Below are 72,089 nucleotides of genomic sequence, written 5' to 3' on the forward strand. Positions count from 1 at the left end.
ATGAAAAAATAAAATAAAATCAACTTGTGCCACTTCAGATAGAACTTTTTAAACACCTAGTTTTTTCCAAAAGCAGTTCCAGTTTTATAAAAGGCGACAAGGAACTGATTTATCAGTTAATTCAATACTACCACACTTCTCTGCAGAGAAGGAGAAAAGTGTGCACTGTCGTTTTGTTAAACATTGCTCAATATACACAACTTCACGTGGAAATTGATGCCTTCCCTATGTTTTAACTGTTAATGCATAAACCAGCACAAATTCTCATGACCTTACATCTGCATGAGGAACTTTTGTGTTCTCTCACTTCTTTCTTTCACATTGGGAGTCATGGAGGTTTTTTTTGTTCACACCACCTTAAAATACCATTACAAAAGGAAGAAGGAAGAAAAATAAATTTAGGCAGTCAGTCTGATACAAAAGATCTTTTCTTTCACACTTTTTGAAATGCCTAATGTATGCAGGGCCTAATTCTGAGCTTTTTTAAACATGAAGGCAGGATGAATAATAACAATAACATTAACAATAACTAACAATAACAATAATTTTTTTTAATGTATTATTTCTATGCAGAGAAATTTCCGTGTTGGTCAGCTTAACTACTCATTATTAATAATTCATTCATTTCCATTAAATAACTTTAAAACATTGAATCAGGCTGTACAACTACCTCTCCTAGGCTACCAATCACACTAAAACGATGTGATCATCTGCAATACTAGTTGTGAATATTTAAAATTAAAATTTTAAAATATTTAAAAGTCTTTTAATATTAAATCCCAATTAAGGACAGAGTAGCTAGTGTGGAATCAGAAGCTGAATGTGTATAAATCAGGTTCCTTCCACTGAGGTGAAATAATCTGAATTCCCTAGGAAGTGAAGGACTGTCTTCTGTTCTTCATTGTTAAATGTGGGTTCTCATTTGTATGAGCAGGACTGTTAGATCATAGTAGAGATGTACTCAGTCATTCAACTGAGTTGTGTGCAAATAAAAGATCAGCCTTTCCTTGTTTCTTCCAGGAGCCACCCTGTCTATTCTCTTCCAGCTGAGCAAAATTACTCTAAAAGAACCTAGTTTTTAGTACTCAGTTTGCCACGTTAAAGTGCACCTTGCTGAGAAATTGAATTTAGGGTAGGCAGCCTCAAAAGCACTTGGGATGGGTGATAACTGAAGTATCAGACATTTCTTTCAGGAAACAAACACCAAGAATTTTGACATATCTTTTAAAAATATATCAGAGCTAAGCCAGTAGATTAGTTAACAGTTCCTGTTTGCTGGAGAAGAAGTCTTTTCAAACTTACTCAGCACTTTGTGTCAGATGCTGAATGTCTGCGGTCATAATCTTAAATTCCTGTTTGTTTTCAGTCAGCTGTTTTTTCTTTTTTCCATAAAAACAAGTAGTTTCACAGGATTAATTTTCCCTCAGATGTCATACTTTTCAAAAACAGGGTGCAAGCCACTTCTTGTCTTCCTCAATGCTGAGGTCATGAAAATCACTCTGATCACTCGTTAGTCTCCTGCTTCCTTCACAAGCAACATCCTCTAGAGAAGACCTGCCTACTAATGGTTTGTTTCATAAACACAACCAGTACAAAAGCCATTCCCTTCATGTTCTGCAGAATAATTCAGTTCAAAGAGAATCAGGAAGCTAAACCATACATATGAACACAAATATTTTTTAAAGATTGGCTAACACAACTCATTGATGGAAGCTATATTTGACAGTGAAGTTGCTGGGATTCTATATTCTCTTATCATCCATTATCAGTTTAAGCATTTTGTCACTGCATTTTGCTGGTGTAAACAGTCTTTACACAATTTGATGACGAATTGTGCCCCAGATTGATTTTATATGTGGAAATATTTCCAGAGACTTTGCAGTCCCACAGAAGGTGGGGCTATTTTTTCACACAACAGTGCCAGAACAGTGGAATATACAGCTGCAGACCACAGGGCACTGCTGTACCTGTGCTATCATCTCCTCCAGTAGAGTCTTCACATGCACAGGGGAAAAATCTCTTAATATTTTGGGGCTTATGCACTTCTTTCAACATAAGGTCCAGGAACTGAAACATTGCCCAAAAAAGTGATGTAACATGGTGCTGCCACAAGCTGCACCACTGTGTACTGGGGGTTAGCACTGCACTGAAACTCAGGGAATGCAGTCATCATGCTAAGTAGGTCAGTGCTGAGGAATTGAACAGTGCTGTGGGATTTGCCTAAGCAGTGGCACTCAGTGGTGTGAGATAATTAGGATCACCCTCAGTGTGGCTTTGGTCTCACAAAACAAGCAGACTCCCAAAACCTCCTAAATATGTTAACTCCCAGTGGTAGCCATCGTGTTTGGAAATGTAAGTGGGGTTAACAAGCCATGAGCTCAGAATTCTACAAGGATTGGCTTCTGTGCCATTAAAAATTATGACTGATATACAAGCATAGATGTAATCAACAAATGGAACTCTTACTTCAATGGTTCACTAATTGTGATCTTTGGATTTTATTATTACAGTAGCTGGTACTACAAATCATACTATGGCCCCCAAATCTGCCCCAGAGCATGCACAGCACAGCGGGGTAAAACCTGTAACAGCAATGTCTCGCTGCCTGCAAGGCTCCTGACTTTACCTTGGGTTAAATCAAATTTTTCCATCTTCTTTCTGAGGCTGACATAGATGATATAAGACCTTGTTCCATGAGTACCTTTCAGTGGAAGTGATAACTGCACCAGCAGGACTGGGTAGCCCCAGAACACATCCTTCTGGACAGCTAACACAGGAAAAGGGAACTTGTCTTTGGAGAAAAAAAAAAAAAAAAAAGAAGCACTGACAAGTTCTTTTGGAATGAAACTTAAAAGTAATTTTTCCTGGATGGGAAGAGAGAACAAATACCAGCAATAGGGGCTCAGTCCAAAGGTCCAAAGAAGCCAATAGAAGTTTTATTGTTGGCATTTTTATGAACAAACCACATATGAAATTACCACTCATAAAAACTGGCTGCTTTTTTTCTCAGTTTTGGTCTTCAGATATAGTTGCAGCAACAGCTCTGCAAAACTGTCGTGTTATCAACTTGAAATGTCAGAATAAAGCAAAGGAGTACAACTTTCATCTTTAATCAGTGTATCATCCTTCTAAGTCAGCAAGAGTCACATAGAACTAAATCCCTTCAAAATAATAATAGATAAGAACTACCTTTTTCTTTGTGCACTTTGAGGCTGCCTTGTCATTTAAGCACTGGGACAATTACTTCTCCCACCATATTTTTCCCCTAGTATTTCTCTTTCATTTTTTGGTTCTTCACCAGACCGATGAAAAATAAAATTGGAAAGCATAGGTGCCCATGGAACAAAGGGAAAACCAAGCACTGTGGGAGTGGAGGACAGAGGGCATCTGCAATCGTGGATTTAGTGTAGTTTGTAGCACCATTTTTCCAGACAGCCCAGCAAGAGGCCAATTGCTCAACTCGTCATGTTTCAGTGAAAGAGAAACCCATGACTATTGCAACCAGGAAATGTTGACATAATGGAGTTACTCAGAAAACCTGAATCTTAGTAATTCTCCATCTTAGACAAATTGCAAGCAAGGTCACACAAATTTTATGCCCCTTAGTACCACCTTTTTTTTTTTTTTTTTTTTTGCATCGAACGGCCTTACGATAGTCAGACAAAATGGTTTTGCTGTAAGCAAACAAAATAAAATAGCATTTTCCACAAACACATTAAAAAGAAAATGTGGAGCCTGTAGCATGGTTGCATCCTGTGAATAGATTCATTGCAAGGAAGGGGAACTGCCAAGAACTGCCACTAGGACAGACTCAGACAGGTGTGGGTATCTCTGCCTCCAGTTCTACCATTATTGCACTTTTAATGCCCTTGAGGAGACATTATTCCTGTATCAGGAATTCTCTCCGTATTGAAAATTCTGGACAATGAGCAGCCTATCAGACTACAGCACTACTCCACCACACATTGAAAGAGTCACTGATGGAATTAGCCATAGCTGGATATGCAGAAGATCAAGACAGTTAAATTCAGCTAACAGGAGTCACAACTGTAGGCAAGGCAATGCCTTTCCCCTGCATAAAGCAAGCAGGAGAGAGGCAGAGCTAGCTGTGTGATTTGAGCAGGATGAGCAAGGCACAAAGAGGGATCAACCACCAGGAGCAGGTGTGGGATCTCACGCCCTTGTTATATTACAGGTGGATGCCACTGCTGTAAGCGAAATTCAGTTTGTGTTGAGTTGGGGTTGAGCTGATTGTTGTGACCTCGGGAGGGGCAGTTGTTGTTCTGGGGGTGGTCGGTGTTCTGTGCAGGTTCGGGGGGTGCAGGATGCGGCGCGGGCGGTCCAGGCGGGCGGAGCGGCGTCCAGAGGCGGGGCCAGCGCCGCGGGACCAGCGCCGCGGACGGTGATTGGGCGAAAGACCTCACCAATCATTCGACGCCCCGAGGAAATGATTGGTCAGGAACGAACGGCAATAAAGACCAATAGGAACACCAGAAAGAAGCCAATCGCCACGCGGATCCAAAACCCACCAATCCTGGACCTGAAGGGGGTTATAAATAGGAGAGTTCAGTCACGTTCGGGTTCTTTTGAGGGACTCGCTCCCCAGAGTGCCCGGTGTGCATGCGAGGTGGACACACTGTTATTTTTTTGACTTGTTGCGTGGGGTCTGAGCCGATCTCGGGCTTCCGTCTCCTGTAGCTCTTTTTAAATAAATGAGAGCCTTTTTCTCAGAAGAAAGTCTGGCCTCGTTCGTTCATAACACCACTGCAGGGCACTGACCGTCTGCCCGCTGCCCACTGGGGTGATTTGTGTGAGAGGAAGTGAGAGCATGAGTTGCAAAACATGAGTTTGAGTCTGTGCCCCTGTCTTGGCACTCCAGACTGCTGCTAAGTCCTTGCAGGGACCTTTGCTTTCAGACCGCTTTCAGATCTCCCACTTCTGTGTTCTCCCATTATTCACTTTCCATGCTCTCCTCCTTTTCTGAGACTGTAATATGGCTGAATTGCATCGATTTAATCAAAATAAGCATTAAAAAGTCTTTTAAAAACAGTAATATGTAAATCTTTGTGTCAAGTTGGCATGATCATTCAGAGTCAAGAAATTTTTTTGGGACAAACAAAAGATAAGGTCTAGGTGTTTATTTAGCCGTTGTTTTCTGATGATCTTCATATTTAGGCACTGAAGATGTGTGTAAATGGTTTCCATATGAATGAATTCAGCTAAAGGCATTGACTAAAACAGTGTGAATTACAACAAGAATCCAGATTTCTAAAATCTTGACAGGCATATTTAGCTACCTCTTAAAATCTACTTCCTCCTATTCAGAGCAAGTGATCACAGATAGATCACAGATCTACACATTTTGTACGCGATGTAAAAATTGTGGAAATAATTGAACTGAAATATGAGGAGCATATAGACAAAATTTTAATTGCTTGTCTTAATGTTCCTGCCTGCTGCTAAGTTTGAATCCTTGAATTCTCTTCAATCCTTGAATTCTTGAATGCTCTTCTAATCAACAAAGGAATACAAAATGTGCCTTTTGTTTGGGAAGTCACTAGTATATCAACTTCAACTGAAGTAAGCAGAAATGAAACAAAAGCTTATATTTTCTTGCAAAAGTGAGTGACCAGCAGTAAATTCTGGGCAATGAAAGGGTTTTGTTTCATGACAAAGAGATCTCAGGCAGAACCAACCACAAGTATGTGTCATTCTCTATTTATTGTGAAGTTGAGAGGGGAAAGCTAGTCTGCCTTCAACATTTGAAAGCTAAAAGTCACACTCAAAATATTTTCAAGCTATTAGTAAAGGTCCTTACACCTGCTATAATTTCCCAAATATATAAATACTCTGCTTTTAATATGTACCTCAAATATATAGTTCTTGCCATTACTAATGTAACCCAAATAATTGGGTACAATGTAAAACAACCCATTAGAAACCTTTCTCATTGATTGGCAAACAGTTTCTTCTGGGATGGTGTTATCATCTAATGGCCTTAAAAAGCATAAAACTACTGAATAATTGAAACTAATTTAAATTCCACTCTGAGGCAGAAAACCCACAACAAATCTGTTCTTGCTCAAAATAATCTTTTGTTGCTAATTTGAGATTTAAATGTTTAATGAATTTTCTGAAACCTGGTTTTATTTATTTTGCTGATACAACATGGATATAAGATACTGCATATTTTTATAACGGGAAAGGCTCATGTCATTTACTTCTTGAGTTGCAATTAATGTTATACCAGTTGGGTTTTTTTTGTATTGCAATATTTTTCATTGTTTTCAGCCTAGCAGTTTAGCTATTATAATTCAAAATAGTAGTGTCAAAAGATAAATAAGAAAAATGAGTTTTCTAAAACCAAATCATCTTGGTTTTATTTGTATTTTCCACAATTTTATTTAACACAAACATTTATTTCCTGATCAAGATGCTCAGGACAGGCATACAGCGCCCACCATGTGGGGCTCTGAGCAGCTGGGTCTAGTGAAAGGCGTCCCAGCCCATGGCAGAGGCAGTGGAATTATGAAACTTTAAGGCCCCTTCCAGCCTAAGCCATTCTATGATTAGAAATACAGAAATACCAACAACTTGGCATCAGGGTGTTTCACAACATTTTTGTCTGAGAAAAACCAAGCCAAAAAAACCACAAGCTCAACCAAAAACCTTATGCAGTTTAACAGTCTAAAAAAGTTCATTAAGGAAAGGTTACTTACCCTTCGATATCCCCAGGGATTCTGGCCTCTTTATCAATTATTTTGGTAATTTCCACTGATATGAATACCTGTTCTCTGGATGCCTGTTCAGACTACTGTCCTTATTTCATTGAGCACACTAAACAGCAGCTAGGTGTTATACAATAAAAATGACTTTTAGGAATTTAAAAACAGAGTGAGAAACATCTTTTCTTCATTTTTCCAAGAATGTGAGCTGTATACATAGTGGGAAAATGCAGGACAAAATATGTAGAATATTTTTCTTCGGTACCGTAGACACTTCCTGCCTTGCTCATTGAGGTAGATAGGTTAATTTTCATGCTAATGTCATTTCTTTTTGAAAATGAATAGTGATTTCTTCTGTTTAAACATGGGGAATGACCTGAAGGTCTCTGCACTGGTCAGTAGGAGAGCTGCTGTGCTCAGGGAGCACAGCACTGTGAGGACTGTCTTTGCTGGACTTTGCACAGGCACCCAGCTGCAGCCAGATGGTTCCTTGACTCATCCAAGAAAGAGTATTAGTTAACAAAAGCCTAAGGAAGTACAGGGCAACTCTTCCAGATTTGCTCTTTTCTTCCAAACCTTTAACTTCCTTCCCAAACCAAAACTTGACTAGTCTTTGAGAAAAACATCTGCTAGGACAGAGACTGAGTGCACTGGGGCCAAAATTAAAACTTAAGGTGGCTTTGATTAGACTCCAAAATGCCTGGCAGAATACTTATACCATAGACTGATTCCGAGAGGTAAAGAGCACGCCGTGGCTCTGCTATTTTAGGAGAACATTTGACACCAGCCTGTTTATCAGAGCAAAGTGTGAAGTAGTCAAGACTTGAATGATTGTCCCACCAGTGCAGAAGTCCATGTGTTCAGGCAGGCAGTACCTACCCTCAGTGAACCCAGAAACTGGAGTCTGTTGGAATGGCAGAAAGCAGAGACAAGGAAGGGGAGAACTCATGTGCTGTGCCCATGAGGATGTACTCAGGCATCAGGATAGGCCAGCCATTCATTTCCCCCTTCCTCAAGGAGATGAGGTGAGTAGATATCTTTGCTTGGCTGCTAGCATTCGTTTTTACTTTGTTCTTTCAGCACAGCGCTTCAACTTGACAACACTTTACTCTGTCCTTGAGTTCATAATTTTTCAGACTTTAAGTCTGGTCAAGACTGTGAATGTCTTTGGGTCTTCATATTTAAGAAAGGTTTAATCTGAAGGCTCAATTTGAAGACTTCCAAATAAACAACAGTAAAATGATGTTCTCAAGTATGGTTTTGCAATGCTTAAGCTGTGCACCAGAAGTGTTTTCTATTCAGTCTGCCTTTTTTGTTACCTTGGTTACTTGTTAACCTACTACAGGCCATCATCAAGACAGATCTTGATCATTTTCTCATAAAGCAAAATATTTGTGACTTATTAATCTTCTCACAAGAGGGAGAAATTTGATTTCCTCAAATATCTCTCCTCACTATAACACTCTGGTCTAGGTTCCTACCTTTACAAACATGGACATCAGCATCAAAAAAGCCATTTCATTTTGCTCCTATCAATGCTGCATGGAGATAATACTTCTTTCTTAAGCTACTAGAACCCAAGATTATCCTCTTTGACCTAAAACTGCACTGCAGATCAGGTTAAACAGTAGAAACAGGTTCTACTGTCATCTGCATTCATGTGCAGGTCCTGTTCAGTGTCACTGATTTCTAGGAAGAGGAAAATCTTCATTTTGTCTTTTTTTCCCCTCAGATATGTGTGAATGCAGTTGGAGGTTTTTCCAAAGTCCACTCTACTCTTGCAAACAAAGTACAGAAAAGAAAAAATGGACTCAGAAGTGGGAGAAAAAAACTCAACCCAATAACTAAGAGTACCAGAGGAAGAAGAAAGGGAAGGGAAACTGTAGCAGTGTATTACTAACATCTATCTTTGACAATCACAGAACATGTCTTAAAACACAATTCCTCACTCTTCAATTATCTAGAAAAATACCACGTTACTAGGTACCGTCAGTGTAGCTGTTTTGCATTTCAGTCTTTCAATATATGAAACATCGCAAAATTACTGAACTCTGAATTGTATTTCTTCCTTTCTAGCTTGTTTTTCCATAGGAACCACCCCTGTACAACCGTGCCATCTGCCTGTCTGCCTCCCATCTCCAAATTCAGTGCAACATCCACTTTGAGCCAAGTTTGAGAGCTGCAGCATTCTCAAAGATAATAAGTTATTACAAGTTCATTGGAAAATTAGCAGCCTAAAAGAGGAAAGAAGCCAAATTTAGTATCTCATGGCGAGTCAAAGTCAGATCCAACTCAGTGTCTCTATTTGAAGAGGCAGCAGCCATCTGGCCAGCGTGTAGGCACTTTTTGGCTGATTTGTCAAGACACAGAATCACAGAATCACGAAGTAACAGAATTATATAGGCTAGAAAAAATCTCCAAGCATACTTTGATTGATCACACCTTGGCAACTTGACAGTGGTACTAAGTGCCACATCCAGTCATTTGTTAAAGACATCCAAGGACAGTGATTCCACCACATTCCTGGACAGCCCATTCCAACGTTTAACAATCATTTCCATGATGAAATTTTTCCTCAAGTTCAACCTGAAACTCCCCTGGCACAGATTGAGGTTATGTCCTCTCATTCTGTCACTGTTTGCCTGGGAGATGAGGCCAACCCCACCTGGACACAGCCTCCTTTCAGGCAGCTGTAGAGAGTGATAATGTCTCTCCTGAGCCTCCTTTTCTGCAGGACAAACATCCCCAGCTCCCTCAGCTGCTGCTCACAGGACTTGTACTCCAGACCCTGCCCCAGCTCCATTGCCCTTCTCTGGACTCTCTCCAGCCCCTCAGGGCCTTTCCTGCAGGGAGGGCCCAGAGCTGGACACAGCACTCGAGGTGTGGCCTCAGCAGTGCCCAGCACAGGGGGACAATCCCTGCCCTGGCCCTGCTGGCCACACCATTGCTGATCCAGGCCAGGATGCCATTGCCCTTCCTGCCCACCTGGGCACAGCCTGGCTCGTGCTCAGCTGCTGTCACCAGCACCCCCAGGTCCTTTCCAGCCCCTCTGTCCCAGCCCTGGCACTGCCTGGGGCTGTTGTGACCCAAGGGCAGGACCCGGCACTGGGCATTGTTGAACCTCACTCCACTGGCCTCAGCCCATGGATCCAGCCTGCCCAGATCCCTCTGAAGACACTACACATGTAGCTCTGGATCAGCAACAGGAAACACTGAGCATTTTCCTTGTAAGACTGGGGGGAAGGAGCTGAAGGTGAACCTGAGCAAGGGCAGAACCAGGGCCTATAAAACACACAACCACAGGAAGCTATTAATATTGCTGCTCCTCGTCTTCTACCATTTAATATTAAATAAATTACCACCTTGTTAATGAGAACAAGGAAAGGAGAATCATTGATAAATTCTGGACTCAGTACCAGATGATCAGTGGCTTTAGTTAGTTATTTCAGTATAATAAGGAGTACCAGCACAGACAAGACACTGGGAAATTCCATTAAATCCAGAAAACTCAATGAAGAGATGACAGTGTTGTACAAACACACCTGTTGTGCCAGCTTTTCCCAATGCACAGTCATCACCTCACGCCATCCTCACTATATGTAAAAGATCACTGTGTCAAATGAAATATTTGAGCTGATTGAATTTTATATCAGCTTCTAATAAAAAAATCATTTTTATTTACACTTGATGAGGGCCCTTTCTTTGTGCCAATATTGCCCCTAACCTATTTGTAGCTTAGACATGTATTTGTAGCTTAGACATGTATTTGTAGCTTAGACATGTATTGCTTTCAGGTAAGTACAGAACCAGGTTTTGAAATGCACTGACCTGAGAAACCTGGTAAGATGTCACAAGGGGTTCTGCACCCTTTTTTTATTATTCCCACTCTCAAAATGAACTTTTTAATAAAAGTTCATTCAGCAGCAAGTTTGGGCAATGTTCTGTGAAGGCTCCTGCATTTTTAAAAGCAAGTTAAAATAACCTCTTGCAAAGTAGTTCCAAAATAGCAGGGGTCTATGAGTGTGATTTTGTGTTGTACTCATCTGAGAAAGAGACTCTACCATGGTGAAATCACATCTGCTGCCAGCTGGGCCCATTTATTGCATGTTAGAGAAAACAGTAGAAGATGGAGCAGATGGAGAGATAGTTGAATATAACCCATCAAAACCTGAAAACCAAGTAAGCATTTTTGCAAAAGCAATGGGAAAATGTGTCTGTTGGGTAACTGCTGAGAGGCAGTAAAATGTCAGAGAGTTTGCTTTTCCTGGGGTTGCAGGAAAGTGCAATGATATGATTTCTCTGGGACCATTTATGTGAGAACTGAAAATAACAAAAAAGAAGCTGTAAAACAATTGGAAAAGAAAAAAACCCTTCATATTAACATCTACAAGTGGTTGTCTGGAGAAGAAAATGTATGCAATGGTGTTGTTGCAGAATACCTGAATACTAAGACAAGAACATGCTGGGAGTCAGTGGCTTTACATTAAAAAAAAACCCCAAACAATTACAAATAAAACCACCAAGGTAATGTGTTCGACATAGAGCACTAGATATCTGAAAAAACTTTTCATAGTAGCTATTGATACAGATCTGGAGCTGCCTGTGCCAAACCAGAGGAACAGGTCTGTGTCATGAAAGAGAGGTTGGTTTCCAGCTGTGGGCTGCAGGACAGGGCCAGTCTCCATTCACCATGGGCTGCCAACACTCACCAGTCAATGACTCAGGTAACAGCTAAGCCAGCTCACCAGTCCTCCCCAGAAGGCCCTGGAGAATCCTCCACAGGAAAACATATTTTCCCTTGCTTTTTGCTTTTTTTGGAAAAAGAACACTCACCTAGCTTACTGAATCTTGACCCTGGTTCTCTGGAGAGCACCCTGCCTCATTTAGTGTCCTCTTGCTCCTTCAGTATTTTTGCAGAGAGCCTGTATAGCTCGCAGGTTTGGACTCTCTTCTGGGAGTGGAAGGGGACATTTTCTCAGTCAGAGACAGGAGGTTTAAATCTGGATTTCCCCAATATTACATGAATGCCCCGATCACGATCCTTAGCTAACCCCACCGAGACTTTCCCAGAGTAGATGGGATTTGCAAACCTAGTGGCAAGATGTAGGCTACAGCTGGATCACTTGAGACCCTGAACTGCCAGCCCAGGCTCTCTCCTCCATCAGTCAGCAGAGTGTAAATGCAAGGCAAGCCCAAAGGAAGGCCATTCTGATTTCAGTACCTTCCAGTGAAACCAGGCACTGTCAGGCTGCTGGGGTGTTGAAGGTTTAGTGAATGCTGGTGTATGTCATCAATATGCACGTATGGTGATTCTTTATTGCTCTTTAACCTCAGAGTGAAAGAGCTCACTTGATAGTCTTCTTTTTTATCAGTGGCTATGGCCAACCCAGGAGATTTCACAGGCTGAGCAACACCCTAGTGCCAACAGTGCGTGCTGCCATTGCACCTCTGTGTGAGATCCCCCTGAGTCAGGTTTGAAGGCACAAATTGACACAGAGAAGTCACTTCCAATCAGAGAGGCTACAGACTTGCCATGTAACTATCCAAGTTTCCAGCATCCATTTTCAAAGAATGTAGGCATCCTGTTTGTCTGCCCTAAAAGCAAGAAAGGCCATGCCATTTCCCGTGTCTGTGGACTCTTCAAACGCAGTTTGCAGAGACTTTGAGCCAGGCATCTCCTTCTTTCCATATCACATGCTTGTGTAGAAGCTATTAGTCACTTGTGTCATCTATTCTAGCATGGGACAAAAAGTTGAGCTCAGTCAAATACTTTGTAAATATAAGTATCTCCTAACAGGAAAACAAAAACTTTCATTCCTCTATGGAAATTGTAAACAAGAAAATAAAACACTTTTTTGAGATACTTGCTGGATACTTGCTTTTGTATTTCTTAAGCATATGCTGTCAGTACAACCAGTTGGATGATTTACCCACACAGCATCCAAACACATTTCCAGTTACAGCTGCTCTGTACTTGCTAAAGAAAGGCACTCAGTCTCAGTGGACTCTGCATTGGCTGTACAAACAACTGGCTTCATCATTTTTGCTTTATTTTGTTTATTGTATCAATAGCTAAGAAATAAACAGGTCCATGTCTTGCATACCACAAAAGAGTGTGTAGAAAAAATTTTGCTATTTATTTCAAATACTCTACAGTTACCCACGTGTAACAGGGTTGGTGTGTTTTTTCCCAAAGCAGTAAAAGTTGGACAAGTTGTCAACAGAAACGCTTAAGTACATGTTCTGCTTTAGCAGCCGTGCTATTCCTTGAAATACACACATCAGCTCCAAGAGGTCTGCAGTTAGAAAGACTTTTAAATATTTGAAGAACTAGAAACTTTCTGTTCCAAAATCTATGTACAGGAACATCTTCTCATTGAACTTTCCCATAAAATAAACATGTATTGGTGACTTGTGGCCAATGAGCAATTAAACCACGTAACAATTACTGAAGAAAGACAAGTGAATTCCTAGGAAGTCAGACTTGTTAAACAAAATTACATCACCCACAATGGAGAATGACTTAAACTATCACTGTGGTAATGGGCAAAACTGCATTCAGTATGTACATCCATCCTATACAGACAGTAGCTCTAGTGCCTGGAAGGAGATGCACTCTTTACAACTATTCCAAAATCTGACAGAGGGTCTGACTTATATTTTTATATATATATATGTGTGTGTGTGTGTGTGTGTGTTTATATATTCTTCTGTGTTTGTGTTTCTCAAAAAAGAGATTGGTTTGTTGTTGTTTTTGGTTTTTTTAAAGAAGATAAAATCCTAAAGCAGAACACGTACTTAGGCGTTTCTTAGCAAAGAACTGCCCACTGCACACAGCTGCCAGCCTGAGAACTCCCCAGCAGGGCAGCAGGACATGTGTGAAGCTGGATCACGGCTCCACTGTCTGACAGCCCCTGAGAGCATCTCCTTTGTCTGCAGCCGCACTGAAGATGCAGGAGAGGGCCTCTCTCTGACAGCAGGAGGAGTGCAGAGAGGCCAGGCAGTGAAGGCCATTGCCCTCTGTCTGTGCAGCAGCCTAGTGTGACATAAAATAGGCTGCTAAATGTCCAAGGTCTGCCAAGAACAGCACAAGCTGAGCTTGGTGTTGACGGAACAAGCTGCTGCTTCCCGAGCTGTGGAGTCACACAGAGACACCATGAACCCACCATTTTACAACCTCTCAGGCTTTCTGGGGAACCAACAAAACAGAAATGAGTTTGAAGTACCTTTAAGTTGAAATGGTGGGTTCAGATCACAGTAGGCCATTACAGAAATCAGTGGTGACCAATCATGACCTCCCTCCCTCCTTGTTCTTGAAAGGCATGCACAGAAGTATTTGTCTTCTGAGGGCAGATTCCATGCTGAGAACCAAGGAGATGTCTCTGTAATCCCAGAAATCAGCACCATAGAGATTAAATGAACCTAAGTGCTGCAACTAGGAACAAGGTGACTTCAGGAAGGAAAATGGGCACTCACTGATGATTATATTGCAGCATTCCCAGAAACGTATAGGACTTTACAGATTGACTATGCAGATTGAGTGAGACAGTCAATGTCTCGCTCAGTTAATGAATAAGGCAGTTGTTTGTTCTTGCTGATTCATCCCACTTCTGCTTACTTTTACACCTGATCTAATTGTATCCTAGTGCTGCTTTTCAACAGCATTTTGTGCAATCATGTGTAAATGAAATCAGCTCTCCAGATACATTCATTTCTTCAAGGATTAAGCTTAGATCCATTTTTGTCTGTGTAGTTAGCTCAGTGCTCAAAATCAAGACCTCTGTTGCCTTACTTATAAATACCTCTTGTATCTGCAGATTGCTAGATTTACCATTAATCATTAATTGCTTCCAGTCAATATAAAGCATGTCCATCCTGTTCCTTTCTGCACTTTGACCAAGACACTAGGAACACTGCAACTCTGTTTTTAAGTTAACATTCATGCCAACAGACATAACATCTGAATTACACCCTAGGCAACTTAACTCAGTCAGTCTGGGTGATGATTATATAAAGAAGGATTTTAGTCATCTGATCAGATGAACTCTGGACTTCTTGAAAGAACCTTCTTAAGTCAAAATTCAAAATGTTCATGTCACAGATTATTTATTTCTAATAGAAATAATAGCTCTTGCCAGCACAGAGGGAACAAAAGAAAAGGCAAACTGAGCTTCTAGGTCTTGACACCCATCCCTAAGCAGGACTGTCCCTTCTAGTAGGAGCAAAACTCACCCTGACACTCTTTTCCCTGGTAGAGTGGCGGATCATAGCCTGCTTGCCTAAGGCACAGCCCAGCGTGTCTCTGCCTTTCAAACAAACCCATGGCTTCCAAATGACCTTCCCATTTTTAGAAACTCCATCTAATCCCAGAAAGCTTGCCTCTGTAATCCTCCTATCTCTCCCTGCCTCTCTAACCAACTCCTTTCTCACAACTCACTGCCAGCAAAGCAGCTTCCCAGGGGCTTTGCATGTCTCAAAACAATTTCCCCCACGCCTCTCCCTAAGAGACTCAATTTTATTGATATGTCCTTGAATGTCTATACTTGCATATGAAAAGCAAGCTCTTGATTACTTTTTTTTTTATTCTCTGAAGAATTTTCTCACCAATGTGCTTTCATGCACCACATCTTGTACCTATGCAAGATGAAGTGTATGAGCTGGAGCAAATCACTGTGATCAATCACACCTCTTACACTGCATAATTTTATTCTGATCTATTGCCTGTGTTCTTGCAAGGAGTTCTGACACTCCCATCCCAATGCTCAATCTGCTCCTCCTTTGTTTTTCCCCAACAAATTTATGTGAAGTAATGCACCTCTCACTGTGAAGCCATGCAAATGCTTTGGAGCTAAAAACCTTGAACTGCAAAAAACTTCACGTCTAGCAGTGCCTACCAACATGTACAAATCATTCCCACAGAAACAACGAAGCAGCAAGACTGGAAATGAGGAAATGATCACGTAAAGCAAGCATTTCACCATGCAGAATCTCCCTACAAATAGATGTGAAAATATAGATTCACCAGTTGCAATGAAAGAACATTTTGTTCTGGGACTGCATTTGGGACATGCAAGCTCTGGCAGGAATTACTTAGCTTGAAATGAGTGAAGATAAATTAATACAGTTTCCACTGAATATGCCAGGACAATTATTTTCAGCCTGTATAAAAATATTCACAGAATGTATTTCAACATAGCATCACAAGGACTGACTTGAAAAAGTGATGCAAAGCAGATTGTAGCCACGTAAGTAGACTCTCTGCTGAATTTGGAATTGTAGAAGGTAGCAAAGGCTACTGCAGCAAAAATTGTAGCTGGTCCTCATCCATACTTAAATAAAAGGAGAATGTAAAGGATTTAGACCATTTCTCCTATTTTCTCTTCTTTCCAAACCAGTATTTTCTGAAGTGTAGGAGGGGAACACAACTCATTACTGCTGACAGATTTCGGTGCACAGGCCACTAATGCATTGTGTACAGGAAGCTGCTCCCCAGGGCCACCAGCATTTCTGATGTCTGAGGAGGAAGTTCCTTACCTCAGTTTACAAGACTGACTGCAAACCAGCTAAGTTCTGATTGAGAAAAAGAATGGGGTTGAACAGTGCATTTGGTGTGAGGCTGGAGTGAGGGGGTACTTTCGATCAAGATGAAAATCAAAGAAGAAACAGCACTGTAAATTAATTAACATTAATGTATTTAAAGAACTTGATATTTTAAAATCAGATGCAGTTAAATAACAGAAAATCTTTCTGAAATAAACCCAGTGCAGGTCTGTTTGAGCAAGTTCAAATCATCATTTATTTTGATGTTACATTCCTGCAAGTGCTGGACATGGCCTGGATAGGTGCACAGTGAGAAGTGTCTCCTTTACCAGCCACACACACTGAGTGGCATTGGGCACAGCAGAGCATCCACTCCAGCACACGTGCAATTTAAAAAATATAACATTAGAAAACTCAGAAGAATTCTATTACTAGCAGTGGGATTCTCTTGTGTCTCTGCATTTCAGAGGTCTTTAAAAAAAGCACAAAAACATTAAGTGCATGGTTTATAAACAAAAAGTTTATTGACTTAATATATGTTTTCAAGGCACTTTCATGTTGCAGTTTATAATTCCATTTGGTAAAAAGGGGAATCCTTCAGAAACCCCATCTCCACTAAGTAAAACACACAATTTCAAGGCCAAGGGAAACAACGAAAATATTTAAGCCAGATTCTGACCATAAAGTATGTGTGTTCCTAGAATCTCAAAAGTATCCATAATCACAAAATGGGGTAGGTTTTTTTGCATTTTCTAGATTGTTTGTAATTTAGGAAACCCAGTATGAGATTCATCCCAGCTAGTTTTTATCATCTCAAACCTGGACTAGCTAAACCAGAGCAGACTTATCTATATTAAATATCTATGCGTGAACAAGATAAACCATCCTCTGCCAAAGACTATTCTGCACTGTCCACAGGGAAAGTGTAACATAATCAGAGTTTTTAATTTTGGGTTCTTTTTACTAGGGATTCTTATGTAGTTATCAGTTACAATATTGTCTTTGCATTTTGCATTAAACCAAGTAATCACTGATTAACAATCAACTTACATTCATACAAAATTTTCATCAAAACATTCCATAACGTGGCAGGCACTTTGGCACAGTTGTTTCACAGCAGCAAAAACTGAGGAAGAAAACTGAATGCTGGCACACTTCACTGATTAATTAGGTGTTAAGGTTGATTTTAACTATAAAAACAAAAAAAACCTCCTCAGTGCTTTAAAAATTGAGCAAAATGCACAAGATATAATCCCATAATAGCTAATCTACTGGAAATGAACATCTCTTGTCAACCAAAACCATTTCTGAAACAGAGCAAGATTTCAGCCCCTTGTGGTAAAGCCAAAAGAGCCAGTACAAATTCTACCACCTTTTTTGATGTTCTTATATAGTGCTTTTCTCTCCTACCATGCAAATGCTCAAACTCAATAATGCCCATTCAATTGTGGAGTTATAACTGAACAGCAGTTTTTTTACTATTATGTCACAGTCTCATGTTTTACATCACCAGCACTACATCAGCCCTATGTTCCATCTCCACCACACACTAAACACCACAAATTTAGGAGCAGCTGTCTTTACACCAATACTCTTAGCAAAATCTCATAAAGAACACATTTCATTTCTGTATATTTGTTTACCCTGTCACAAGCTGACAGTGTGGATTTTGTCAGCAGACTCCAGGAGTTTTCAGCAGTGCACTATTTTGTTATCAAACTGTAGGTGCACTGTTTGGAAGGATTTGGAGCATGAGGTGTCTTTTGCTCTTTACAGGAAGGTCTCAGAGCTAGAAAAATGTGGAGCACGCGTCTTCATGTGTCAGGAAAGTACTGAGATTAAAATTCTTTACTCCTCTTTGGAGTGTGTCCTGGAGAAGGTGAAAAGGGATCAGGTTGCTGCTACTGTCTAGAAGGTGCTGGAGGCAGGCTGCATCTGGCAGCTGGGATCTGGGGGAAGCTGGTGTCTGCTCGGTGTTGGTAGAAAGGATCCCAGGAAATGGGAAGAGACATACAGCTGTACCTCCACAAAGGGTGGAGGGGTGTCCCTGTGGTGGTGGGCAACACCACCTCTGGCTAAAAGCTGCTCAGAACAGTCCCAGAGACCTCCTCTGGGAAAGCAGTAAAGGTCCACCAGACAGATCTACAGTGAGATCCAGCTGAGACACCGGAACACCCAGAGGCCTTTACACTGATCACATGCTTGAACTCACACACTGGCATCAGGGAAGATACAGTAATGACAAATGTAAAAACTGTGTAACAAGGTTCTAATATATTTAGTTTGAGCATATACCTTCATACCTTTAGTCTCTAGTGCTCTAATAACTTGACCAGCTGAAGACTTGACTTGTATATTTTCCACTGACATGGACTACTCTTCTTGAAGTGGCCTCTAAAAATGCACCACAATCATGTCTGCCCATGGCAGAGGTGGTAAAGATGAGGACTACCCCCACTGCTCATGTGTTCAGCTCCCAGAACACAGCAGTAACCACAGTTTACATCTGGCCCACCTTGTGGGTGAAAATTTCCCATAACTAGAATCTATAAATGACAGAAACACACTTAATCATCAAAAATTTTAAAAATCATCCAAAACAAAGTAGTATGAGATGAATAGCACCAAAGATCTTGAGGTCAGCAAATCCATTCTATAAAACCGAAAATGGCAGTACCTAAATAAAAATGGTATTCCAGTGTTCACTGAGTGGTTGCAGTACTGAGACTGCTGAGAACAGAGTTTTTACAAAGAGGCTGGATGGAATTTGTAGCAATTTAAAGGCAAAAAATAGATGAGAAGTTCATAAGAGACTGTTAATAAGAGACTGGTTATGATCACAATGCCATTTCCTTGAAATCAGTTCATTCTTTGTAGTCAACAGGAATTATATTATTTGCTCTCAGTGGAAATAAAATTGGGCCTTAACTGGAGACTGCACATCACTACTGAGCTTGGATTTCCAAAAGAGAAATATTCCCTTTGCACAGAAATTATTGCACACTTTATCACCAGAGCAAAGTTGGAGTACACAGTGCTTGGTAGCAGTGCATAAGGGGTATTTGTTCAGTGTTCTGGAAGATGAAGGGTTAAACTATGAAACTTCTGAAGAGGATACGTACTAATTCACAGGATTGCTTTTGTCAGTAGCTTCAGGACTCATGACAGTAGGCAGCCCAGGCCTTGATTCCACTGCCATCTGCTTGAGTACACAGACTCCAGAGAAAGTTGTGTTTGCTTCACTGAAAGCAGAATTTACCCCCTTCTCAGGAGCAGGAAATTTTATGCACATCCAAACATCATCTGAGCCTAAAGGTAACTAAGCAGACAGGCTGACTGACAGATACTCAATTTTTGCCATGTGGAGTAGAGTTAAAGGACATATTTTAGCAGTTTTCAGACACTAAAGGCTGGAGTTCAATATAAAATCAGGAAAAAATAAAACAGCCCTCAGGTCAAAATTACATTATGAAATTAGCATCATGGAAAAATTACTTATTGAGACAATCTGAAGTTCTTCAAAGAGAAGCAGTGATTCAGAAGGAATAAAAGATCTTTATAGCAAAATTGGTTAAAAAAACCCCCAACAATTCCATAAAAAATATATAACCCATGACAGAACATTCTGTTTTACCTTTCATGGGAAATAAAAAATACTGCATACATGGGGTGCACTCAAAATCCATGAGGCCAAATTCCCCACTGAATTAAGTGAGAATTTTGCTGACATACCAACTGCAAATCTTCTATCATGGCCACTGAAATCAGTAGGATTTTTGTTATTATTATTTCACAGGTATTTAGATTTCACCTAACACACAGTGTATCATTTCACCTATAATAAAAGAGTGTAATAAAGAACAAATTATATGTCAACAATATATATTCACTTTTCCATACAACATCAATTAGCATGACCAAAACTGGTGTAACTACACCCAGTACTGATTGTGCTTCAAAGTTGGGTTTGTTTTTCGACAATATTGGATCATTTCAGGATCAAGATTTAAAAAGCTGTTTTTCAGATACCTTTCTGTAGTTGGAGAAGGAACTGTAGAAAGCAGCTGCTCATGTTTTACTGCCATAAAGGTAGAGGCTGTTCTTCTCTCAGCCCCCTTCAGGAGAGGAGTCACTGTGACAGAGGGCACAGTCAAACTCTGTTCCAGACATTGATCTGCATTACAGAGGATTGCATCTGTTTGATTTTTGACTAAAGGTTTTGTCTTCTCTTTCTTCTGACACATTAACAAAATGCACACAGAAGTAACAGTAATAATGAGTAGGACAGACATCAGGACCAGAGGGATAATAATGTACCAAGGGCTGCTTTCACCTGTCTGCTCTCTGGGACTCCTGGCATTAACCTGGTTTGTAATCTTCAGCTCCACAGATGCACTTGTTCCCATGGCCTGATTTAGCAATGGATCTTCCTCATGTAGGTTTCCCCAGTGATTCTGCCCTGGCCACACAGTTGGTTCAGTCTTCTGTGGTCCTATTGCAGGCTCTTCATTCTGTGAGGAGACTAGTGCCTCATCCTTTGAGGTAGAGCGAGCCTTGGAAGTGGTCATGCTGGTTACAAAAAGCACTTCTGTTGTAAAACCCTGCACAAGTGGAGGACTGTGTGGCACAATGGAATACTGAAAACAGCCAACAGCAGGCTGCACAGCATCTGCCCTGAGTATAAATGTAAATGAGTCATTCAGCAGATCAATGCCTGTCATATTCGTGTCTATGTCTAGAAGCAAAACACCACTATCAATGTCAGCCTGGGTGAACATCTGAATATCTTCAAACACTGCATCATTCACAAACTTTTTCTTAACAATCCTCCCATGAGATGGGGGCACTATTACTTCAAATCTAGGATTACTGTTTGTCAAATTGGCTAGCTCAGAAGCATCCAGGTCACTGCTTCCAAATTTATAAGCTGCTTGATTTGAAATCCGCAGGTCAGATACAATTTGTACTAAAGGCTTCACTGTGATGTTCAGCACTTGTCCTGTTAGATTGTCTTCTGCAGTAAAAAGCATAAACTCCAGTACATCACTGGAAGCAGTAATATTTGTCAGGTGGTAAGAGAGCCTTCCTGAGTACAAATCTGCCTGCTCAAATTTAGTAACCTGCTCATTTCCAATCATGAGGTGCCCATATTTGAGTGGTTGAGTTATTTCATACATAATATTAGTGCTTTTTCCATTTGTGACAGCTGAAAGTTGAATGTCAGTAATAGTGACAGATGTCTGGCCCTGTGGCAGCACAACATTGGTAAGGTTGACAAGGACAAGGGCAATTGGTACGACTTCAAGACTGAATAGTTTGTATAAAGGGCGATGTTTACCATCAGTCACACTGAAATAAAACACCCCAGAAGATGAACTTCCATCCTGTACAAACCACACTTTACCACTGTCAACATCAGCTTGCGTGAAATCTTTTATAGAGACACTGAGATTGCTTTTCATTGCTAAGTAACCATTATTGGGGTTGCTAACAATGGTGTATTTCAGCTCAGCTGGAACATTATCTAAGTCTTCAACTTTCAGATTCTCTGCCCCCAGCATTGACACATCACCCTGCAGGACTTTTAAGTGCAGTCTTTTAGTCTTCAGTTCTGGAGATTGGTTATTCACTGGGAAAACAGTGATATTAAACATCTCCTCTAAAACTTCACTATGGGGCTTTGTAGCAGGCTTGCTCTTCAGGTTCAACCAAACAGCAAAAGTGAAATTGTCATTTAGAGATTCAGAATTATCATGTATGTACATAATTCCAAACTTGTCCAGTACATACTGGGAGAAGTTAGGCTTTTCTTTGGTAATGTTTCATTCTCCAACAACAATCATGCCATGTTGGGGTAAAGACACAACCTGATACCATACTTCATATACGGAGCGCTGTACATCAGGTAGCTTAATCAATAGGTTTGAAGCATCTAAATTTGTTTTGTTGATTAATACTCTACCTCCTTCCTGGACTGTGGCACCTGGCAGAAACGAAAAGAGAATGTTAGAAACCAAACATTTCATAGTGGCACTATTTCAGAAACTACAGATCAAACACGGATGATACTCTAAAAATTTTATCCTTTGTGGTATCCTTGATTTCCACATGTCATGGCTAAAAATATATTACCACTGCTTTTAAAATACAATCCGATACAAAAGACGAGATTTTTGACTGATGCACACACTAAGATTAAAGAAATACAAGTATCTCAAAGCTTCTGATAGTGTTTTTCACCTACCATTAACAAAATATCTTCTACAGCAGTAGGAAGCATCAAACATATGTAATTATCTCATTTCTAAGGGTGCAGTGAACGCAGCTTTCCAAACTACTACCCTACAGTACTTCCTGTCTCAGAAGTATTCTGGTCACTGCTTACTGAAGAGAAAGAAATGTTTGGTTTTTTCTCCATTCTTCAGTGGACCTCTGACAGATCCAAAACAATTTTGATCCAAAACAGTGAAGCATTTTTACCTGTATTTGCTAGAATACGAGTATTCTGATCATGCCTGTCAACTTCATATGAAATGACAACATGGAACATCTGGATATCCAGAGCTGATGGTGGAGAGGATACAGTAAATGTAAAGAAATCTTCTTCACTCCAGTCAGTTGACTCAGCATGTAAGTGTTCATACATGATCACACCTTCATCGACCTGTTGCAGGTAAGAAGAAGAGATGTGTATGAGAGCAAGGTGATTATAAGCAGAGGAGTGTTAAAGACAGAAAAAGTATCTTGAGAACATTGTTCAAAGAGAGCTTTGTACCTTAGTCCATGCACAGTGTACAGAATCACAGAATTGTTTAGGTTGCAAAAGACCTGTAAGATCAAACCCAACTGTCAACCCAGAGCTGCCAAGTCCGCACTAAACCATTTCCCAAGTGTCACATCTACATGGCTTTTAAAATATCCAGTTGGTGATTCCACCACTTTTCTGGGCAGTCTGGTTCACTACACAGCTATGTTTCACATGAAGAAAGGCGTCCTACTATTCCATTAAACCTCCCTTGGCACAGATTGAGGTTATGTCGTCTCATCCTACTACTTCTTACTTGGCAAAGAGGCCAACCCCACCTGGGCACAGCCTCCTTTCAGGCAGTTGTAGAGTGATAATGTCTCCCCTGAGCCTCCTTTTCTCCAGGACAAGCACCCCCAGCTCCCTCAGCTGCTGCTCACAGGACTTGTGCTCCAGACCCTGTCCCAGCTCCATTGCCCTTCTCTGGACTCTCTCCAGCCCCTCAGGGCCTTTCCTGCAGGGAGGGCCCAGAGCTGGACACAGCACTCGAGGTGTGCCCTCAGCAGTGCCCAGCACAGGGGGACAATCCCTGCCCTGGCCCTGCTGGCCACACCATTGCTGATCCAGGCCAGGATGCCATTGCCCTTCCTGCCCACCTGGGCACAGCCTGGCTCGTGCTCAGCTGCTGTCACCAGCACCCCCAGGTCCTTTCCAGCCCCTCTGTCCCAGCCCTGGCACTGCCTGGGGCTGTTGTGACCCAAGGGCAGGACCTGGCACTGGGCCTTGCTGAACCTCACTCCACTGGCCTCAGCCCATGGATGCAGCTTGTACGTACACTGAGATTAACCTGCATTTCCCTTTCTCTTCAGATGGACTCTGTGTTGCCAGATAAACATCTGAAAGTAAGTGAAATTCTACTGGGCATGAATGCTCAGTAAAAGCCTTACATGAAAAGCAAAGAGATATATAACACTGAGAAACTGCCTCAAACTAGTAATGGTGATCACGTGCTCAGATTTACTGTATTTTCAGTAAATCAAAGTATCAATGTCTTGGGTTTTCTTTGCAAGAACACTGGCAGGGCTGGATTATTTGTCCTGAAAAAGCATATGAAAGGCTGAAGGTTGGAGAAGGACTTTGATGCAGTTATTTCCTTCAAATGGCAAAAGACACTTGGTAAGAGACTAAGAAAACCTGAAGGAAGTACAATGACCATTAGTATTTACTCTTGCTTAAAGCAAAAACTTGATGGAACTACGCAGTGGAAAATTTCTATATCACAGCAAGACAGGAATTCCTAAAAGATAAGAAAGAATCTGGTTTGTCCTCTCCCTGGTTGCAGTGATCTTGCAGATCATCATACTCAAGGAATCTAATCAGGTTACTGTAAGTAATCAAGCTTCAAAGTATTTCAAGATACTGCAGTACATCTCCAGAGAAACAAATGCACATGTAAGATAAAACTGTTTATCTCTTTAGACCCCAAAGCAAAAGGCAGTATTTCAGATTTTTTCTCACCAGCTGGAACTATACCTGAATTTTATGATCAATACTATAATAAATTGGAACAGTACTAGAATTTCTTATGGTAGCAAGACTAGACCACTTACTGAATCTTATCCAGTAGATTCAACATGTGGTCTGCTTGATAATTCATTCACTGCCCTGGAGAGATGACCCATTAAATTCTTGACAAGTTCCCAGGCAACCACTGACCAGACCTGCACATGTTAGTTTGTAACTGCCTGAGAGATCCCTGTCTAAAATGGTGCTGGATTTAAATTTACTATCTTAACACACTCCTCACACCCTGCAAACACCTTGAAGGGACTCATTAGTACACATTTCTATCATACATGCTTGAAAGACCTTAAAAAAAGAAAACAAAACCCCCCTGGTGTTATCACAGATGAAGTTTAGAAGTACAGAATCTGAGGTGTAAATACAGAGAGACTGAATCCTTAAATTACTACAACAGCCTCCACTGAGATCACTAGGCAAACTGGGCTTTCAAGGTCAGTTTTCTCAGCAGCCTCAAAACCATCCCAATTTTTCTCCAAAAAATTTAGACTGATGTGATGAAATCCTTTATGCACATCTCCAGGTTTCTGCCTTCCCTATACTGATTTAATTCTTAATGGCTATTATAGGACAAACAAAAAAAAAATAGCAAAAGGGTATGTTAGTTCCAGGTAACTTTCCAAAACCTCTCTAGGACTTCAAGCTGACGACAGCAAATTTTTGTAACAAAAACAGGCACAATACATATCCTTTAAATTCAGCAGTGCTTAGTATCCATCTTAACTGGCTGGTTGTTTTGGGGTTTTTTGACTGCAAATCCATTCTTAATGTCTGGGCTAAGAACTGAATAGAATTGGTGAGGATTTCTGTATGTATCTCTGCAATGACTCTACATAATGAAGAAGCTGTGGCTTGCTGTGAGATGAAAATACTTCTAAGATATCTAAGAAAATACTGCATTATGTGGAGTTTCTCAAGAGTGTTTAATGTGCAAATAATTTTCTTGTATTAGCTGAACAGCATCTGTTAAAAAAATGCTTGGAATGCAATAGTAATTTCTGTTTCTTTTTGCTGGGTTTTTTTTCCCTTTGGCAACAAAGCAATAAACGACAGCGCATACAGAAGAGTTCAGCACCCCAGGAAAAGGAATAACTACTTTTCCAAAGGGAAATTTCAAGTTCTTAAACACAGAGTTAAGTCAATGAATACCCACAGACCTACACTAATGCAAAATGTTTTTCAATTCAAATCAGTTTTTCAAGCTTATTACCAAACAGAAACTAAATGCTTTAGTCTTCATTACATAGGCAGTGTACAATATTTGTAACATGACTGTGATTTTCTTCACCCATATTTAACTCCCTGTGATTACAACACACTGAACTGAAAGTTTATTTAGGATCCCTTTTCTCTCTCTTACATCTCACCCTCTACCAGAATAAATAGCAATCTTGTTTGGATACCTGAATTCCACCTGCAAGAAGTTATTTAGCTCTACTTTTTTAAAATTAAAATGGCCAACAGAAATATCTCCAACAGACAAGAAAAGCACACCTATTATTTCAGCTCAAAACCTCTCACAGTTTACAAAGTTAAAAGTAGTTAGCTATACATTACTAAAAACTAAAGCTACAGATATAATAAGTGACATGTTCTGACATCATACTGTCCGATAAACACACGTAATGGTCATATCCATAGGCAAAAAGAGTGACACTTCAAAACCTTAGCTGAAATATTTTCTAACATGCTTAATTGTTTCATCTAATACTCAAAAAAATCACATAGTTTGGGATCAGAATGGTAAAGTGTCATTATACAGTTCATCGCTTTCATAAAACAAGACAAAACTCAGCAACAAGACCAATGACATAACGGGTCATTTGAAACAACACCAATGACATAATGGGATTACAACATGTTTTTCATGAGAACCATTCTGTGTTCATCTTGATTTATTAAGTCCAGGTGGAGACCCATTCTACAACTGTCAGGTTGTTTCAAAGCCTGATGACAACAAATAAAAATGTTGTCCTTTTGTCCAGGTTTTACTGCCCAAGTTTCAAATTCCGGCCAATAGATTCCTTCATAGATTCCTTATTATTCCTTATTATTCCAATAGATTCCTTATTCCTTCATATACTCAGTTGAATAGCATTTAAAATCTGTAAAAATATGTTTTTCCATGAGAAAAGTCAGAAGATTGACCCTCTTTTATCTCCCTCCCTTTAATTTTCTGAGAATAGCTTAATGTATGCTGAAGATGGTTATATTTGAATTCTGCACACAGACAAGTAATTCCTTTTGCAGAGGAATTTTTCCATCAAGTTACATAAGCTGCCACGTTTTAGTCATTCAGTAAGAGAGCGTGTATCACAGTTAAGATACTTCACACATTTAGTACCACAGCCAATCCAGTCAATAAAAGTCATCTTGGGGACAGCCATGAGGACTTTGTACAGCTGAAATGTATCTGATACTTGGACTTTTCATAGAGAAAAAGGCAGCTCCTTCTGCCAAAAACTAAAAGCTTCCAACCTCTGACTGCTGGTTAATGGCACCAGAACAGCTCTTCTTGACAAATAGTCTTACAAGCAAAACAGTGGGAATTGCCAAGACCCTGCTAGTGTCCAAGCAGAAGGGAACAAAGATTCCTCTTGTGTTCATTACTAGATGCCAGATATTTAATGACATAGCAGATCTTGGTGATTGCACTGATGGGTCACATATGCTTGGTTACTTAACAGATATAAATGGATCACACGAAGAATGAGCAACTGAGATGCCCTGTGAAGTAACAATCTACCCTAAATGCTTACCAGAGACTGCGTAAAAGTGAAGATTTCCTGAGTGGTATGATCAGAATCTACTCTGATCAGCCTTCCAAGTTTTGGGGAAGTTACAATCACAAAAGTTATAGTTCTGTTTCCTGCATTGGTCATATCATTGGTTACAGCTTTCAGATCACGTTGTGAAATAGATTTCCTGGAACCTAAAAAATGTCAAGTATAGGAAGAAGATTTACAACAGAGTTTTTTCCCAAAAGACTAAGTTTTGTATGCGCAACTCACACTCTCACCCAGGTATTCTACTTAGCACTTTAATAACATTTTATAAGATCAGCAGGGTTACTCTTTTTCTAGTTACATTCTCGTTCCAACTCTTAGACAGCTTTTTCAATAAAAAGCCCATTAGTAAGATGTACCCACATTTTAAAAATGCAAAAAAAGCAGTTCTCTTCAGCACATGTAATCACTAAATACTGGCTTTTGCAAAAACTACCTGAAGTATAGAACAGAGCATGTATAAGAAGTTCTGTTTCTACACCACGTGTCTAGAACCAAATTCAAACTCCAATGTTTTTGGGATTCTCAGTTGCCACAGAAGACATAGGTCTTTTGACTCAGAGAAGACTCAAAATGGCAAAGTTCCTAGTTTACACATAAACCAAAATCAATCATTAACAAAAGTACACTTTATCAATATGAAATAGGATTTTCATTAAATAAAATTAAAACATAAGTACTGAATTAAACAAACTAGGAAGAACACCATGTAACAGAAATAACAGCCTGAACTGAAATAATGTATTATTTATTAAGATAGATGGAGACTGAGTGGTAACAAAATTCTTTTAATACATAGCATGATGCTAACCTAACTAAGGTTACCTTCTGTATTAAAGATTATAAAGAGCTTTCTGGAATTAGTCAAACCAAGACAATTTTTGACGCAGCTGGGGCAATAATTTCCTAAAAGAAAAAAAAATTATCTGGCTTCCTTTTGATGCAGTTTCAAGGTAGACAGTCAACAAACTAAAATTTATGTTCAATTATCATTTTAGAGGAGCTAGATTCCCATCATTCTAATCCCCCTGTATCCCCACTTCTGCCTTCGTTTTCAGATTTTCTCTTTGAGCAACAAGCTTTATAGGCTTCAATACATAATTTCAAAGACTGGATGGTATTAAAAATACTTGAAGTCTGAATTATCAACCTATTTCATACAAGAATAACACAAAATAACACATGTATTTTATATATATATATATATGCCATATTATTCAGAAGAAAAAAACATGCTAAGGACAGTGCAGTGAATAATAGGGATGCTTTGAAAGCCGTTATTAATACCAGGAGCCTGCTTGTTCACATCTGCTTGTGCTCTGGTTCAAATAACAACTGCTTTGAAACAGAGCTGTTACAAGATCTTCTGTCTCTTCCTGTTTTCCCATTTTTACCTTCCTGTGTCCATACTGTTTTGAAAAGTGAAGGAATCTCTCAGGTTGAGAAAAATTCTCCCAGACATTATTTAATTCAAGAAATCTCTCTCTTCTACTTCTCCCTTCTTTTCCTTTTTTTCTGTGACAGGAAGGGTGGGAACCATGACCTTGTGCATACAGCAGATGTGGTCAAGAATGTACAACTTAGCACAACAGTTAATCAGACCACAGAAACCTGCAAATGCAGTTATTTGCATAACCTGCTAGTTAGGCAAATCAGGCCTTATTGCCATAACAGAGTAGGACAGAGTAACTCTAAAACATGGTCACACTGTAGTGACGGAAGTGACTGCTCCAATTCTTCCTGACCATACCTGGGTACCACACCACTGCCATCACAGAGCATGGACACGGGGAGCAAGGGCATCTTTCACACAACTCCCTTGATTCCTGGCAGACCTGACCTCACTCACTGAACACCTGAAATACAGTCTACAGAAAACATAGTCTATCATGCTCTTCTGTAAATTAGCATCCTCTCCAAACTTAAACTTCTCCTTCATCCACTTCTCACCTGAGAGTTTAGAACTTTCCTGGCACTCATGGTAGTTCTCAGGTCTGACACCTCAACAGGAAGAGGAAGGTTATTTGCTAGCCAGCAGACTGGGTTAAAGAAAATGAAGTGAGAACACTGCCTGTGTGTTCCCAATCACAGAAGGAGATCACAAAAACCGCACCCAAACACAGGGGACAGGAACAGATAGAGGAGAAAGACACAACAGGAACAGGTGACACTGAGTAGGGCCAAGCTAATCAATTCAAGTAGAGTGCAGCAGCATAATGTTGATGCCTCATAATTTTGTTACACATTTTTACTGCCTACATTTAAGATTTGGAAAATGCTTTGGAATGAACATTCTCCCTACCACTGCTGGAAAGTTATGAATCATCTCATCTAGAGACTGATTAGACAGCTCTGCTTCCAATTAACTACAAGTCAGGCTAGCACTCCTCAGAGAAACTCAGCTCATTTCTTTTTTGAGTAATTGCCTTCCTGAAGAAGCAAATCCTTCCACTGCACATATCTAGCATACAGTAGAAAAAGCTAGTATATCTAGCAGTCAATTTTCTGAGAATGCTGAATAAAACAAGCTTCTGTTAAAAGAGAAAAAAATCAATGAATTATATCAACAGATCTGGTGTACCCAACACAAAAAAAAAAAAAAGACAGCAGTTCATGCTCTTATAAAATTGCAGAACAATATGCTTTAGAGAATAGTTTACACCCAGTCATGAAGACATGGTAAATTTTTCACAATAAATTCAATTTTTACTACCCCAGAGAGAAGATTTCTTAAGCTGGCTCAAAAATATCCCTTTTTAGTAGGGATATAAAATTTAACAGGACACTGGCTGTTGCTTTTATATATAGTAATCATTTGGCACCCTGGTTGTTGCAAGAGTCATTCCATGATGGCACAGTAGAGCTGAAAGCCATACAGCTCCTGAATGTCTCTAAAAAATACCATAAAGAGAACATGTAAAAAAGCAAGTAACACTTTTTAACATCTAAAAGGAATTTTGCTAACCCAAAGTAAGTGAGAATTCAGGGAAAAAACTGCCATCTTGGATGAATACAGTTTGCAGTGCTGAAAGAAATACTGTATTTTTTAAATTAAGAACTGATTGACAGCCTAGAGACTTTGCCTTCTATGGAAGTATTAGGCATACTTTTCTTACAATTATCATTGGCTTAAGATAGAATTCCAGTAAATCCCTGTGCCCAAGGCAACCTTACACGCCAAAATTGCAGGTTAATAAGCTTTGTAAGTGGATTTATGTGAATCCCATTTATATTGATTGAATTAGAAGATCATGCTCCTACAATCTTGTTTTTTGTTGCCTCTGTTTAAGTGGCTTTTGCTGCAAACCTTTGTTTATGCAACTTATATTCCGGAAGTGTAAGAATATAAAGTGCTCCTCTTCCATATCCAATTAATAAATCAAGGTACAAATTACAATGTCTAGAACTCTCACAATTCTTAGTATCTCTCTGATTCTACAGATCACATTCAGAGACACAAAAAAAGAAGGCCTCACAAACAAAAGTGTGATGCAAGATACTACTGAGAGAAAACTAATCTATTTCTCCTTGAATCCTGCAATAAATGTTAGATTCCTAACTCAATGAGAGATTACTCTTGCCAGTGCAAAGGAATAAATGGCTTTGATGAGACCTCTTAGCACATCAACTCCTTCAATGGTATAATTTCATTAAAAAAATACTAAGCTGCTGAAGCAAGTAGCTACAAATGCACAAATATGAATCAAAGTTTTACAGCCTTCTGATTCCTCAGTGAGTCTGTGCTGCTGTCTGTAACTCATTTTAAACAAAAAAAAAAAAGTGAACTAGCAATGTGGAAAACTTATATGTGCTCTTCAGAATCTCATGGCCACACGCTTCACTGCTCTATTGCTTTAACAAGGCACTATCACAACCACCGAAGACATCTCTAAATATCTGAATGGACTACAGAGATTTTAAACAAACCTAAATAGGAAATCTCCAGAGCCTAGACAGACGGTGTTATTATCACATTGTAGTTGAACATTTCACTGCCAGTTTCTATGACTCCAAGCATGCACATATCAAAAGGTTAAAGACTGCAAAGCAAAAAAGCAGTATTCTGTTTGAGAAAATATTAACCCTTTTTTTAAAAACACACATAAATGTTTCCAGCTACAGTTTTCTGTAGTTTAGTCAGTTAATATCTGACAAGTACCTCTCTATCAGGCAATACTTTCAAGTGGACAAAATCATGATCATCTCAAAAAACAGACCTGGAAAGACTCTGAGCCCTTTGTTCACTTCAAGGCTAATGACCAGCATCTGAGCTGTGATGCTAAAAATCTGTCGGGGTGCAAAGTTCAAACCATCTGTCACCTGAAAGTTGAAGCCTCCAGACACTGCTCCTGTGGAAATCAAAACCATAAATTTATTCTTGTATTACTCTGTCACACAAAACACAAACATACACTGGACACCTTTCACTCTTAGCTACAGTGAAATATTGTTGAGGAATACATTCAGGACAGGTAGATCTGGGTGCAGCTGCAGTGGAGCTGTGCCGGTTGAGCTCTGTGTGGCAGAAGCCTGAGGCAAGAAGTCCTGAACTGCTGAGCCTTTTCTTAACAAAGGGCACTGAGACCTGCTGCCAGGGGATCAACACTCAGAGACATGGCAGGAGTTGAGGACTTCAGACTTTCTTGGCTTAGACTACAAAGTCTTTTGGTCAGGGTCCCCTGTCAGGGGCTCCCAGCCAGAGCCATTATTCTGCAGTTGCACAATAATTAAATTATTTTAAGGATACAGGCACCTGAGATTCTGCTGAGTGAAGTCAGTGAGGAATCCTTGTTTGACTGTGTGAGTGTTAGGTATGTAGAGAGTCAAGCAGGGCTCAATGGAGCCACCAGATGACAAAGGGATTCTATCTCAACAATCAAAGTCTTGGGTGGTGTCAGTGTGACTGCCAAAGCGACTCCCAGATGAGCAAACAGGAAAGTTTCCTTAGCAATATACCCAAGATCATCCTGAAAGTAACTCGCCCTTGTATCTTAATTAGAATTAAATAAATTTATAATGCCATTAACACATCCCCTAGGAAGAACTACTGGCTGTTGTTTTCAGTGAAAGCCAGACACCCCTTAGATATAAATCAGCAAGAGTGCCCCCTTCTTCTCTTTCTTCACTGACTTAGTGGAGCTGAAATCTAGTTAAACTTGGGGAGAAAATGACTCCAAAATTTCCAACTCCATTTATGTCTTAGGAGGCTCCAAAGCACTTAGGTACTCACGTTTTGGCAAAGAAGGAATTTGGGGAGATAGGTAACTAGAATGTTATTTCATTTTATTTTATATTTAAAGGTCTGAATAAACTCTCGGGTTGTTTTCTTAGCCTCTTCGCTGCACTTCAGCTTTGCTAAAGAAGGTATGTTGTCACAGCTTAAACTATTTCAGAGGTTATGTGTACTCATAATAAATGCACATTTTTCCCTTTAATCTTAGGACCTGTATGTACTTTGGCACAAGCAATAGCAAAATACCTCCAGGAGTCTGAGTGGATTCCTGTAAAAATACATATCTCAGAACTGACAGGCTGCTTTTAAGCAGAGGCTCTCCAGGTTGTTCAATTAGGTAAAAAGACCAAAAAAAAGTGGAACATTAACTGTTGCAAAGAATTACCATGCTCTTCTATTTGCTTTGCCCAGTTTAGCCATAAGATATTGCTACAAGAATATAGATACTAAAAGCCAGAGAGTACCCTATACTTTCATGTAAAGATCATAATACTTTGCCTAACTATAAATTAACATATCAGAAGAATTAAATGTGTGTTCTGAGATTACAGTTAAAAATACACCTAGGAAATGCTCTTATATTAGCCAGGCAGCTGAAGCAGCTCTGGAAGATCTGATCATATTGTTTTTATTTTAGAAATTTTTATTTTCTGATATATTCTAATAAAAAAGAATTAGTTGCTTATTTAAAAAGGCATCTGGGAGTCTACTATATGTACTAAGTTGAAAAAACACCCTAAGCAAACCTGCTTATGCAGCCTCACTTGCTTTTTTGGCTAAGGTCAACTGCTTGATAGACATAGACGTTTTGTCATCAGCAGTTAGGAACAGAACTGCATCCTGAAGTTCTGATTGGGTGGAGCATTTATCATTTTATCACAATTAATTTTTTAAAATATGTCTGATCAGAGGTGATTAAAAGGACACCAGAAAGAGTGTTTATAAAAGCTGCACTAAGAAGCACAAAGACTTCAGAACCAACAAGAGTTCAATTTATTACTGCCCTAAGAAAAACACTGTGAGGGTTTAAGGGCAGGGCCCATACTGCAAAAGTGAGAGGGGAGAACCCTAGAGTGAAGCAAGAGTGAAAAAGATAAGGAATTCTCATGCTGAAAGAGGGGTACAGAAAAGAAAAGGTGTGTTCTAGTTTTGCATTTATGCTGGTGATAGAACAATCAGGGATTATGGAGGAAAGGAATTAAAATCCAAGGGGAAAACATGAGAGCAAAGAGGAATATTTGCAACTCACACCACAGAATAAGCAGCATAATATAACTCATAAGGGTGAGAAATGTGAAGGGAAAATTCTGAGGTCTAATTTAGAGGCATAAAAGCAGTAAAAAAGACACTGAGAATGATAAGTCATTGCCACGTACTACAGGTGTAAAAAATGTATAGTGCCATGAGGAGTAGCCAGAGGATGGAAGAGCTGCCTCAGCCAAGAAGAACCTGCTCTTCCCTTTGGAAAGGGCTCAAGTGAGTAGGAAGAGTAGATGGGGGTACTTCCAAGAGGAGACAAAGTAGCCAGCACACACTGTAAGACTGACAACAAGGAACAGAGGAAACACAGAGAAAAGGAATAAAAAGCTGAATGACAGCAACAACATAGGGAAAAGCCCCAGGTATAAGAAAAGGCCCAGGTAAGGCTGGAGGCAATAAGATGGGAGTAACAACTACATTTCCAGCAACAGGTCAAGATGAAGGAGGGAATGAAAACCACTGACCAAGAAATGCAAAGAAGCAAAATAACCAGAGTGCTTTGTGAAGCACCTGAAGACCGTAAGGTTGAGCGGACAGCAGAGCCAGAGCGGCTGCAAGACCTGACTCACAACCTGGGTAATTTTATGTTACAAATTTTTGCTACACTCCATTCACTGGAAAATAAAATTTTCTGTTCTTTTCACTTTTTTTAATCAAGATTCACTCTCTAAGACTACAGATGTGCATTTGCCCTTTCTGGAACACAGAGCGGATTAATTTCCTCACACTTAACACTGTCCTACCATCATGGGGCTTCTTACATGTCAAAGTCACCCTTGAAACAATTTAAATAGCTTGGCTCATTTTTATCATGCTCTTGACCTTCTATTTCCTGACCAAATTATCTGAGCAGGACACTTACAGCTCACCAGCAGCTGACTGTAAAGCAATTTCAACAACACATATGCACCTTGGAAGACAATGCATCATAAGGCAGAGTACTTCAGCCTCATGAAGACACAGCACAAATCTGGAGTGACTGCTGCACCCAAGGGAGCACTGGAACTCCAGCCTGCCTCAGGGCTGGCAGGAAAGCAGTGTATCTCTTCTATCTCCATCCCAAAACCCAAGGGAGCACTGGAACTCCAGCCTGCCTCAGGGCTGGCAGGAAAGCAGTGTATCTCTTCTATCTCCATCCCAAAACAATGATTTATTCCTTCTGTAGCAACTCCTTTCTTCTTTCAACTGAGGCAAGCAGTAATACACCTGGAGCAGGAAACCGGTAGCTATCACCCTGTGAAAGCCCTACCTCTTCTGGCTGGAACCCCACTGGGAAGTTCTTTCTTGTGGCTTCCCTGAAGAGAACTGCCACTCAAGGATGCATGAAGCTGCCCTGACCTCTTTTACTCCCCACACATTCTCCCAAATGAAAAAATACCCCAAAATCTAGCTCTGGACAACAGGAGAAAGAGTCAATGTTTAAAGCTTATTTCTTTCAGAACCTGAAAGGGACACCAACATCACACAGATGAACCATAACTTCACCATCCATCACTGCACTATGGCAGGTATCTGTGAGACTGCTGGTCCATGAACAGGTCTGCACTGTAGCAAGACAGAAAAGCTTCAGGAAATTTTTGATCACAGCAGTAAAAAAAATGGATTTCCTATCTCTGAAAGGTGCATGGAAATGTTCCCCTACTGCAAAACTGCTTTGAGAAAGAAGGCTGCTATCTAATGAACCACAAGAACACCAAGGTTTCCCAGTGAGCACACAATCAGACATTTTGTTTAATTTTTGAGATAATGTATAATCAGTGTATAATACCTCATATAAGCAGTGTTCCAAGATCTTTGTGACATTGTAATGGAATCTTTAATGGATTATAAACACAGGTAGACTGAATAGGAGCACTACTCTGGTATCAGATATGGCATTTTTGAAATCACATACCATTGTGTACAAATACCAGCTGCCCTTTAGCTATATGAGCCTGGGTAAAAGTAAGGATGCTGTTGTTTGGAGAAGACGTCAGAGCCAAGTGTCCATTGCTAGGTGGAGTACTAGAATATACCAGTTCTGATGGTGAGGAGTCCTTGTCTTCAGCACAGAGGTCATCAACAGTTATTTCTGTGACTGAACCCACCCAGACCTAGAAAAGCAAAAATAATTTTAAAAATAAATAAAGAAAATGCATACAAAAGACAACGGGAGGCAAGGTACAGGGACGGATAACACATGACTCCAAGAAAAAGGAAGAATAAAGATTTGTGCTGTGCAACACTCAGAGCTATAATAGGTTTCCTAACTGTCCATCCAAATCTCTGATCACAGACTGGCATAGCTCATCCTGGCAAATAGTCTGCAAAATACAAGACCTTGAAATAATGCAAGCAAACACACCCTACACTAGTTAAGAGTTTCAGACAGTTGGGAGCACAAGTGCTCTAAATTCTTAGAAACATAACAAAAATTGTATTATGATAACTGAGTCAAGGAGCTGCTTTCCAACACATACACATGAATATTAGCGTCATGTATTTCACAGCAGGTAAGGCACTGAATATGTTCTACTTTCCCCAGCAGAAAAGATGAAAGAAAAACAACCTGGGGACAGCACAAACTCTAATACAAAAAAAAAACACTTCTTGTAGCTGCACTATTTTCTTCTAGCAAAATGCACTAAAGGCCCTTTCTTTAGTGCACTAAAAAACCCAGAGACGCTCAGTCAGAGCACTCAGGGAGATGAAACAACCAACCTCCAACAGCTGCCTACCATTTTGCAAGGTTACAATTGCAGAAAAAGAGTTAACTAGTTTTTAGAAAGATGGCATAAAAACCATTATTTACTTCTGGTAAATCTAAAGCTGGAGCACATTCTAAGTCTAATTCCAGAGGAGAGACACGAGATTGATAAAAGGACTGGAGCACGTCTTCTATGAAGTCAGGCTGAGAAAACAGGGGCTGTTCAGCCTGGAGAAGAGAGGGTTGTGTGTGACCTCACAGACCTTCCAGTATCTGAAGGGGCCTACAGGGAAGCTGGAGAGACAGGGCAAGGAGGAATGGGTATACACTGAAAGAAGGGAAATTTAGTTAGGTATTAGGATGAAATTCTTTACTGTGAGGGTGGAGAGATACTGGAAAGGGTTGCCCAAGAAGGTTGTGGATTCCCAAATTCTAGCAGTGTTCAAAGCCAGGCTGGATAAGGCTTCAAGCAGCCTGGTCTAGTGGGAGGTGTTCCTGCCCACAGAAGGAGGATTTGGGACTAGATGATCTTTAAGGTCCCTTATTTCAAGCAGAAAGGACTGCTCTCTGGGTTTCATTCCTATCTGACTGGATAATTTCTTGTTTGGAAAGGATAAGCAATGGCCCATTTTGTTCTTCATGTCTGCTCTATATATCTGGAAGTACAGACAGAGGTGCTAACAAAGAAAAATACATATTTATCTCAACATGAAGTGAAATTTCTAAAATATTCACTACATCAATATAAATTATTTCCAAACACAGTTTATAACATAGCATAAAATCTTAAGAGCCTAAACCTTTAAGTACCTCAGCTTGAGTTTCAAAACACACTGCATCATTCCTTCCTCTCCTCCTAGGGTCTATGTACACTTAATAAATATCTGGTAGTAACATCACACCAAATGGTTGAAGGGGACAAGTGATCCTTAACAAAGAGCATTTTACCTCTGCCAAAGCCAAAAATCAGCAATCACAATTTACTAAGTATTAATTCTACTTTTTAACATGAACCATGAAAGAAAACCTTTTAAGAGACTGAAATTTGTGCCACCACACTTCAACAGAGGAAGGATTTCATTCTACACTGTGGCACAAAATATGTGCCATGGAAAAAAAGATACTAAAATAAAGTTTGATATTTTTTTTTGTAATCAGAAGAAGTTTGAAAAGTAAGTTCATAATAGAAAATACCTTTCAACTAGCAAATAGTTATTTTCTACCCTGAAATATGTATTTTACTGGAACGTAATTATTACTATTAAATTTTGATAAATAATGACACTTATGGCAGAGAATGGCAACTAACAGCACAGGGTGACTTAGTGAGTGGCACCAAGTAAGCTTATCAGTGTCAGAGGTTTTGTACTGAGACCTTCTAATTTGTCTCAGTAGCACTTGCGTAGATTATTCTATGAAGAAAACAAAATGTCACATACAGAATATGCAAAAATATAAGAAATTATAATGGACACGTTATTACAAATGACTCACTAAGTTCCAAATTATTTTCTTACTAAAGGAAAAAAGAATTAAAATTTCTAATTATAGAAGAACATTTTTCTGTCAGTATTTAATTCTGTTGTCCCAGCACACTACCACTTAATGCTTTTTAAGTACTATACACAGCCTGCAACATGATCCTTGAAGAGTGAAAGGAGATTTAAGAGCTGAAAAGAACCATAGGGAAGCAAACACTGAGAACACACCAAGAATGTTACGAGTATATTATTTTTCATATCTGAGATCAAAATCTCCTTGAAGAGCAAAATCTCCTTGAAGAGCAAAATCTCCTTGAAAACTGTATCTGAACTTCCATGATGTAGCATGACACTGATTTTTTATGTGCCTAACATATTCCACAGGCATAGTCCAAAAGAAGGTTCATGACCTTGCTGATCTAAAATAATTTATTCTGCTCTACGGACAGGACTCAGCTCATCAGTATCTCCTTGCATGCCACATATTCTACCAGACAGTCTGTATTCACATTTTAACACTCTAGAGAGCAATTTAGAGAAAACAACAAAAATAATCAGTTTAAATTTGTGCATTTTTTAAAAAATATAATTCCAGGAAAATATAGCCCTCTTGTGGCAACAGGAGAATACATTCATTTCATAGCACTGCCACCCATGTATTTAAACACATATAACTGCAGCATATAATGCCAGAACAATGATTTTCTTCAAAACATCCTTTTTCCTTCACCCATTCCCATTCCAGGGGAAAAAAAAAGTCCATAGAACCTGTGGAAATTTTAAGAAATTATATCTAAAATGCTGATTATTTAAGTTTCTAAATAAAAATACATCTCACAAATTTGTTGTAATGGAAAGGATTTAAATTAAATGCATTACAGAAGTTCTCAGGACAGTAAAAATTTCTGCATCTCAGATGTTATGTCATAAATTCTGAGCCGGGGGAGGGAGGTCGGGATCAAAAACCAAAACACCTTAAACCCTCATTTACTTCTACTTCCTCAAAAAAAACCAAAAAAAAATTCCCAAAATTGGTTGGATGTCTGTCACCCTGAAACTCCCCCCATAGTGCTCATAACGTTGACAGCCACAGACAAGGCTGTTTGAAGAAGGGATGTTATGGTTGTCTCTGAAGTGAGGAAGCTAGAGTTAAGACGCATTCAACGTGTGCATACACACAGTGGTTTCCTGCGTTTGGACAGAAGCCCATTACAAAGGTGTAATTTCACTTCCATACACCCACACCAACATCACTGGCCACAAAACACATCTCTTCTCACAAGCTACTTCTCAGCAGCAGATGCCATATCCTAGCCTATATTTTTAATTATTCAGCATTTCTTTCTGACTTGTTATATTGTGACCTGCCAAATTTCTGAGATCCTAAACTTCAGTAAACTCCAACAGCTCTACTGGACTTCAGTTTTCACAGTACTGGTCAGTCATTTTATACTTTTGTACACTTCCAACCTTACAGAATAGATAAAAGAGTTACTGAGTTTTTAAAAGCAACATTGTCTGTTATTCAGTATCTACCACTAGCAATGTTCATGAGGAGCACAGACTGTTTGGCTGAAGATGGAGCCAGCCACCATCACCCTACACAGGAATGCCCATCTCCTCTCAATATTTAGCAGGACTAAGAAAAACCCATTTTCTTCCATCCACTGAGGATGTGCAAGTTTGATTCAAGGAAGAATCATCTCAGTTTATTCCTCCCAGCAGATAACTTGACTGCCAAATTTGTTTTAGATTGCACATGAATCCACCATATGTGTACATATTGGTAGCCACTCACAAGAGATAAAAACTTGTGCATAATTAGCAGAACTATAGGCACAAATGCAGCATCCTGGTTCTAGTACACAGACTGCCTCCCCAGTAGAGGACCAGCTCTGGGTAGGTGAAGCTTTGTTAACCCCGCTCTTGGGAAGCCTAGATTCACAGATATTTTTAGAAAAATCCATAAGCTGCATTGCAGTGCAATACACAGCCTTAGGTCTATTTATAGACTGTAATTCCAGCAGTTCAATGCCAACAGTTTAATGCCAGCAATGCACCAGAACAGAGACCCCGAAAAACTTGGCTGAACATGGTGCTCTCTTCTCTGTGACTAGACAAAGATTTCTGCAAGCTGTGCCGATGTCTGTAGAGCACCACTGTAATTACTTCAACCAGGGAAGATTTTGCTCTGTGCCACCCAAATGTTTGTTAATGCAGTCTGCCCTTCTGCCAGCAGTTTCTGCACAGGGCAGGCTATCTTCTGTTGTGGGCATCTGCAGATTACCTGCTTTCACTGTGAAGCTGTACAATACTTCCACTACAGCTAGTTTAAAAATTATGTATTTTCTCATATGAAAATATGTGAAATATACAACACAAGGTTACCATCATCTTTACAGTAATACACTCTCCCTCTCCAACACACAATTAACTACATAAAATTAAATGCATGTTTTGGTACCACCCATTTATAAACTGCAACATAGAGAATAGGGAATGACTGCAGCTTCAAAATATCCTGCTTACCTTCTTTCAAGCCTATTCCTAAATACTTTCTCCGCCTTGATGTCTTCCAGCTGGTTTACTGTGATCACTTAGCTGACCATGTTAATTTCATCCTGATATTTGGAGTCATTTAATGTGTTTTTATTTATCAGATCTCACATTGAAAGTCTTTACATGGGGGGCTTTTTGGGCACAGTGTCTTTACTAAAATGGTTTTCATTATTGACTGATATCATAACACAAACAAATACTACATAAATATGTCCTGGTTTAAATACTATAAATAAACTAATTAATTAATTAATCAATCTAAAAATGCACTGAAACTGAAATGAGTGTAGTCACTTCTGTAGTCGTAGATAACTTTTCAAAGATCTGTAGATTTAAAAGTCAGCTATGGTTATTAAGAGCTAAAGGTAGCTTTAGCTAAAGGTAACTTCCAAATTTTCTTCAGGATTTTCTGGGGGTAAGGCAGTTAGAAAAAGTTAACATGTTTTTTCTTAGCTCACAGTATCACACTGTGAAGTAATAGCTTCAGTGATTGGACTAATATTTTGATGACCCTAAATTTCCACACATGGCATCATATTATTTACAACTTTTTAAAAGGGAACTACTCCTGTTTTGTAAGAAATACCCAACACATAATAAATTCTCTCTTATCCCATCCTACCAGCATATCTGAACAAGAGCAGGCAGTAGAATGTACTTCAGCAGGTCCGACCCTTTAGGGCACTTCACGCAAGAGGCATAGGGTTGGAAGGCTGTGCAAATACAATAGTGAAAAGTTGGCCTTCTCATTATCACTATTCTTGGTACTTTTCTAACTACCAAGTACATGTTCATTAACAGCCCTCAAGACACCTCAGCAAACAAAACAAAAATGTAACAAACATCCAGGTGCAAGCCATCCACCCTCACAAGCCCTACATCAGTCCAAGAGACCTCACACAAGCTTAAGATTAAAAGAATGCTCATTTAGCCATCTAGATAAACTTTACAACAGCCAAAAGAGTTCTCCATGTTTAAAATCTTCCTAAATACAAATAATCTGTGTACTGCCTCTTTTCATTAGCATTAATTTCTCTAAACCCAAGGACTACTACATATTATACTAACTATCCTACCAGATCCAAACCTAACAGTCTATTAATAAAGGTGGATTAAAGGGCATCAGAATTAATGGAATTAATTTTAACACTTCAACAGGTTGACAAACATACCTGGAGAATTCTGTTTACTTTTACAACAGGAGGTTCATCATTTACTGCAGTAACAGTTACAAACACAGTTCGGGGTAAACTCTGTTTCCACAACTGTGTGTTATTTACTATCACAGTAAAATTGTCCATCAGTTCTTCACTGTCATCATGAACGTAGTAGATTAATTCTTGTTCCACCTGAAAAATACAACAAGCTGAAAAACTAAAGAGGCCAGAAGAAAATAAATGTCACATTGAAAAACATCCTAGTCATGGCTCTCTGTATTTATTGTATGAACATTTTATTTATGCTGTAATATCAGATTGTACTTCTATCTTTGCTCCATTTACAACATTAATTTTACTGCTTATCTGTCCATTTGAGATATTCTAGTCAGAATATCTTGCCAGTCTTGGCATTCTTTCCTTCCTCCTAAAGGAAAAATGGAAATCCAACCCCACTATATTTAACAATGTTTCCTAGAATTTATAAACTGAACACAGTGCTAGTAGTAGATGGTGATCTATGATACCATCTCGCTTCTTGGAGCAAAATGACTGAAAATTAGCACATTGTGCATATAGTGGCTATCTGTGAGCAAATAAATTACCTAACAATATTACTTTTTTTCCTCACTTCTCTACTTGTTAAATCTACATAGCACTTCCTCTCATCTTTTCAAAATACACCCACAGTCTCACATTTCCCAAGTATCTACAACTCTGCTTGAATGTGAGTGGTCCATCAGTCTACTGTGGCAACAGTACACTAGTCTGTGTCAGTAGTGCCATCAAGGAAGTGATGTAGTTCACCACAACAAGGCAGCCTCCTTCCCCACTCCAAATGACCAGATGGAGAAAACAGAAAGATCTTTAACTCAAGGCCAGAATAAAGAGGTCTCACGACCTCTCACAAAATCCCACAGCTTTGAGCAAAGCAAATAATTAATCAAGACTATGTCTAAGAAGATCTAAAGGCATTACCTGTTTTTTGGTAAATGTGGCTAACTTTATTCCAGGAACACGAGAGTTTTCAACATACCCATGTTTTGGCTGCTCAGTTAAAATGAATTCACAGCTGAGTCCTGCAAAGTGTCTACTAGAAATTTTTAGATAGTCTTCCACCAGGGCTTTTGAGCCCCCTTCAAATACTGTGATGTTCTGTACTTCCAGTGGAATAATTCTGGGGATGATGTCTACAGAGATCTCTATTCCACTCACTGTTCTGACACCATTGGTCACATCCAGAAAAAAATGGTCATCTAGTTGGTCAGAAACTGTCTGCACATATTGAACTTTGCCCTCGTCGACATCTTGCTGTGTGAAGCTCAAAGCTGGCCTTTGGTCACAACTGAGATAATTTTCTTCTGAGGAAAACTTCCGAATGTGTCCGTGTACTGGAAGCTGTCTTACTGTGAACACAATCTCAGATGGAGGACTATTTTCATGAACAACCTTCAATTTAAGAACATATCCAAAAATTATTCAAATGGAAGTGGGAGAAATTCTATAATTCTCTTCTGAATTTTTCACTTTTAATTCTGGTATTGTCTACCTAACTAAACTGGCACTTCTTAGTTGGGTTACATAGTTCCCAAAACAATACAGTTCTTTAAGCAGACGCATGTTAAATAAAGGTTGTACGGGAGCCATTTTGTAACCCCAAATATGTTTTGTAAGTTTTTAAAAGGAACATACTGCATAATTAACTACTGGCCTCACATCTACAGATCCCTGCCTGAAAAAAGGAACTCAGGATTTCAGCAACGTGCAGCCAGAGCCCTCTCGTGGTGGTTACTGGAAGGCTACACACAAAAATTGGGCAGAGAAGAATTAATCAAAAAGAAATAGCCTCAAGTTTGTGACTTAATTTTTTTTAATTTTGGATATCACTCTCAAACAATTTTAACTGCACTAGCTCCAAATTAAATCAAACAAACCCCTTTCTTACTTGGCATTTCCCACCAGCTCAATTAAGACCATTACACGGAGTACAAATAATTGTTACACCTAAAACAAATATATACATGCAGAATCTCCAAATTATAACTTTCTTATGCACCAATATGTAATAGAGTCAAAGACTATGGGCAGTATTTTCTTTAACACACTCCATTTTCCTTCCTAAAAATGGAAGCTTGCTTGTGTCAGTCTCTCCTGAACTAACAAGCCAGAATGCAATCATATTAGTGGCAATCAAAAGGAGTTAAAGAAGAGAGACACAAACCAAAGACACTGCCAACAGCAAAAAAAAAAAAAGAGGAAAACTTACTACAAGACCAGAGGAATGGACAACACGGTTAACCTACTTGCAGTTTTCCTTTACTGATTTTCACTGGTTTTCCTTCTTCAACCAAGAGATTGTTTTTGTTCACAATCCTTGGTGGCTGCTGATGACTTTCCAAATACACGCAAACCTGTAGTCCAGCATCCAGATGGACATCTCCAGCACGGACTGTAAAGTTAAATGCATCAATAAGGTTGTTGCTGTCATCATGTCTGTAGGTCACATGTCCTTTTATCAGATCAAGCTGAGTAAAGGAATCCTTTAATACATTATTCACATATATTCTTCCATATTCTGGGAAAGAGAGTATCTTGTATGTAAGCTCATGATCATTTCTTATGTCTTGGTTTGTAGTAGCACTGAGGTTAGCTGTTGAAACAGTTTCTTCTTTCCCTTTTTGAACCAACAATCCTGTATTATTTGCCAACTTAACATAAGGATCAATGGCATTAACTTCCAGAAGCAAGGAAGTATAGTGCTTGCCATCTGTCACAAAAAGCACAAAACGCCCAAAATCTGCACCATGGTATATAAACAGAACTTGCTTTTGCTCCAGGTCCACTTGTTTGAATTGGTAGAGTCTATGTAAAGTATCATTTGTTAGCACCAAGTCCCCATTGGAAATACCACGTCTAGTATATAGCAGCTGTCCATCATCAAAATCAGAATCAGGATCATGATAGCAAAGATCTGCCAAAGTTAATAATCGCTGCCCATTTCTCGCTATGTCAAATATCTTATCAACTACGCGAACTGGCTTCTCATCATTCTTCAGCCGGACAGAAATATAGAATCTGATTTCTACTGACAAAGGTTCTGCTTCTGGATCAAAGTTTTCCCCCTTTCCTGACTCTTTGCTGTAAGCTCTGACAAGAAGTTCATCAAACATGGTCTCAGAATCATCATGCACATACATAAGGCACTTATCAGTTATATCTTTATTAGTGAAAGTTGTAAGATTGTCATTATTCTCGAATGAACCAGAAAAATTAGTAAGTTTTAATTTCCCATGCTTAGGAAACTGCATAACTTCATATTGGAAAGTTTTATTATCTGGTGTTTGCACAAATAGTTTTGTGCTTGTTATTAATTCTCCTTCCCCTTCAATAACATTAAGGCCGTTGTTAGTCAAAATAATGTTTCTGAAATCTGATTTGATGTAGACTTCAAAGTCATAGAAATTTGAATCCAGATACTTTGTAGAAATGAGAAATCTAAATGAATCATAGTCTTCATGGTACTGGCTGATGAATTCATATGCCACTTGTTGATCAGTAATATCTTTCTGGCTAAAGACTGAACCCTTTTTCAAAGGCTGGTCATTAAGCAGTATCTGTCCATTCTTTGGTAGGGACAGAAGTTTGAAATGAAGCTCATCTTCAGGTATTTCTACATCTGCAATCACAGCAAACAGATTATCAGAATTCAAGTACTTCTTTTTTGGTTTTTCAATTTCTAGAGGAGCATGTTTCAATAAATTGTATCTTAACCATTTCACTCTGATTGGAAATGTGTGCTCTTCACTGATTCTGTTTCCAATGCTAACTTTGAACTTAAATTGGTCAGTAATGTTTTCCAGCTGAATGTTTTTAAAAGTGCTACAGTATCTCACCCGGTTGCGCTGAAGAGAGCGTTGAGAAAAAGAGCTGACTTGCTTCCATACTCCTCTTGAATGCTTCCTTTGGACCTGACCAAAGTGAGGTGGCTCTGTGATCTCATACCATATCTCCAGTTCCTGCAGGATAGCATTTGTTTCAACTGCCAGATGCCTGGGTCTTATAGGAGCTGTAGCACCTTGGAGGAGATTTATTCCTGAGTTGTTGACAACTCTGTAATCCAAAGGAACTGCCATGACACGTAACACAACAGCGTTGCTCACCTTCTCACCATCGCTTGCCCTGAGAACAATCCTTGAGTTCCTGACACCTGTGTGGACAAAGAAAACAGTGCCTTTGTCTAAATCCTCACTAGAAAAAGTAGTGATAGCTTTTCCAGGATGCCTTGAATTTTCTAAAAATCCTGCATCTGCATTCAGATTTCCAAGCACTGAAAGTCTGAGACCTACAGAGTCTGTATCTTCATCTAGAACTTTTATCAGGTCATTAGTCAAACATTTCTTTGAGTTCTCTAAGAGAAAAAGCAAGTTTCCCTCAGGAAGTATGATCTCAGGGGCATCATTTACTGGAGTAACAGTAATGCTAAACATATGCTGCTCATTTCCTTGCAAATATGGAGACACAATCTTCTCACTGCTGGCAGAAATTGAGAAATTAAAATAATCAGAAGTGTCCTCAGAGCCATCATGGACATATAGAATCTTCCCTTGCCACACATCCTGAATAGTAAATGTATTTACCTCCTGCAATGGTTCAACATTCAGTTTCAAGTGTCCATGAGAGGGTGGTTTCTTTATATCAAAAAGAATTTGTGACTGATTAATTCCTAATTTCTCAAAGTCTAAGTTAACTTTAATATGCTTAGATTCAAGTGAAGCTTGTTCACCCTCTAGCACAATCAAGTTACTCATAACTAAAAAGTGGCTTTTGTCTTCTTTGCCCAGAGAAATCGAGCTTTCATGGGAAATGGCAAATACAGGAGCTGTTTTCGCAGGAGGGTTCTTTTCAGCCGTCTCTAAAGAAAGATTTGTTTTAAAAGAACTTGGCATTTCACATCCAGCTGAAATGTCCCGAGTTACTAGAACATTCTTCAGTGATTTGTTTTCTGAGTTGACTTTCAGGTTCCTTAAGCAGCCTTTGAAGGATCCTCCTCTGGCATACTTCCCAGATACTGAGATTAACTTCATCACTTCCGATCGTATGCTGTCATCTACACCACCTACAAAGAAGGATCCTTTCAGAAAGGGCAGCTTACTCTGGGGAGGTAATGACTTTTTCACAGTTTCTTCATCCAATGTTAGCTGCAAATATTCTGCAGTAAATTTCAGTTTGATGTAGTGCCAACGACTATCATTGACTGACCTACGAGAAGAAAGATGGGTTCTACTTTCATGTTTTCCAACATAAGCTTTAATTAAACCATCTTCCATTTCCATTGCAATGAAATCTCCCGCTTGCCCAGGCTGGTAAAGCAGCAAGCCACGTGCAGCTGATGTTTGTAAGGCATACTCAAAGATTCCCTCGTCATCCACATTCCATGTTGGGAAAGAAATATAGGACCTGGAACTGAAGAAACTAATGGGTTCTTCTTCACCTGCAAAAAATTCATCACTGCACCCCACTGAAACTTCATGGATGTTTCTGAAGCCAGGAGAAGGTCTCAGAGACATCAGAATGTCTAACTCATTGAATGTCACACCATCAATACATCCTCGGAAACTGGGTAGTGCTCCAACAAGGTAGGGAACGTCAAGTTTACCAGTACCACCTATGTAGAATCCATAATCAACGTTTAATTCATAAAGAATTCCAGGCATTTTTGCACTAGTTCTATCATGTTTATCAATTACCAATGTGACATTATCATGTTCATGATGTAGTTCAACCAGGTGCCAAGCCAAATCATTCAGCTGAGATCTTTGCTGAGAATGCAGTACTCGTTCTCCCACACCAAAGTTAATTCTTAACTGCAAGAGATAGAATTTTAACTATAAAAATCCAAAATCATGTTTTTCACAATCACACATTAAGATACAGTCAATACATTAATTTTCCTATCTTTGCACACTAACCACATAATTTGCAAAATAGATTTGAAAAAATAAAATCTTAATAAAATTCTGTGTAGGTTTACTTGTCGTCACAGATGTTTGAATAACTGCAGAAGTAGCAATGGACTCCTCTGCAATTCTGCTGGAAACAACAACTCCTGAGAGCCCAAATAAAAGTGATCTTTCAAAAACTGACCTTGCAGTAAAACAATTACTCGGATATAAGCATTTTCTGTAATGCTAACATCATCAAATATGAAATTTTGTCTTTGCTGAACCTCATACTTTGAACACAATGATCTTAAGATCTAGAGATCTCAAGGCTATAGAGATATAATTGTAAGAAATAAAAGCCATACTTTGAAATTATCAATTATATTAAGTGACTTCAATTTCTCTGAACAGCAATTTGTTTATCTTGTTATAGATAACAGCCTTAAGAAAAACTCTGATAAACACAGGCTACACATAATTTTTAGCTACAGTTCTAAAGCATACCTGTACATATCCTGAGCGCAGCTCCATTAAACAATAATCGGTCTTCCCAGCTGCAAGAAGAAGCGGTCCCTGTGGCTTGCTTGTCCGAAACTGCAACTGTAAGGATGTCTGAGGGGATGCTTCTGCCATGTTCAGCTCCACAAAGCTACCACCATAAAATGATACTGAAAGAAATAAAGGAAAATAAATAGGAAACTCAATCTCACACACACACACACAAAAAAAAATCTTTCTTATTCATACCTGTATACATGCAAACAATTTATATTATTTTCTATATAGTTATTCACATACAAATGAAAATAAATCTCAGATATCAAATTCACCAATCCAAGCAATTTAATAAGAGCCCAATGGCCATACCAGAATGGACAAGGGATGAATACAGCCCAGTTTTCTTATCTCCAACAGTGATATCTCCAGTGATTCCATGACTGGAATGGTAAGAACCAAGCAATTATACGGAATAATTTCTTTTAAATACTCCTTAATTTTTGTTTGTTTGTTTCAGGTCTTTTCCTGAGCTTTTCACACCCAGTCTATTTTGTAGTTGCCAGAGAATTTCTCCCTGAAGTATTCCTCTAGTTTCTCTTTGGAAACATTTTCATCTACAACATGCTCTTACATCTCCATCAGAAACAATCAATGTCATCTCTGCAGAGAAGACCCACAATTCTCCTGCCACCTGTGTCATTTTCAGATGTTTTCATCCCTCTCTTCCAAGCATAACTGTCCTCTTGTTTCCTGTATGCAACTTCCAACCACCCCACCATCCTGCTGGCCACTCACTCAAATTTGAACAAGCCTCCTTCATTGTCTTCTTCCCTCTTTTCTGCTCTGAGGAACAGTAACACCAGTAAGAGTGTTTCATGCAACTGCTGACTGCTTTGACCATCCCCATTATTACTATTTTAAACAACACAACAGATTCAAAGACCAAATCCTGCAAAATTCTGCCAGTAACTTCCCGCTGACACATTTAAAAAAAAAAAATCAATCTTCTACCACTCCTTCTATTTAATCAATTACTTAATATACAAAGCCCTGCACTCTAATGAATGCTAAAGTGCCTCTGGCACCAAACTTTATAAAAAGTATTTGAAACACTAAATCTTGGTCACCTGACCACCCCCATCAAGAAAACTCCAAGGGGTTTGTAAGGGACTCTTTAAAGAAATCTTACAGACTCCTTCAAAATTGATCCTGCTCACTTGTGCATCTTTTATCCTTTGTTACGAGACCTACAAATTTGAGTTAGGGATGTCAGGCTTACAGTCCCCTGGTTATTCTTGTTTTAAACATTAGCATAAAATCTGCCACCATCCAGGTATCGGGTACCAGGGAGTTTAAACATGAGATCAGACATTACCCTTAGCAAGCAAGTTATTTCATCACCAAGTTTTTTCAGGTCAAGTTCTCTCCTCCCCTTCCACCACCCCAAAAAAGGAATTTCAGTTTGGGAATCTTCCCAATTAGCAGTAAAGGCCATTTAGTTTAGCTTCTCTGCAGCAGCCATGCCCTTTTTGAGTGCTTCTTTTATACTAGTAACTTAATCAACTGGCTGCACGGACCCTCTGCAGAGTTTTTGTTCTTGATGTACTTAAGGAAGATTTAGTAAAAGCTTTGATTCCTTCAAGCTGGTCCTTGACCTTTTTTTTTTTCCAAGTGTGTCTATTTTCAAATTCTATCTGCCAGAGTTTATGATGCTTTCAGCTGTGTTTGGATACAGCTTATAAGAACACCACCAGTCAAATATTTATTTTGCCGTTTTCAGCTTCATTCTGAAATAATTTTCTCATTTTAAAATCAAGCATTACTGCAGAGGACTTCTGAGGTTTAAATGTTCCAGTTCCTACATCAGCTGTCCCTTGCTTAATCTAATGCACTCTGGCAACTCCTATAAAGTGTGACTTTAACTCTGACTCTGAACTGGACTCTGTAGAGAGTACCAAATCAGAGACCTCATTTAGTAGCTCATTCATGAAAAACCATCAATAATAGTATCCAAAACTTTGCTATAGGATGTATAGGAATTCTACGTAGCTTTCCCAAGAACAAGATTTCAGCAAAGCCCACAGCCAACAACTATGTAATATCAAGTTATATTAAGTACCCAAAGAAACACAGGAAAGATCTTTACATTACTGAAATACACATATTTCGTCCAAAAAACAATCACCACTGTGCCTAGAAAAACTGATCCCAAATGGAACAAAAAAGAATTCTTCCCCAGTAGTTTGCTTCTAGTTTAAAAGAAGCTTTCATCAAAAAGCTAAAATACACCTTGCAGGTTTTAGATTAAATTTATACACTGAGAGGACCTATTGTTGTACATAAAAATGTTATTCTGTGAGGTAAATAAAGAAAGACCTCCTCTTCAAAGCAAGTAGTGGAATAACATAACTAGAGACAAATCCCCAGTATAAATAAGGACTAACTAACAAGACAGGAAATAGGTTAAATAATTATATTTTTTTATATTATGCTAAATTCATATATTGGATTTTGGGGGAAGAAATTAAGCAGAGAGATTATGGATTACTCAGTGCAATTTAGAATAACTAGAATGAAGCTGTGAAGTCAATATTTTGCAAAGTACGACTGGGCAACAGTTTGAGATTTATACTATATATGAATTTTCTGGAAAGAAAAAGAGAAACATAAGTTAAACCTTCTGCCTTCCATAAAATTCTTCAGAGTACGAATCCATCACTGAAGGTGAGGCAGGTGGGCACTGATCCACCAGTTAACAGGATTTTGAAACACCTACAGTGGCTTGGCATGATTTCTTTTACAGCTAGCAGAACCTTTTTTTTTTTTTTTGAGACATTACTTGCTGTATCACAGATAAGATCAAAATCCACTGTTGAGATTGAAAAATATCACCACTATGACAGAATACATAATATTGTTTGCTTACAAATCTTACACTCTCCAAAACATGGTGCTGATATTTCAACCCACAGGAGTTGGGTTAACGAAGCTTTGTTACAAGGACAAATAGCGAAAGTAATGCAGCAGAATGGCAGGTGAAAAAAACCTCCAAGGAATCAAAACAGGACACTTCATAATGAAAAACCATTCCTCAGTTTTTGTCAGCTTATCTAAGCTGGTAGCAGATGATATCAACAGCACATAACAGACATAGGAAAAATGAAGTAGAAAAGGAAGCTGCCAGATTCATTGGGAATGGTCTTTAAGGCTAAATATAACAATTATTCAAAAGGAAATTCTCAAGGTTGATTCCCACTCTCAGTGTAAAATCTAGTGAGATTCTGAGGGTAAATCAAACACTACCAGATTGTGTAAGCCTCTTACACTCACCTAAAATGTACACAATGAAGAATATCTCTACATTGCATCTACAAATGCTTTACACACCAGAAACAATGTTTAAAGGTCCCTTCCAAACCAAAGCATTCTATGACTTCCAGATAAAAGACAGCCCTGTAGTTAAAGCACTGAATGTGAAATGAACAGTGCTGATGTTATTTTCTGGTTCTATTACAGAAACTCACTGAAAACTGAAGAGTTGAGAAAGTCACTTAAAACCTAATTTCAGTGCACTGCCTATAAGAAGCTCATGGATTTTTTTTCCTTCCCAGCCTTCAACTGTTTTCTTCCCTTTTGCTAGATTGCCTCTGGGTGAAGTTATAGCCGTAACAGCACCTGGAGCAAATGAAGAGAGCTGGATTTTAACACACTCTCCTAGTGGTGAAGTCAGCCCACATGGCCTAGCAAATGTCAGCTTGAAGGCAGCTCAAGCAGAGCATCAAAGGGTGGTGCACCTAGAAGCAGCAGGCTTGTGTCCCTAGCAGGTGGTTTGGAAATGCATCATCTGGCTTTGCCTTGCACTCCCTGCAGTGCCAGGGACAGAGGACACTAACAACAAACCATAAAGAACTGCTTGGCCTAACACCTCTACCAGTAATATCCACAAAACCCTTTGTCATGTCTTTAAGACAATGCTGCTGTTACTAGAGATTGCCATTTCAGTGGCACTCAAATCTTCTGACATCCTTGGTATGTCTGAGACATCTCTATGAGGAATAAAAAAATTCCTCCATCCACTCTGGCTGCAGGGTCTTCACTCACAAAACTGATGAACATCACTTAGAGCTCAATGCACTGAAATTCTCTCACGGAAAGACTGGTGTATTTCATTTACAGTATCTGAATTTAATCCTTTCATTAATCTCTTCATTAACTTCTGAAGTAAAAAGTTTTTTTTAAGGTTACAATTAAATATCAGTTCATTTCTAACCAGTCTTCTCAGCTAGTGAAACAGATGCCACACAACCACAGAAACTGACCACTCGTTCTAAAGAGCATTACAGCGATTGGTTTGTCCCATATGGGACTGCATAGTGAGGAATAGAAGGTGCATGAAGGTGGACGAAAAACCACACTTCTTCAAATGCATGCTCATCCAACAGTTTTTAAAATATATGAAAGTAATAAACTTTATTACCAGTCTTTTAAGCTCAACTTGCAATGTACTTCAAGTTACAATTCAAGAAGAAACAGAATTTGCAGGTTAAGTTTTTGACTGTTTCAGCGGTTTTGATGACTGCCCAAGACCTGCACCTTAACATGCATCACTACTGGTGAGGTGCCTGGCCGGTCTTGAAAAGCCAGGCACAGGACAATCGAGGCTGTATGCCAAAACCCAGATACCTGCAGCTGCTGGCTGATACTTACCATCGGGACTACTAGTTCCCACACACGAGCAGGTTAGGAATTACAGGGAATATTCCTGTTTCTACCCCAGCACTTTTCCTCATGACATACTACAATTATGATAAGAGGTGGAGGGAAAAGGTTTACGTCTACGTTGCTTGCAAAGCATCCACGTTTTTATTAGAAAGTCTAGCTATGTCAAGTCTCGGCGTCTCTGCAGCAGGAGGGGAGGCAGGTACAAGGCGGGCTCACATCCGACCGGACAGCTCGGCCTTCACTCTAAAGCAAGAGGACACCACGCCTTCGCAAAATGCTCGCTGTCCCATCACCTGTGCGGCCGCCAGCGCCGCCCGCCCGCCGCCCCCGCTCCCGGCCAAGGGGCTGTGGCGGCAGCTGGCCCGAGCACGGGGCCCACGCCGCAGCACCGGGCCGGGACAGGGGAACTCCCCGTCTGGCTGCTGCTTTCCCGGGAACACCGGCGACAAGTCGCTCCAGCACTCCAAGCGGCTCGGGCGCCGGGGCTCCGGCCGGGCCGCCCCTTCCCCGCGGGCGCAGGTGCCTTCCGGCCCCGCCACGGCCCTACCTGCGAGAGCGGGCCGGCCGGAGGCCAGCAGCAGCACCAGCAGCGCCGGCCGCAGCAGCGCGGCGGGCGCACCGGCCATGCCGGAGCCGCGGCCCGGCCGGGCTCCTCCAGCGCGGGCGGCGGTGGGGCCGGGGCGCAGCCCTGGGGAGCGGCGGCGGCGAGTCTCACAGCGCCGGGCCCTGCTCCCCGCCCGCCCCACGGGACGGCCTCCGCCCCCCGCCCCCGCTCCTTCCCGCCCTCGTCACAGCGCAGCCCCTGGCCGGCCCGCCCCCGCTCCAGGGACACCGGCCTGGGCCGGGAGACGGGGCAGCGCTTTTCCTACAGCCTCGAGCGCCCTTCGCGGGCGCTTCGGGTGGGACCCGACCACATGGGGGTTACAGCTGTTGTCAGTACTCACCCACTGTGCACCCTTCGTCTCCATCGCCTGCCTGTCGCAGTGGGAGGTTGCTCTGAGGTACCCCGAACCTTCCCCGCTGCTGGCTGGAACATCTCCATCCCTCAGAGTGTTTGCATGCTGTCCATAAAGAAACACATCACACTGCTTTAGCAAAGAAACATGTTACAGGTAGACCAAACAATGGTTTCCGAAGCTGAGATGATCATAGAATCAATTAGGCTAGAAAGACCTATGAAACTGAGGCCAATCTATGACCGAACAGCACTGTTACAACTCTGCCATGCCACTGACTGCCACATCCAGCCTTTCCTTCAACACCTTCAGGAGAAGGTGACTCTCCCATCTCCCTGGGCACCCCATTCCTATGTCTAATCACCCTTTCTGTGAAGAAATTCCTCCTAATGTCCATCCTGTACCTCCCCTGGCACAGCTTAAGACCATGTTCTCGCGTCCTGTTTCCTGGGAGAAGAGGCTAACCCCTACCTGGTTACAACGTCCTCCAAGCTAGCTATAGTGATAAGGTCTGATTATAACAAGTACAGCTCCTAAACTAGAAAAAATATGCAGTTCACACCTCCTCACTTCAGTCCTGTGCTTAAAAGCACAAAGTGTCAACTTAGGAAATGTTTTTAAAGAGCACTTTCAACCAGTCATTTATAAGCCTTTACCACACTTAATTCAAGTATGCAGATATGCCTTGAGTTACAGATGTGATCCGTGCCAGGAACTGCCTTGCAGTCATAAAATTTTCTGTGATTTTATCAGCTAGCAGGGTGCATTGCAATGTGTCTCAACAGGTCGGTTGTTTTTTTAACTTGTTACTCCCTTACACATAGGACTGGAATCTCTGACCTGAAATATGACACTAAGCAAGCAGAGTGAGTAACTGAGATACCAAAAGTGAAAAAAAAAAAAAAAAAGAAGAAGAAAAAATGGTGATGGCATGAATATCTTTTCTGGGTCAGCTGTCTGGTTCTTCTCTTCCTTTGAGGTTTGCAATCAGCATTTAGTCTAGATTTTCCTTAGAAAAATTTGGCAGGCTTTACTGTCTTTACAGTTTTAGAATAATGTATGTGACAGCAGGGGGAATCTGTGCCCAGATGGAAATCATGGAGAGGGATCTTCCCCTAACTATCTCTTTAAAGCTTTGCTAAAAATCTTGAAGGCAGAGGCCTGATAAATTTCATTCACTTCAGACTGGCACTTAGAGAAGATTTGTGAAAACCTGGAGAAGGTATTGCAAAAAGCATCTATTTAAGATGTGAACAACTAGGTCAGAAAGAGGATTTAATGTGGGATAACAATTTCTAGCATGACTGATACTGGAAAAGGAGATGTGCATCAACAAACCCCTGTGCTGCAACAGGGAAGCCTGGGGAAAAGTTTTGCCTTTGCATCATTCACCTGAGTTGCACAGGTCTCACTTAACTTATCCCTACCCTGTGCAGAGAAGTTTGCAGGGAAAGTCATTGGATTATACCTCAGAAGGGAAAGCATCACTTGCACTGTGGGCCTTGAGAAGTAGTAATCAAAAAATACTGCAGCAAGGTGCCTGGATGAGGGGCACAAGGTAGGTAAAGTAGTGTCCCATACATGGGAGGGGTTTTGGGACTAAACAAAGACAGCGAGATAGGGAGCATGAGGGCCCTCATATCACTTGTGCGACTGGTGAGGCATGTGCAGGAGGATACTGCAAGCAGAGGGCACGTCTGTGCTGGACCAGAGCACCACTGGAGGTCTGAGTTCAGAGAAGGAAAAATAAATAAACAATGTCACTGGGCTGAGCTACAAAAGCTTTGTGAATATGAAAAAAATATGAGCGAGACATATTTTTTGAAATACCTCATGATTCATGGTATAGGATGAAATTTGGGAATATGATGTAGTTATTTTAGATAATCTATTTCACATTATAGCTACCAGTACAGTCAAAAAAGGGAATCAGTCTCCAGTTAGTAATGGCAGGAATCACTGAACAAATACTTTCCTTAAACAAAATAATCTTCTTTTTTGTATGCTCATTTAAAATTTGCCTTTTGTCCAAAGAAAGGCAATTGACTCAGAGAAGGGACTGACAGAGCTGGGATTGTTCAGTCCAAGGAAGAGGAGGTTCAGGGGAATCTAATCCATGATTCTATCAATGTCTATGAACAGGTGATAGGAACATGTGAAAAGAGGGAGTAGGACTTGTTACAGGTACCCAGGGAGAGTACAAGCACAATTCAGCCCAAACTGAAATAAAGGGAATTGCATTTAAATGCAAAAAATCCTCCTCATGCTTGGGATAAAGCACTAGAACAGGTTGCTTAGGCAGGATCACATCTTTATTCACACGCAGAATTTGAGAGGGCACAGCCCTGAGCAACCAGCTCTCAGGGGCCCTACTTGGAACAGAGGGGTTGGTCTGGACAGGCTCCAGAGGTACCTTCCCACCTCAGCTGTTCTGTGGAGCTGTGACTCAGAAATCTTCATGGACATTTAAAACAAACACTGAGACTTCTGCAAAGAGAAAGGCCATATCTTGAGCAATGCCAACATGGCTATGGCTTTAAGGCACATTTTTCTTAAGTCATTTAGGATTTTCCAACCATGGGTCCTACTTGCTTTTAGTGGAACATAGGTTTCTAAAGAAATGTGTTAAAGATTTGGATAAATACTATTTCTGTTAAACCATACTTCATCATTGTTAAGCCATCAATCTTTTTCCTTTTTATATTTTTGCTTTTCCCATATGTCTGTGATTTGAGGGTTTCAAAATTTTTCCCCTTTTTATAATATTTAGCATATGTTATTCAACATAACATTTATGTCTTATGATTTATTATGTCTTAAAAGTACAGCAGGATTTGTTGCCTACAAAAAATTCCAGTCATGGAATGGTTTCTGTATGCCAGCTGTATATCCAGTAGTTGATCTCAGTGCTGAATAGTTCTGTGAGAATGTGTAAGATCATGCAACTCGTTGACCGATTCTTTCCTAATGATGATGGAGATATGCTTGTTTGCATCTGACCGCCTATCAGTATAACACTTTCTTTTTATTTTATTTGGTTCGGAAAAGGTTCCACTGAGAAGACAGGATTTTCATGTGATACTGGAAACCACTTTAAAGATTAGTTCCTATTTAATTTTCAGTTAATCATATTCTTTGCAAATTGTTGCTGCAGACAAGATTTTCTTATGGTTGCCATAGGCTTTCAGACATTCGGGGCAGGGGGGGGGAGGGGGAGGGAACAGGACCAAGAACAAACAAACAAAAATTCCCCGCCAAAGGTCTCAACATGTTTTGAAACAACTTCTATCCTATTTCTTTGAAATTGGTTAAATTATGCTGAAATTGCAATTGAGGGTAAATTACAAACACTTAGCAGATATGCCTGGCTAAATATAATGGGAAAGATTGAACACTACCTACACTGTGTCAGGTGGAAAATACTGAAGTTCGATTTCCTGGATGGAGATGCAGAGTAGCGGACCAAAGCGTCTTAATATCCCAGATACAAAGTAGTTGTCTCATCAAAAGCAAGCTCAAGCTTTCAGTGATCCATACAAATCCCCAAAGAAGTTGGCCGGATTGACACTAGAGGGAGTCTTTTTTTCTTGTAACAGCTCCTTAAGTAAATAGTACCTTATAAATGAGTGTTGAAATAGAGCTTTTGGGAAAAGTGAAGGAGCTGTTAATTTACAAGGGATCAAAGAGTATTTCACTTCTAAATTCTAAGCTTGCAATGATTCATTAATACAATTGAATTTTTAAAAGAGCTTCTTTTTTTTTTTTTAATAAAAGCTTTTCTTTTTTTTTCAGTAAAGAGTGTATTGAAAGTCATCATTCAAAATTAATCTCTCACATTATTGTTCTGGTAATTTAAATTACAAGGAACCTGTTCTAAAAAGCTATGCTCTTCTCGTGCTACCTAACTGAAGAGTCAAGATTGATAGGCTCTACATTTTCAAGTTAAAGGCTTTTACTGAAGTCAATGGTAGTTATCAGCTCTCAGCATCACATTTGCAATAAAAATAGGTTTCCTAAAAGTGCCTTGGTGCATCCCACAAGTACTGTGGTATACTTGCCCATGCATGTTCCTAAACCACATTAACAATTTTGAAAACTGTAGGTAACTGAAAGAGAAATTCATACGCTTGCAGGACTGGAAGTCCTCAGTAGCTCGCAATTATAGTTTAACCTGTGCCACTGGGATTGGGAATATTTTTTGTGATGTGGCAGATTCTAAATTGTAAGCCTAAAGCAAGCAAAGCTCTCTGTTCTGAATTAAGCAGGAGGAAGACATGGGCATTCACTAGGGATCAAAATGCTTCCTTTCTTCCCCATGCCTCAAACCAATACCTCTTAGCCTGCTTCAGGTATTCACCATATTCCTGTCCCTTCCAGGATCTCACAGAATGAGTGCTCACCTCTTGCTCCTCTCTTGATGTTGAGTGAGCAATATTGGAGAGCTCTAAGATTGACTCAGGCAAAGGTCATCCAAGAAAATAAAGTTATTTTCTGCTACGATGGCGTAGTCTGAGAAACTCAACACAGCAGTCAGCACAGGACGCTGCAACTATTACTGGGAGGAAGAGGTTTGGAGAACCCAAAGAAGAAATTGATGGAATGACCCTGGTGGGTAGTGGTGCCCTTTACCTGCAAGGCAGTAGTGTGCCTTTGAGATCAAGCTATTAAGAAGCCAGCTCAACAGAGATTCCCACTGTAGTAATGCTTTCAGGGGAAGAGAAAAATCACAGCCATGTAAGCAGGCCATTTAGCAGACTTTTCTCCCTTAAGATATTCATGGGGTAAAGGTTTGCTCATCCTCCTTTTTTCCTCTATGGGTGGTAAAGCTCAATTACATCAGTTTGCAGCTGTGTACATCTTCAAGCTTTGCAGTGGAGGATCTGCTGTCTTCACATTCATGCTTGAATTGCCATGGCTGCTCAATTGCTCTAATAAAGGCTGCTAAAGCAGTAGAGTTTTAGAAGAGACAAAGAAGCATGAGTGTATATTATGATGCCATAGATTCTGCCTTATCCCCTGTAGGGTAAATGCTAGCAAACACAGGCCACTCATCCTGTGATCTCTCCTAGTTACAGATCAAACTATCATTATTTTCTAGCAACACATTTACTGAATTTACAGAATATAATGACTAGCGTAGTAGCTTGCATGTTAAGTATTATTGAAATCAATCTAATATTTTTAAAACAAATTAGGAAAGTGCAGAAAACAAATGCAGAAGCCTTAGCTTGTATTATTTTTGCTTTCTTGTTCTGCTTCACTATGTGGAAAATGTGGTTCTTTATCCCAGGTGTTTACTGATTTGTATATATGAAAGAGTCTGAATTTTCACACTGGCCTTAAAAGGAACCTTCCTTTGCCCCAAGTTCAGTGTTGAGTGTTGCAGTTTAGTGTCCTCTCTTCTGAAAATCTGTACAAAAGTCTCCAGTCATTTCTTTCATACCTATTTAAAACATCCAACTCCAAAAGTGATAATCTTTCCTCAGAGATAATCTTTCAGAACTGGGAGTCTTGAAACAGACCTTCATTCCTATCTACCAAAGAAAATCAACAGTCAGTCAGCCAAAAGTCCAGCAAAGAAAAAAGCAGCCACAGCAAAACTATGCAAGTTATCTTTGCACAGGGAGGAGACTAGAATGTAGCTTTTGCACAGGTCAAAGGAGGCAGAGGAACTCAAAGGGATGCTGCTAAAGAAAATGCTTTCATGCCCCTGGCTTCAGTACACTGAAAGAGATAAAGCAACTCCCTGGAGAGGGCTTCACTTCCAGGACAGTTGTGTATGGTCTTTCTCAAGATATTTGAAGAATTTAAGTTCTTAGATTTTAGTGAAAAATATCATCTCATTCTGAGTTAGAGACTGTATAGGGATCAGAGAGTGAAGCAGCTCAATTACAAGCAGTATGTCAGAATGCTAAATAAAAGTAGTTATATAGGAAAAAATCCAAAAATATTCCTACAGTTTTGAGTTTCGGGGCTTTTTTGCTGCACTGATTTGTGCACTTCACTAATACTTTTTGGCTTTAGCAGGTTTTTATGCCACTTCTATAGATCAGAACCTTCATGAGTGTTGTTTGTACCCAGTCTCCTTTGGTTAGATACTTTTTCTTTAGGAAAACCACTTATATTCCTCCACACCAATCTTTTTTTCTCAATTCCCTGTGCAAATGGTTTGGATTCTTCCAACAAAACTAATTCATCCTGGATCAGTGAGAACTGTCCAATGCCACTGTTATTGATGTGGTGGAGGATCTCATACTTTTTCATATGCTGTCTTTAGCACCACTATAAGTGAGTGGTGTCTTTCTAGCCCTCTTGCTCTGATACTCACATCACTCTCATTCCTGCTGCCTGTATTAAAAAGTGCATTTGCAAATGCTTGCTTTTTGGATTACTTATTAAACTGCAGTTGTAGTACATTCATACCAGTGCTATGCAGAAAACTGTCTCTTTGTCTAAATCAATACCTTTTGTTGATATCTGGATGGAATTCCTGTCTAGCATCAATCTTACAGAGATGCTGCTGCACTGGCTAAACAACCTCTGGCTCATGCTAGCTAATTGCACAGCCTTGATTATTTTGACTGTTTTGTTCATACTAAAGCACTCACATTAGGAGAAATGTGATCCTGCCTTTTTTTTTCAGTTAGCCATGGTTACAGAACAATGTTGGCTGTGGGTGAATAATAACATAGGATGGAAGGAACCACCTGTATCATTAAATGAGACCTTCCAGCTACTGCAAACATTACCTCATATAATAATCACTGTTACTCAGATATTGAACTCTATCTTAAAACATTCAGATGGCTTGGACTCATCCCTGTCCTTTACCTAATGCAATTTTTGCAAAGCCTCCCCTGAACATGATTGGAAACTACTGATTTTAAGCTGAAGTTCTTTATGGGCAGTTGATATCTCATTTTTGCCAACATTACTTTTGAATGAAAATAGCAAACTCAATGTGCTGGCAATTTTTCTCAATATATTTGTAGCTAGCACTCTTTTTCCCATCGGCCCTGGCTGAACAAGGCTGCCTTGTCTATCTAGCCTGTTCTAGAAAATTAAGTTCTCAGTATCCTCACTGTTGTTTTCAGCCTTCTTCTCCTCCTTTGCTGGTTTGAAACCACCTTTCAGAAACAGAGGTGAACAGAATAATGTATAGCCACTCAGACTTGGTCACAGAAAGGCTTTGTCTCACACTTCCCTCTCATTGCTTCCGATGGTCCGGCTCTTAGAGAGTGGACCAGACTGTCAAATCCAAGAGAAATCCATTCACCTCAAACCTGGCAAAGAAGGGGACAGCTGCAACATCTGGCAAGGGAGATGGCTGCCACCATGCTGGTCTCCAGAGGCTCCAGATTTCTCTGGTTTGGCTTTCTGATAACAACCTCCCAGTGATGGATCAGACCAATGGAAACATTGGATTAATAACTATGCTCCCCATGCCCAATGTGAGGAGCATGGCTGGCATTGGCATTGGCCTTGTGTCTCAACAGGGTTTACCACATCTATCCCAACTGAGAGCCTGTGTACACACTGTATTAGATTCACTATATTAGCTCTTTAACCCCTATAATTGTGTTATTAATTTCATGAGCCTTTTAGAACTTGTGTTCTTTTGGTTTTCTCATATCTAAACAAGTTGCCTTATTGCAACTTTTCTTGAGAACTCTCTGCCAGTTCTCTTTTGCTGCATCATTGTCATTTATTTGTCTGGGGTAATACAAGTACTGTACTCCCTGCATAGACAGTTTAAAAACAGTCACAGCCCAATAGTTTAGGAAATGGGTCTGATAAATAATGAGAAAAGAGTAAAATGGTGGACCTTGGTGCGATGTGATGACCAGGACTGCAACGGCAGCCTGTAGGTTTTTAATTCTTTGTTATAGTGTTACTGCAATGATTAATAGGGTTAATATTTTATATATAGTGTAAGTTTTGCCACAGGGTTTGGAAGAATAGGATTTGAAGGCTGGGCTGTTGGCTTGGTGCTCTGGTGCTTGGAGCATTGCATCAGATAAAAGTATCTGAAAAAGTACATGAGAGTTTTTGAGTGAAGAGAAGATTGAAAAGACCATCAAAACTATCGTCCTTGATGAAGCAGATGACAAAAATTCAGTAATGTATGCCCTTGGACAGAAAGACAAATAATGTTACTGACCTGAAGACCTGCTAGCCCTATCAAAAACATTTGCATTGAGCTTCACAGAGCTGGGATTTAATAAAAAAATTTAATTCAGTACTCATAGAAAAATGGAGACATGGGAGGTCTCGTTGTGACTTGGTCACCAGTAGAAGTGGGTTCTTAATAGCTGTAATTTTTGCAGGCAGTAGGAAAAAGTTCTGACATATCTTCAGTTCTTGTTGCTCTGTGGCTAACTTGTCATGCAGCCAGGTCTCCTGGTGTCTCCCAGCCACAACAGTTTCTTCTACGAAGAAGAGGAAGATTGCTTTCATTTTTAATCCATTAATTTTCTTAAGAAAGACAGTGTGGATTTGAAAAGCAATGCCTTAACACTTTGGGTATGTTTGACTCATCCTGTCTGACTGATCTCTCACTGCCATAACAAATCTGGTGTGAACACTTTGTTCTGGTGTGTGGTATTTCAACTCTGAGATTACATTTTGGAAGCAGTCCTGTATCCCACTCGATTGTCCAGACCAGCTGAACTGGAGCCAGTTCACTCTGTGCTGTTACTACCAAAGAATGTTTCAGGGGTTTGGGTGGCCCTGGGGCAACTGGGAGAGAGAAAGATGTACTCTGAAACCAGCCACAGACCTCCTCAGCTGTAAATGGTGTCCATGGCACCTGCTCCATTTTATCAAGTGTTTTCACTACTCCAGGTCATATAGGAGTCCATAGGAGGTACTGGACTTCTGCTGTCTTCCCTATATGGTGTATAGTTGTCCACTAAACTGACCACTGCCCACCCACTGGCCCTGCAAATCGTCCCACAGTACATTGCACGTGTATCCAGACACCCTTTCAGAGAAGGGCTCCAATACTAGTAATTCAGTCACCCTAGGGTTTTTTTCCAGCTGTCAGACCTTGTGCTAATCCTGTATATCTCTTTTAGACTGATCACTGATGAAAGTTTGTTTTCTTGGTGTTATTTAGGCAGGAAGACTCAATACAAAAGACACAGATGCAACAATCATCTAAACATTTTGATGGCTTGTGTTCACCAAGGGACTGCTTGTAGAACAAGAAATATGCATTTAGGCCCTGAGGAATCGCAGGTGTCAGCAGGGTTCATCTGCAATGTCTTTCAGTGCAAAATTTTAAAAGGAAATATTGTGAGTTAGTTTCTCCTTCCAGAGAAGATTTACTGGTCATCTCAGATCTGTGTGGTGCCGTTGTTCTTCACCAGGTGCTTTGGGCTAGAACAGGAATTATTTTTCTCTTCAACAGTTTAAAAATGGCAGATCTTATCAAGGCAGGCTGTACTACATCCATGCTTTCCCACTGCCCCTGGGATACTATCAGCAGTAGCAAAACTTGTGCTCTTGTTGAAGAGTGGGTCTAGTGATATGGCGGTTGAAAGCAGTAGCTGGATTTGGAGACCATGGCAGCTTCACTGAGCCATGGCATCATATGAGCATGTCTGAGTTGTCTCTGAGAGCAAAAATAGGGCCAGGTACATGGAGTGGCAGTATTACTTTCCAAATTATATCCAGGCTGCTTCTGGCTTCTTTAAAGATATGTTCACTCTGCAGAGAGTTTCAAAGTAGAAATTCTTTACTGCAGCATCAGTGGAGTCAAAACAAAACAGAGATGAGTTGCTTCAAAACGGAGGTAGCCTGGATTCTGGTGGGAGACCTAGAAAGGATTGTGGGAGGTCAATGAAGAAGACAGAGAAAGGAATGTTGGCAGGAAAGGAAAAAATGTGGGAAAGGGAAGGGAAAGAGTGTCTCCCTTGCTGTCTGCTCTGCAGGTGGTAAGTGTGTGACTGGGATAGAGATACGAGAAAGAAGAGTGTTGTAACGAATTACAGAAGAGGTTTAATGGACCATTTATTTTAACAGTGTGTCAGAGTTTCCCCTAAAGCTAGGATAATCCAGAGACCTTAAAATTATGTCATAGGCAGATCCCAAAGCTGCCAATTGCAAATTGCTGATTCCTGTTCTCCTTCAAAAGAGAGATTCTCTCCCCTTTTCTTTATGTTCACAATGAAGTGTGATTTTCTGAGGCTCTCCATTTGTATTCTTTGCACAGAACACTACTTTTACTATTACATACTCTGGCCATGCTTCTTCTGCAAACACTTTAGCTTTTAAACACAGCATGTCTGGTTTATTTTGGCTTCCTTTCTCTTTTTACCCAACATATTAGAAAAACAGACATGTATCTCCATTGTGCTCTGTATTCACAGCACACTGCTCTGTGCCATTTTGCATTTTCTGCCACTGTTGATCTGGTGCAGTTATTGAGAACCTTTGTGGCAGACATTGACCAAAACTCTAAAACTACAAAAGCTTTATTTTCCCAGTATTATCCCAATTTTCTCATTGAGAGTGGCAGAGCCAAATCTAATTCCATTCTTGCGATGAGATATCAGGCCTATGCACTTACATAGCTGTTTTCTGAGGAGCAGACTGCCTGCAGGGACTCCTGCTCCATCCTCAGTCCCAGCGATGTGATACCACTGAATCCAGTTGAACTCCAGTGTTTGAAAACACTGCTGACAATGAGAGCAGCATCAGACCCACCTACTTGTGTGTATTTTACATGTGTTTGCAATTTTTTCCATCCCAATCTTAACTTTGTTTTCAGGTCTGCACCACTGATGCTCTTAAAGCGTAATGCTTAATAGCCCAAGATAAATTTTTTTGTTGTTGTTGTAGTTATTAAAGAATTTGGAGTTGAAAGAAAGCAGTCCATTGCCTTCCTTTATGTGAATACCATTTTTCATATAGAAAAAACAGGATTAGTCTTTTGATAACTGACATTTGAGCATGTTATGTTGCCGTCTTTTTCCCTTAAACACAATGCTACACAAATACCAGTTGCTCTGAGAATCAAAATCCATCTATTGTAAAAATGTCCTTAACATTTGGTTTTTCTTGAGGAGGTAGCTTTAATCCTCTGTCTGACAGTCAAACAGGATTTTTTCTGTTATGGATAGCCTAGGAACTGTATTTCACAGCTGTTCAGCCTTCTTTGAATGCAGCATGACTTCAGAAATAGACCCATTGAGAGAACTACTTTCCCTGATATTTAATCTTCTTTATAGAATATTCCCCCATCTGTGTAGCAGTAATCAAGAGGGAAGTAATAACAAAGGGAGAAATTTACTTCTTCTGTTATTTTCTCCTTTGACAGAATCATAATGCAGGGAGTGCATGGCTAAGCCCTCCATCCTCCAGCAGAAAGAATTTTCTTTGTGCTTCCAGTCCTCTTACCTGAAAGTGTTGAGCATTCAGCACCTCCTTCCAGTTCCAAAACAAACTGCTTCAAGGCCAGTTGTTTTTAAAAAACTGACATCTTGTTCACCTGTCTAGGAGATGGAGTTAGGATTTGTACACATCTTAACCAATCATCTTAACATCTTGTCCCTGTCTCAAAACTTAATATTCCCCTGTTGCTGCTGTTTTGAATGATCAAATTAAATGTTTAACTCTTCCTTCATTGTGTTCATTTTTAGTGGAAAGACTTGCAATCAAATGTTAGTTTTGCCAAAGAAACCACAAAGTCACCAGTTATTTCTGACTCTGAAATCCCAGAGTAGCCCTATAATCTTGCCTGTACTGGCTAGTGAGGATAGGCATATACTAGCGACAATGTGGCAGACACCACTCCAGTATCAGGCATAGAAAACTTCTGAAATTGTGAAAGGAGATGCCTTGGAGACCATTGAGACTTAGGAATGGATGTCCATTAGTTAATCAGCGGAACTTGAACATTACAGTAATTTGCTTTTCCATAGAGAACTTGTGAAAACTTACAACAGACTAACTGGATCCCAAGTCCAGCTGAGATAGAAATTGCCTCAGTTCTGCTTCAGTGATTGTAGCAATGATGATTTATACCATCTGAGCATTTGAGTACATGTCGCTGTTTGTAACCATAGTGAGAAAGGTATATTCCAGTGAGCTGAGTAACATAGCATGCTGGAGTTTAATTATTTTTCTTTTTCTAGTTCCTCACTTTCTCTTTGTCTTATTAATGTTACAAGCAACAGCAAAAGTAATATGAAAAATATACAAAAATTCAGGTACAATATTTTGTAAGTAGCTTTTACAAACTTCACTTGCTGGTATAGGGACACAGTAAGTTAAGTTTATTTGTCTACAAATATTTTGTTAAATTTGGAAATATTACCCACTCTTCTTGTCAAGAGATCAAAATCTTAGATTCATTTTCCAGTGTGAATGTGATTCATTCCTGATGTTTCTCATGACTCATCCCCTGTTCTTACCTTGTCTTCTTCAAATGTAGATGGGAAAACATATGCAGCCTCTGTCTAATTATCAGACCTGTTTTGGTACATAGGTAAAACTCACTATGTGTTTTAAGAGATTCTTAGGAAGCATGCAGGCCGTCACATTGTTCTTGCAACAATGGAGAATAATGTTTGGATTAAAGTTATGGTATCTTTGTTTATTATTATTTTCTGGACACACCAAGGATAGTCAAATAAGCAGTTAACTCTGAAGTGTCTGAGTCTTAGTTATATTCTTGTAGGATGGTGAGAATGATTTTATCTTTCCGTTAGGGAGCAAACTTGTGGAATACTTTGGATGTAATTTGGAAAAGAAAAGAGCTGAAAATGTGGTAAAATTAAGTATTTTATTAGATCCATTAATGTAATGTCTATTTCATTTTCAGCAGTGCTGAAAAGCAAGCGCAGTGAAACAGAGTTTGCTTGCATATAGGCAAGTGCAAATGAGTTTGCCCATTTTATCACAACAGAACTGATTTCTTCTTTGTCAAGGGATAGTAAGGGAAAGAAGCAGCCTTACAACTTTTTTACTTGCATTTAGCTGAGCTTTATCTTAAACACATCTTTTAACCTTGATTTTTAATCCTAGTAATCAATTTAAAGAATATCTTTAAGAAGTTGTCAGCCAAAAAGAGCAGCTCTATTGCCAACACTACCTCCTCTTCCCATCCAACTCTGGCAAATGTTTCCCTTCCTCTCTTTCTCTTCTTATCCAGCCGTGTCATCCAACAGAACCAGAGGCTACAATCTGATAGTATACAGGAAGGCAGAGAGAAGGGGAGAGAAGAGATAAAAGCCTGGAGAGGATAGAGATGTTTTCTCTTGTTCCTTATATACTTTCTAAGCATCCTGTCTGACTTATAGTGAAAAGACACCCTATTTGACAACTAGCTTAATGTCTTTTAAAGTGATATCCTTTTCCTTATCTGGTATTTGGAAAACAGTAATGACAATTGATCGTCCTGAAGTGTCATTTCAAAAGATCATTTGAAATAGTCTATTTGGAAACTTTAGAATTACATGTCTTGAGTTTTCTAGAAATAAATAAATGGTCTTTTTCTTACTCTGGTTTACAGAACCAACCTGATCTGTACTGTTCTCTCCATCCGACAACAGAAGCACCTTTTTTAATCAAACTCAATGACTGTGGCCTGCTCTAATGCGCTGTCAGATTCCAAATATTTTCTGCCACCTGCCAGCCACTGACATACATCTTGATAAACAGTGTTTTTCATTTCATGTGAACTAGGTTGTTCTTGTTTACACCCAGCAGTATAAAACAGCTTCTATTGTCCATTGTTCCCTTATTTACTCTCAGAAAACCTATTTGTTTCTGGCAGCCTTCTCTTCAAGGAATGTGATGCAGACTACAGATAAAAGTGCAAGCATCTGTTAAGATGACTGGCATTATATTGACAACAGGGTAGAAATCATCTGCTTGGAAAGGCGGGCAGGCACAGCCAAACAAAATTAACTGTAGCTTCATTCTGCAGAGGCTATGATAAAACATATGCTTTAATTCCAGGAGAATTAAAGCAGCTGTGCAAAACCTGCTGCTTACTTCCTAGGCTTCCTATTCATGGCAGGCACGCACACAGTGATTCCTTCAGCAGGAGCTGACATTTACATAGATGCTAAGCTCCAGCATACTTTTAAGGAAAATAATCTGGATAAAGGCAAAAAAAAACCCAGAGTTCTTCAAATATTAATTGTTCTTGGAAGCTTTAAGGAATGTTTGCAATCCTAGAAGCTGGTACCTGACAGACATCAAGTCTTGATGCTTTATTTCAGCCCTGAGTTATAGAGGAAAGTCTCTCCAGTCATCACGGCTATTTCAGGCAACACTAAGAAAATTCTTGATATTTTCCAGTTCAAAGTTTGACCTTACCTGACCCTGCTTAACTTTAAAATCTGACCAGCAGGGTCTGAAATTTTTTTTTCTATTTCTAAGGGTTGAATGCATGTTTAAATGCTTGAGGCGTCTACTGTCAATATTGGTCCTCTGATCAAAGATAAATTGTTCTATTTGACCTTTATACAGCTGATTTTGTCTTGGCAGCCCTAAAAAATATTTCTGAAGGAAAAAATTACTGAACTCTGAGATCCTATGTAGTTTTTTATTTCTCATTAAAATATGCTTTTAAGGACCTAAGAATCTTCAGTGGTGTCTGCTGAAAGTGGTGTTTGCTTCTCCAATGTTATTTTTTTCTCATTATTGCTGGCTAGATTCAACAAAATAATGTTTTCAAAAGAGACCAGCTATTACTCTTCTTTCCATTCTATACTTCTCCTGTTTTATTTTCAGTTTTTATTATGCAAAATGCAAGAAATTGCAAATACAAGTGTCAAATTCCCTGAACATCAGAAAGCAAAAATAGCCATAAAGAATCTTCTGCAAGGCCCCAGCACTTTCATAAAACAATCAAAATTAGATAACTGGCATGTAAACCAGGGAAAGACTCTCTCCCATCACTGATGTTTCTCTGGGCTGCACAGGGATATCAGGTTGATACTTTGATAGATTGCAATCTGTTTTCAGCAGCTGACCCAGACATAACATCATCATTTCCTGATTATATTGATATGTGTTTCTATTATTTGCTTATTTTGCGCCTTCAGAAACAATTCCTTTTTGTTGTTAAACTGTAAACAGCATAGCAAGGCCTCATATTAAATCATAATTATTTACCATGCTGTTCACGCACCTTTGTCCCTGGGGAATGTGGTGACGTGAATTTACAGGAAGATCGGGGTATTTCTCACCAACAGTTTCCTGTTATTGATATGCTTTTGTTTAGTTGTGATCTTTTTTTTACTCTTTCAGGTTCTCAGGGGAAAAATAAACAGGCACATGACATTAATCACAGTCCTTGGGTATCGTATTGGAAGTCTCACAAATACTTGCAATGTGGAATTGTGAACTAGGTTTGCATCTTTGGAAAACACCAATGACAGCTTATTGTTTGCTAGTACTTGCTCCCCTATTCTGATAAATGATTCCAATAATTCTTTAAAATTCTTTTGTGATTGTGTTCCTTTTTAGATGCCAGAAGGGTTCAAAAGTTTATGAAGACAACCTTGAATAGTTTGCATCTGTGTGTGTAGATTTGTGTAATTGAGCTGTTTTCATTTGAGAGAAAATATGGACCACGTAAGAGATACAGAGGTAATTCAAAAATCCAGAGTCCTTTCAGCAAATACTGTCAAACATGTCCAAAAATGTTTTCTTTAAGATAGTTTGCTAAGTTTTTTTTTTTCCTTTAAGAATATATGAAGCCTATATTCTTTCTGCACAATAATATTATTATGTAAGCTGTATTTACCTGTGTGTCAAAAGTCATCAATATAATTATCAGGGTAGTTATCTAACATATTTAAGATGTAGCTCCTAAATCTTTTTCAGTGGTTTTGGCTATCCTACTTTTATGTCTGTCTCTATGGATATGTGGTACACTCCTAGCCAAAAGCCTTTGCAAAATATCTTGATTTTGCAATAAGGAATTGCAGTAGAACAACAAAGAAAGTAACAAACCAAACTTTGGGAGGTCTAGATATTTTTTTTTCCAAAGCATTGTAGAAATATTGTGATTATAGGCAAAATAACATTGTGTCCTAGAGAACACACACCAGAAAGGCCACCAAGAGATAAATCTGTTGGCTAAAGTAAAAAGTACCATTAATGTAACTCACAAGTTATATAGTAGCTATTCAGATTCATTACCAAATTCTCAGGGTTTAATACTTTTTTTTCATCATTGTTAAATGGCATCTTTCTTAGCATCTGTGCTGTAAGAATTGGAGAAAAATCTCAGAGTCGAACCTACATGTCCACAACCTATTTGTGGCTGCAGATTTATTGTATTTGGTACTTAGTATTTCAGAGCTGCACTGAGTGTGTGACACTGTTATTTTCCTTCATTTCTGCTGCTGTTATTAAGGACTTAGAATAAGCTCACAAAAGCTGTATGTGATATAATATTAACAAAAGTCATAGGATCATAAAATGGCTTCAGTTGGGAGGAACCTTAGTTCCAGTTCTAAAGAGACACCTTCCACTATCCCAGGTTGCTCAGAGCTCCATCCAGCCTGGCCCTGAACAATTACAGGGGTGGGGCATCCACAGCTTCTCTGAGCAACCTGTGGGGGTGCCTCACCATCCTCACAGTAAAGAATTTCTTCCTAATATCTAATCAAAATCTTCTTTCAGTTTGAATCCATTCCCTCTTATTCTGTCACTGCATGCTCCTGTAAACTCTCCATGTCATGTAACTTCATACCGAGGTTTTTAACTACCTTCTCTTCCTGACGTGTTTAACTTCTGGATAACATGTAGATGTTATATGATTTCTTAAAATACTCAATTGTTCCGGTCCAGGCAGGCTATGTAATCTACATGGGTCCATAAAGTTTTTCAGTAGTCTCCCACTTGATTTCTGCGAATTTGTCCTCATCTGTAAGCTCAGCCAGATGAGATCTGGCTGCTTTTCAGATAAGGAAATTTAAGAAATGTCAGGTTATTAGGTTGTTGTAGTTGTGACATTTTATCCTCTGGACTTCCACACCTTGAAAGCAAATTTCTGGTTCCAATGCTGAATCAGATAGATTTCCTCACAAAGATATCAGTTTAAGAATTCACAAACTAGGCAAAATACCTTTCTCTTTTTGGTGAAAAAAAAAAATGAAAAGCCCACAAATTATTTATTAAGCAGGCTATTACAAAGTTTTCTATCAGATGTTTTTCTTTAAGGTAAAGTATCCGCCAAATCATAAGAATGTGCCATCCACCCAAGTCAAGTGTTTTCCATTCCAAGAGAAGCTCAGGACTAACAGATGGAGTCCCCAGCACAGCAGCAAGCTCACCACCCACCCTTCAGGACCTTGGGTTCTCTCCCAGCACATAGTCCTCTAGAATCCATAAAGTCCTAAAGTCCCTTCAGTTTTTTCCCAACACATTGCCTTTTTAGCATCACCTCTTGGGGTGTCAACTCCAACTTGTGCAAGCTGTGCCCTTGGCTGCACCACAGCGATTGTGTGGCCTGAATTAAACCGCAGCTTGATATTTCACTCATGCAGCTGATGTATTCTTCAGCCTACTGCCAGACCCAGATGACCTGGTGAAGATGAACTCTGATAAAATGTTTTGGAAATTTAGGAAATGCCTAATTCCCTAGTCATATCCACAGCTACACTCTGAATGAACATTTTTAACGCAGTTCTTCCTTCCTCAGTAAAGGTTTAAGATACAAATCTGGATCTTCTATTTAAGTACCACACAGGATGGAAAGTAGTTAGAATTACGTTTTATCCAAAATATTTCAGATTCTTTACTCCTACTGGTTTGGTGTTTGGAATCACTCCTCAGGAGAGAGGAAGAAAAAGGATCTGTCATTTATCTGAGTCATTGAATATTTTGTTGCTGTTGTTTCTCTGTAGCTCTTGCTCTCTGGTAACTACCTCAAAAGCCATTTCCAACAAGCTGGTGAGATGCTTGTACTTCGTTACATCTCTCTGAAACCTCAGTAAGTGATCCTGGTATGTTTAACATCTCTCCCAAGATATTTCTATTAGTATTCTTTCATTTCACAGGAAAAACTTATTTCTGTTGTTGTTAGAGAAATGTTGACAGATATGTCAGTCATGATCATTACAGAATTATCCCCAAATCAGAATGCCTTTTCCTCTGCATGGATGCTTTGGCCACTTTGATTTGTTTTATTTGTTTTTGGCTAACAGATTGCTTTCATGTTTGTCACAATTAGGAGGGCAAATGTCCTC

General features: G+C 39.6%; 1 protein-coding gene across 1 annotated transcript; it reads right to left on the bottom strand.

Annotated features, from left to right (window-relative positions):
* Positions 1-16,817: 16,817 nt before the first annotated feature.
* Positions 16,818-53,507, bottom strand: LOC311165633 (chondroitin sulfate proteoglycan 4-like). Its single transcript, XM_084225796.1, is given in 11 exon segments — positions 16,818-22,087; positions 22,091-22,248; positions 22,746-22,929; positions 27,351-27,523; positions 31,595-31,726; positions 35,765-35,963; positions 41,769-41,945; positions 42,732-43,202; positions 44,057-47,617; positions 48,200-48,363; positions 53,463-53,507. Coding segments are annotated over 10 exon segments (7,074 nt in total). The 5' UTR covers positions 48,329-48,363; positions 53,463-53,507; the 3' UTR covers positions 16,818-20,197.
* Between the last annotated feature and the right edge of the window lie 18,582 nt (positions 53,508-72,089).

Source organism: Fringilla coelebs (genome assembly GCF_963513975.1).
Source record: "Fringilla coelebs genome assembly, chromosome: Z".
In the NCBI taxonomy this organism is placed as follows: domain Eukaryota; kingdom Metazoa; phylum Chordata; class Aves; order Passeriformes; family Fringillidae; genus Fringilla; species Fringilla coelebs.